The sequence below is a fragment of the Oenanthe melanoleuca genome, chromosome 4, assembly GCF_029582105.1.
Source record: "Oenanthe melanoleuca isolate GR-GAL-2019-014 chromosome 4, OMel1.0, whole genome shotgun sequence".
Taxonomy (NCBI): Eukaryota; Metazoa; Chordata; class Aves; order Passeriformes; family Muscicapidae; genus Oenanthe; species Oenanthe melanoleuca.
In genome coordinates, this window is record NC_079337.1 from 29,141,140 (window position 1) to 29,213,228 (window position 72,089).

The 72,089-nt window shown below is 39.7% G+C and overlaps 2 protein-coding genes across 2 annotated transcripts; one reads left to right on the forward strand and one right to left on the reverse strand.

Moving 5' to 3' along the window:
• Nucleotides 1-355: 355 nt before the first annotated feature.
• On the forward strand, nt 356-11,781 carry TDO2 (tryptophan 2,3-dioxygenase). Its single transcript, XM_056490273.1, has 12 exons — nt 356-535; nt 922-1,027; nt 2,136-2,226; nt 3,037-3,107; nt 4,779-4,906; nt 6,591-6,777; nt 7,527-7,634; nt 8,593-8,704; nt 8,829-8,886; nt 9,399-9,478; nt 10,041-10,131; nt 10,989-11,781. Exons 1-12 carry the CDS (start codon nt 501-503, stop codon nt 11,140-11,142), a joined length of 1,221 nt encoding a protein of 406 aa, XP_056346248.1. The 5' UTR covers nt 356-500; the 3' UTR covers nt 11,143-11,781.
• Nucleotides 11,782-11,833: 52 nt separating this feature from the next.
• On the reverse strand, nt 11,834-27,795 carry CTSO (cathepsin O). The gene is made up of 8 exons (XM_056490274.1): nt 27,448-27,795; nt 26,601-26,706; nt 25,443-25,576; nt 17,936-18,103; nt 16,427-16,548; nt 15,083-15,246; nt 14,529-14,621; nt 11,834-13,184 (listed from the first exon to the last, which is right to left on the reverse strand). Exons 1-8 carry the CDS (start codon nt 27,589-27,591, stop codon nt 13,150-13,152), a joined length of 966 nt encoding a protein of 321 aa, XP_056346249.1. The 5' UTR covers nt 27,592-27,795; the 3' UTR covers nt 11,834-13,149.
• Nucleotides 27,796-72,089: the final 44,294 nt, after the last annotated feature.

Sequence of the window (72,089 nt, forward strand, 5' to 3'; positions counted from 1 at the left end):
CACGCCTTTTCTCTTTCCACATGTCTGATTTTTTAAACTTAATAGTATCCTGATACCAAAGGCTGCAAGTTAAAAACCTACTTTAACAATTCCTGCATTTATTAAATATTGCCCTTTTATCACACATAGACCTCTTATTGACTTACATCTTACACACTACACCTTACACCTGCATCCAGAAAAGCAACTCGTGGAAGCCTTGCAGTAAAAATCATAAAAAACTTGTACCATAGGACAAAACAAGCATGCCATCCATTCATTTTTTAACTGTCAGAAAAAAACACAATCCTGGAGAGTCAACAACACATGAACTTCCTGACCTTTGTGCTGTGATAGTTGCTGTAATTATTGAATAGTGGGGATGGGCTGAGGGCTAAGGAGGGGAATTTTGGGGGTTGGCCTTGGCAGTGAGATAAGGCTACATATAAGGGAGCTGCAGCAGGGAGCACTACAGAGTATTTTTCCCAGTGTGCAGCTCAGCGAATTTGGATCCTGAAATCATGAGCCAGTGCCCCTTTGCGGGGAAGAATTACCTGTGAGTCCTTCCTCTCTCTGTTTTGCTTTATAAAATCAATTCAAATGATAAATTGTTAGTGCAAAATATGAAATCTCAGAGAGGAATTACTATTATTATCAACAAATAGACAGCTGTAGCTGTAGCTATAATTTTGCTATCACTAAATGAATAGACATCATTCAAGGACTTGTCTGAGTATTTGTTATTTGATGAACTAAATGTGATTTTACCAGCTGTTACTGTGACAAGAGGAATTTCAGTTTTTATTAAAAGCCTGCTTTACTGGTTCTGTTTTTCAAAATAAAGCATTGTTTGAATTGTAGATGCATCTGTTAGTAAAAAGGCAGGTGTATTCATAATTCTTTGATTAAATAGTTTACATATTTACTTCATTTTCTTCTTAGATTTAATTTTAACAAGCTATCTTTGGAAGATGAAAATGATGACAAATCTCAAGAAGGAATAAATAAAGCCAGCAAAGGTGGGCTTATCTATGGAGAATACCTACAAGTAAGTTTAAGGATTTCATGTTTGCTGTCCTGGTTGCTCTTACGACTTGAGGCAGGACCTGTGATTGACACTTCTCCCAGAAATCAGTCAGATCTCCAGGTTTAACAGGCACAGGTGCCCGTTTCAGCTGGTGGTTATTTCAACAAGGTGGACTGTGGGAAGACTGCTTAAACTGCCAGAAATGTCGATATTTTGGGGGATTTGGTAGGGAATTATCCATATTGTTAAGCCTAAACTGTAAAGTGACACACCACAAAAAGCTCTCCTTAGTCTGACAATAATCACTTGGCAATTTCTGCACACCAGCAGGCTTTGTGCAACTTCCTTGAAAGTCTGGAATACTTGGCTGGAAAAATCTATTTCAGAAATCTAGGGGCTAGGATGATGACTAGGGGGGAACATAAAAAAAAAATAAAACAAACAAAAACTGCAAAAGCTAGAAATAATTAAGAAATAAGTAAAAATAAAATGCCATAGGTAATAAAATAATCCAGAAGCCACTTTTTTTTTCAGACAGCATGAACTGAAGTGAGAGGAAATAACTCTGTGCTTCTGAACCGCTTTGTTATCATATTCTTTAGAATCTTGCGAAGATTATTTGAAAACAGCTATGATTCGATTGTAAATTTGACTAAGAAAAAACATTTAGTAATGTCAGAACTGAAATTATTATTACTGCCTCAAATCAGAGCTGAGCAACAACATCTTATGCTGATGTTGTTGTATGATTACTCAGAATTTTACTGTGGGAACCCTGTTTTCATGGGATATGGCAGTTATAGATCTAAAATCTGGAAAAGATGATGGATATTTTGTTTTCTCCATTTTTAAATAAATAAATATTTGAAATTACCCTTAAAATTATTTTCAAAACTTTATTACTTGAGGTACCTAAATGTTTCATTTCAGGCAAGATTTTTTTCCTAATTAAAAAGTGAAATTCATACCCAAGACAATTTAGTCAAAATTCTCACATAACCTAGTGTGAGGTCTGTATGTGTATTTTTTATAAATATTATTCTTAACAATTAGCTGTAGGCAGTAAGACTGCCTTTACTAATAGTGTAATTGAGAGCTTTACAGAACAGTTCTTACCTTTATTTTTAAGCTGAACAAAATACTGAATGCTCAAGAACTTGAGAGTGAGAAGAATGGGAAAAAAATCCATGATGAGCATCTTTTCATTGTGACACATCAGGGTAAGTGGAGGAGTGCAGTGATGGTTGGCCAACATTTTTGCCACAGGGAGTTATTTGGTGCTGACACATGCAGTATGATATTTGTTTTCATTTTAGACACTAGCAGAGAGCAGTATCTCTGTCTTTTATCTGTTTTAATATATATAAATTGTAAGGCAGTAATCAACTCTATGCTTGTGAAGTCATAAGTATAGCCTTTGGATTTGGTAAACCAAGATATAGATGATTCTATTCTTAGAGAAATTAAGGTGGTGAAAATCTTGGTGTTGTCCAAGCAACAGGCTGCTTTGCAAGTTATTGTAGGCAAATTTTGTGTGTTGCCTTGTGTCTTCTCTGAAACTTCAGTTTTAACCATCTAGAATCTGTCTAGAAATCAGCACACCAGTTAGGCACTCCCAAATGCCCATATCTGCCTGTTTTTCAGACCCTGGCCTGATGATATTTTCTGTTATTGACAGAAAACACATAGATTGTAAGCAAGTATGGAGTTAGATTTTACTGAAGTATCAGATCTGGACTTTCCCTTTCTTCATTTTGTAATGAACAATCTGTAGATCAAATAACTGATGTGTAAAGCATATTTTAAAAAATTCTGTCAGTATTCTCAACTCTAGATTATTTTGTCTAATACTGTAGGTAAAGGATAGAATACTGTAACAGGTAATAAGTATATGTGTCAGCATCTTGTGCACTGGCAGTGTCCATGCAGGCTATTCATGTCAAATCAACATGTAAGAATTTTTCTTTCTTGGTTCTAAGAAGAACAAAGTAACCTTGAAGTTGATGCTAACAGTGTCTTTCTTCTTGTAGCATATGAACTTTGGTTTAAGCAGATTTTGTGGGAAATGGACTCTGTGCGAGTGATCTTTCAAAATGGTCACGTAAGTTAAATACTAATTTTTGGGAAAATTCAGCCCTGATTTTATCTTTCTGCCTGCCTCTCAGGTTATATTTGGGTTTTCTAGAGAAACATGTATTGTTTTTAGAAACAGCATCAAAAGACCAAATAAAAGTGGCTCTTACATGCTGATAGTACAGATTTTTGATCAGCAAAATCATATTTCCTCCTGAATTATGCCTTTTGTGTAGATAATCTTCCAAGGAATTCCATATTCAAAAATGTTCTCATACTCTCCTGCTAATGCTGGGTAACTGCAGAAACTTAAGTTGGAAATATTCTACCGCAGAAAAAGCAGTTTCAGAAACAAAACTGAAAAGCAGAAGGCTCACAGTATTTTTATGTTGAAAAGTAATTTCTGCCTTGTTTCAATTTCTGAAGTCTACATACTATTTCCTTCCATCCAATATCTGCTGTGAGAACTCATTTTTGTGATTGTGTAATAGTAAATCCAACAGAGAAGCAAGAAATCCAAAGCAGTGTAATACTTTGTGAGAATTTTTGAAAATCACAAATATAAGCAACTCTTCCTATTTGTCGAAAGCTAAACACATGTTATAACAATAGGCAAGAATGGAAAACTTTTGAATTGATACTAAATCCACAGAAAAATATGACTGCATGCAGTTTGACAAATATCTCAATTACATCATTAGAATGTGTCTAAGAAGAAAATTTGAAAGTAGACCAGATTGAAAGAAGAAACCCTCTTTTCATAACGTCCAATGAATATGTTCTCTGTTGTCCCCTATTTTCCTAATTTAATTGGCTTTTTAGTTTAATATTTTATCAAATTACAACTGACCATAATCAGTTCTTAAGAAAAATATTCTGGATTTTTTTTGTGAAAATTGAAGCCTTACTTGCAATCAGAATTTGAAATGTCAATGTTAACCTTAAGTGCACAGCCAGGCAATTAGGGAAATGATCATCACCTGCCATTTTTTGTAGGTTGATATTTCCTGGTTGCATGCTCAGATTTTAGAGAAGTTTAATCCCATTGAAACTGAAATGAATTTTAGCAGACAACTCTGCAGGCGGAGTGTTTAACTTAGTGAGAAAAAGAACTTCTGTGTTTTGCATATAATATTTTCTGTTTCCCACCAGATGTAGTCTTTTCTTCTCTGTTTGCTAACACACCTTTCTGATGAACATGTTTTAGATGTGCTCTCCTGATGCAGCTGTCAGATTATTTTGCTTCTCAACTTTTAAGTAATTAACATACCTGCCTTATGGCTTGTAGACTAGAACAAGAATAGAAATTATTCTGGAATAAATTAAAATAGAAAGTACATAATTTTCATATTATATAGTATTAAGTTACAATAATATTGTAATTATTGGAAATTATAAATTATTTTGCTTTAGAAGTTAATTTCTTTGACTGCTATTTTAGTCAAAACCATAGAAAAGAAAAAAACCCTGTATGACATGCCTACTTTTAATGCAACATCAATTTCCATCTTTGAAAGTTAGAGTTTCAGTTTTAAGTTAAAACCAGAGTGCTCCATTCCATATGAGATTCTGACACTATGGATTTCACATGGGAAGGACTTGGGAACTATAGTAATGTACATCAGTGAAAAGACATGAAATAACTAGGTAGGATCTAGAGAAAACACCATTCTGGTTATGATCTTTATTTTTTCTATAGGTAAGAGATGAGAGGAACATGCTGAAGGTTATTACTCGAATGAACAGAATTTCACTGATTCTGAAATTACTCGTGGAACAGTTCTCAGTTTTGGAAACTATGACTGCATTGGACTTCTTTGACTTCAGGTAAAGACTTATTACTCCTCCACAGCAATCCACATGCTGCTAGTTCCCATCCTTAGAACTGATTCTGAATTTTGCATGTGTGCTGGTGTCTGTCAGCAAGGTGAGAGCTCACCTTGGAGAGGCAAACATGACATTAAAGTGCAAGGGTCAAATTATGAAATTGACCTTGACTGTGAGTCCAGCATGTTCTGCAAAGAAGTGCAAGTGAATTGTTGATGCTTTTGTGTAGGGTGCTGCTGACTGGTTTCCGGGTCAAAAGTTAAAACAGTAGAAACAACAGAAATAGCTCATGGTTCTGCTAGCAATTTAGTTGGAACTCGGTACTGCAGGTTGAAGGCTTGTTCTATAGCAAATCATAGAAGTGCTTGGGGGAGAAACATGCACTCTCTCTAGATTATCAAACAGGTATTTCAGCTGTCTTGGTTTGCATGGTGTTGCCTTGGGTCTGCAGTGCTGGAGGCTTCAAGTGGCTGAAGGAAACATTGCTGTCCCTTGTCCTTTCTCCCCAATAACTTCTGCTATCCAGTAGCAGCTCAATGTATTGCTGGGCTGGATGGTGGGTACCTCTTCTGCCTTCTGCTCAGGCTTTCTCTGGGATATTTTGCCGTGTCTCACCTCTCTCATGGCATTTTTTCTCTTCCCTCACTACAGCTAGGTCCTTTCACCACACTACTATGTGTTACAGCTTCATCCACTGTCTTCCTTCCCTGTATTTCTCCTGCTTGTGTCACTTGTGCAAATCTGCCTTGTTACCTCAGTGCCATCCAGCATCCCATCTATTTCTATATTTTGGTACCCTTTCCCTTCTATCTCTTAATGTTCCCTATTAAAAAGAGCAGGAAACTACGATTTTTCTTCACTTGTTTGAATCTAGCATCACAGTACAGCAAGGGAAATCCACGGGTTAATCATCTGTTTTGATCCATACTTGCTTCAGCTTTTCAACCACATATGGTCATTTGATAAGTAAACATGAGATTAAATCAATGATTTATCTCTGTCATATTCTTGTACTCACAATTCAAAATGCATTACAATTATCTAGCAATGTGGGATTTCGGGTTACTTTTATTAGTTTTTCAGCATGGTCAGATGATTTAACTCTTAAGATTCCCTTTAATGAATCCCACAAAAAAACCCCCACTGGACGTTATAATAGTGGAGCATTTTATACTCAATAGAATAAGGCAATATTCAATATTGCACATATATGTCTTGCAGGTATAGACTATTTAATAATATATATGAATCATGCTGTATATCAAGACTATTTAAAATGCATTCATTGGCATTCATTCATTATTGCTGTGAAATTTTTTGTAACAGCTTTTTGGGATGCAGCTGCTTAGTCTATTTGGAAAGGAAATGATATTCACTAACATTGCCTCCTGTAAATCACATGCACAAAGCTGCTGTTTCAAAGCAGAAATTCACATGCTTATGTTTGCACTACCTGTGTATGCACAAATGATATAGAACTAGAAAATGAGATTATGTTGTATGTATATATATGTAGTTGCATTAAAATTGCTTGTTTTTTTTCCTTTTCCCAAGTGCAGTCATAGAAAAAAAGTCCTCAGATAGCCAGATGTGAAATATTGGGGGTTTTTTCAGAACCAGAGAAGCCCACCCTTGTAAAATAACATCCTGCATTTTTTTATCTTCTTTTCTGCTGTTCCCAAAGATACCATCTAAGCCCAGCCTCGGGTTTTCAGAGCCTGCAGTTTCGCTTGCTAGAGAACAAGATTGGTGTTCCCCAAAGTCTGAGAGTCCCTTATAACAGAAGGCATTACCGTGATAACTTCAAGGGACAGGATCACGAACTACTGCTTCAATCAGAGCAAGAACCAACACTACTGCAACTTGTGGAGGTAACAATGTCTATCTTGGACCATGCTTTGTTTTCCCTTATCTTCCAAGAATGTCCTTCATTAGTGTCCGCAGCAAATTTTTCTACCTTAAGAGAAACAAGCACATTGGCAAATTCTCTGTAAATTGTGTTTTGGATTCTTGACAAATCTGTCATGAAAGAGAGCTAGTTGTTAGTAAACCAACTGATTTTTCACAGCATTTCCCTTTCGTCTGAAAATTCTGGCTGTTAATCTGGTAAACTGCATTGTGGAAGTGTGAGCTAAGAATGCAAATGAACTGTTTTATTTGTGTTGTTTTTCATGACTATAAGCCCTTTTGGGAGGAAAACTTTAAAAATAGTCCCACTGTTACTGATGGCTATTAGAGAGGTTAAAAACTATAGATGGCTCTATGTCTTCCTTCTGAGATTTATCATAACTATAATCCCATATATATGTGGAACAAGATTTGTTTTTCTGTAGTTAAAGATATTCTTAGAGTGAGACAGCTTTTGTCTTCCAACATTGACCATGCAATCTGGAACTTGAGGGTGTTGGTATGGCACCATTATCCAGGTGTAAATCATTCACATGGACATGCTGAATTTAGCAATAAACTCTTCCACAGGATACTAAACTAGAACCATAGCAGTAGAATTCGTGTTGTTATAACTTGTAATTCTAGGATAGTGCAGTTGCATTGTTATTCTTTGAACATATTACTACTACTACTACTACTAGTACTACTGTTATTATTATTATTATTAAAGGCATGGCTGGAAAGAACTCCGGGACTTGATGCAGAAGAATTTGATTTCTGGGGACAATTTGAAGAGAATGTTTTAAAAGGCCTAGAAGAGGAATTTGCCTTGATACAGGTATATAGCGTACTCTTGAACTACCTATAAGCAAAGACACCTGGCAAAATGATATTGTGACATGAATTTAACTTTTAGCTTACTCAAAGTTTCTCACTGCACTTAATCTTAATCAGTCATTGTCTGCAAGAAGCAGAAAAAAAAATGCAAATTCCTCAGGAAATAGGAATATTTTTTAAATTTGACATCTAAGACAATTTAAAGCATGACATATATGCATGATTTGGATTGTAAAAGGGATGGATTAGTATCAATGGAAGGGCTGAAGTTGATTTTACTGAAACTACAACTTCACCTTTGGTTAGCACTTGCATCTACGATCTAGAATAAATAGGAAGTTTGGGCCCCTGAGCTGTGGATATGGAATGTCACTATTAACAGCTCGTTTCTGTTTAACAATATATAGCAATTTGCTGCTATGTGATAATTTGAATTGCACCAGCAAATAAGCACCAGAAAATCCCTGACTATTTTAAGACCTGCAGCTTTAAACACCATTTTTCAATTTTTTCACTTTAACAAAAAAAATAAGAATTTGCCAGCTTCCTGAGAATATCTGTTTATGACTTTCTAACTTACCTAAACTTTCTAATTTACATATTTCTTGCCTGCAACTCTGCGAGGACATAATTTTTTTGCCTTGAAAACAAATAAATCAGAATTCAAACAAATTATAATTAAATTTTAAGGTCTCTAGACCAAAAAATGTGATAAATTACCAGTTTGTTTGAATATTCATTTATCAGAGTTGTGCTGGAATATATTTAATTGTACATTCCTGTATGGTAATTTTACTTTTTTCAAAGGACAATGACTCATGTATCTTATTTAAAAATACAGTTTTTGCATCTAAGATGCAAACTTCAGCGTATTTAAATAAAGGTTGTATAATGAATCATTCAAGTGCTTAATTTTCCCTGTTGAATTCTAAAATTTGTCTTTGTTTTAAATACCAAAGGCGAAAGCAGAATCAGAAGAAAAAGATGACTTATTGTCTGAATTCCAAAAACAGAGAGATGTATTACTTTCATTATTTGATGAAAAACGCCATGAACATCTGCTCAGTAAAGGTAGATTTTATTACCATACGTCAATATGCACTTCATGTGTTTTACACATTACTTAAAAATGTTTGTTACAGCATTAAAGTTGCAGGAGGATAAGCAACAAACTAGGGACACTTTTATTTTGCAGGAGAGAGACGACTGTCCTACAAAGCACTGAAGGGGGCCTTGATGATCTACTTCTACAGGTAATGTTGTAAGGTGTGTCTTTGATGGTGACTGGCAGGAGTAGAGCGGAAGGTTAAGAACAGTAGCACAGGTTCAGTTAGACTGGAATGGGCTGTGGGAAGCAATCTATCTCAGCCCTCCACAGGAACCCTGGTTAGTCAGATACAGCTCAAATGTCAAACCAGGCTGCTCAGCACCATGTCCAGCTGAGTTCTGAATATCTTCAAGGATGGAGGTTTCACATTCCCTCTGGGCAGCTGTTCCTTGCTTGACCAGATGCTGCTTCTCAGACTGTAACTAGTAAATGCCTTGTTCTACCTGTCCTAGAAAGATCTGGAGACCTTTTCCAAGTTCAAAAATAAAGAGGCAGATCAAGACTTACACAGCAGAAGCATTTGTTAAAATATCTACTGATATTTCAGTACCAATTTAGGAAAAGTATACTTTAAGTCACTAAGCACTGGTAAAATGGAACTTTGAAAAATACAGCTTATGCTGAGAGGTGTCACTGTGTTCTCTTTCATTTTCCAAGGGAGGAGCCTCGTTTCCAGGTTCCCTTTCAGCTTCTTACCTCTCTTATGGATCTCGATGTGCTAATGACTAAATGGAGATGTAAGTTGGACTTTTTTGACTGTGACACTCCCTCTTCTAGATGCAAATAAATTGTTCTCTGAGTTACACCCAGTCTTAGAATTGAGCTTTGGAGTTCATACTTTAGGAATGACTCTTTTTGCTTGTACTTTAGCCAAGAGGAAAGATAAAGAGTTGCTTCTGTGATCATTAGATAGGTATAGCTACCACTTCTATGACCTGCTTTAAGTTTACTATCTTCTTTAAGGGACAGGTATCTATTTTAAAACGTATCCCAGAAAGTCATAACAACTTGTCTTGTCAAACATTCCTTCTGCTTCCTTCCCTATCTAGACATACATAAGTGAATGTATAATTCTGTGTTAACAGAGCATAGTAATGTGTAATAATTAGTGTGTTTATTCTGAATGAATGGTAATTTTATATTAATTGACTGAAGAATGACAGAATTAACTCCTGCATTGCTGAAGACCTAATAGTTCTGTAACCCTGTAAAGATCTCTGAATGACCTTTAATAAGTGTGACTGTTCAGTTATGTCTAAATACTGAACATGTGCCATTTACTCCTGTTATATCATTTAGATAACCATGTCTGTTTGGTGCACAGAATGATTGGCAGCAAGGCTGGCACTGGAGGCTCATCAGGCTACCACTACTTGCGCTCAACAGTGAGGTAGAAATAACCTGTTTCCCCTGTCCCCTGCAATAATGCAGTTCATAAATACTCCAGTGCTGGGAAACATATTTCAGATGGTTCACTGGAGGCCAAAGGGCTGCTGACGCTCTTCTGGGACTCTAGCATCTCCTCCTGGTTGCCATACATTTATTTATCAGTGCCATATAGACTCCAAGCTTTCTAGGGCAAAAATAACTCCTTTTGTTCACTCATGCAAAGTGCTATCTATAATTCTCAGTGGAGGGGTACAGGCATTAGAGTGAGAGCAATAGTGTTAACCCTGCATTGTTAGTTTGTGTGCCAGCTAGCCCAAGCTAATGAGATTACACAGGATGGAAGTGAACCCCAGCTACTTTGTAACTGAGTTTCTTCAGTCCCTAGCATGACGTCTAATTGCACAACTTCCTTAAGAGGATCTTTGAGGTTTATTCTCAAAGAGCCATGAACCACCATGTAGTGCTGTGAGCAGCTACTATCATAACCAAGGGAACAGAGGGCAGAGTAGAAAGCAGATGGTTAGACTGATGTTGAAGACTGAATGTCTTCACTGTTGTTTTTAGAAAGCTAACCCACTGCTCCTTAATGTCAGGTTAACATTACTGTTCCTAGATAAATTGTGCTAGAGTTCACACCCTATAGACTCAGCATTTTCAGAAGAAAGATGTTACTATAGATCCCTAGTAAGCCTAATCTGCTATGCCCCAGAAGGTTACGACTGGATTCTTGCTCTGCAATATTCAGGAGGGTTACTGCAAGGAATCTTATTGTTTTTATGAAAAGAAATGATTACTGATTGCATTAGAAATGATGGCCTTCTATGCTGATGAATTTTTTTTTCCAATTGTCTTTTTCAGTGACAGATACAAGGTGTTCGTGGATTTGTTCAATCTTTCAACATTTCTAGTGCCAAGGCACTGGATACCAAAGATGAACCCAAGCATTCATAAATTCCTTTACACAGCAGAATACTGTGACAGCTCCTACTTCAGCAGTGATGACTCTGACTAGCTTGCCTTTCTAGGCTGGTTGCTTTAAAGAACTTCCTGACTTTCACCTTGAGTGGTGCCCCTAAGCCATTCCCACAACGTGTGTGGGTATGTAAATATGTATTTATGTATGACAGCTTTGTGAATAGTACAATTGGCTTGTGAAAGAAATTAATTGCTTGTAGAAAAAATAAACCTGTATCGAGTTAGCCTATTTTAAGACACCAATTCAACCCAATGACCAATTTGACTCTTAGCTGGCTTCTTAAAGCCTACACCTAGAGAAAGGGAGAAAACTACATGCAGTTGTTATGACCATGACTTATTTGTACATATTTTTGTATTTGCTTGTTTGCCTAATGGTTGTTATAATTTATGTCTAGTTGAGGACATGATCAGTCTCATCACCTTCAGAAGAATATTAGTTTCTGAGCTCTAGTGTAATTTAAAAAGGAATTTTGGGTTAAAAGTTTCAAAAGCTAGATTCAAACAAGTAAGTCCTGAATCTACAGAAACCAAACCCTCCTGAACTTATAATACATCAAGAACCATGTTGCTGTCTCTTTACATGTGAATGTAAATCCCTTATGTAGAAATACTCTTTAAAATAGCAGATATAAGTACTTTCTTTGCATTTCAAATAAAGCAGTATTAAAGCTCATCTTTTGTTAAGTCTTCTTCTAAAGCTATAAAATCCAAACAAGAGTATGACAGGCATTTAGAGTGATTTTTATTCAAACTGTTATACAATAAAAAGGCAACTTTGGCTATAGAATATTGAAAAAGGAGAGTCATCTTCACATTAAATGGACTTTAGTCTTTTTAAGTGCTTCTTTTGGAAAGACACAAACACTGTGGGCTGGAGTTTCTGGTAAGTTCTCTCTACCACAGCATTTCAGATACTTATACCTGGCCATAGCACCTCAAAACCACTGGAGGTACATCTGTATTTCATATTGCTATGACTATATCACCCTTATTCATGCCCATCAGGGACTTTGTTTTCCAGTTATGGAAGTGTGCTATCTGTTGTTTGTAAGCCACTCAGGGAAGGTCAGACTACACAGCACTCAGAGTACAGAAGACTTCACATTTTTTAAAACTGAACTCTTCAGCCAAGTAAATTCAGTAAATAGCAAAACCTGAAGTAGAGAAACATCACACTTGGTCTTCCTTTCATTTAAAATACTAACAATTAGAAGGACTAAAACAGTGACACTTAACAATAGACAATTATAAATACACATTGCATTTGTCATAAAAAGGTTATAAAAAACTAATCTAAAAACATGGTACAGTAATTGAATGCAAAAATTACATAATTTACATAATTTTCACAGCAGGCCTTCTTAAAAGATACAGGTAAAGCATTCCAGGTGAAAAATTCAAAGCATTTTAGAATTACACATTACATTGTGAGTTCTAGTTACATTTGCCCACAGATGCAGTTTCACAGCTCAGCAAAGCTGGAATATCTTTTTATTACCAGCAAGTCCCACCTCTGATTTCAATTAATGAGGGAAATTAAACACTTACACTATTATATATTTATTTTATATATATATGTATATATTTATATATATATATATATATATATATTCTGTAATTGCTGACTTTTTAAACTGTTACTCATGATTCTTCTCATATTCAAATGATTTCAAGTATACTCTTACACTATTGATTTTTTGATCCAAATTCCTTCTTTTTTTGTCATAATTTTTTTCCTTTTAAAATTTTTCTATGGAGTAGTATTCAACACCTAGATAAAGCTTACATTTGAGATTTCAGTCCATCTTTATAACTACTATTGGTACACTCTGCAGTTGAGTCTTCTTACTCCATGAGAAATATGGCACTCAACACAAATTCCAAATAAAAACATTTTTAAAAACTTCAGCCACGAGTTGAAGGAAATGCTTACAGCCATTTCTCATATTTGAAAATCGTGTTTTGAATTACGTCTTCATATACAGTGTCTCTCCTCATGATACTTGTGGCCTTGGACCAGTTGTAGAGGCCCAGAGAAATGTCAAACAAATACTGCTGAAACTGTTTCTGCTATACCTAGAAATGATGCAAAATTTGGTTTTAATAAATACTGAAGTGGAGACTTCCCAGAATTCATATTCATATAATGCCCTCTCCCCTCCACACCATGACAGTAGGAATTCAGGGAATCATCTACAACCCTTTTATTTCTTCCTTGCCTGTCACTGTGTATAGCTGATACCATCTCCTCCTTCCTCTGCTTTTATGTTCAAAATTTTGTATCCTGGTCTCAAAGCACCTCTAAATCAGAAGACAACAGCTCTGTGGGAAAAGGAGCAACTACTGTCCTTTGCTAGATTGTTCTTGTGTGGTACATTACAGAAAACGTGAAAGATGCTGCTTTTTGAAAGAACAGACTTTGAAAATAACACATCTATTCTCCCTACCATCTCTATAATTTACTTGCTTTATCACTACTTCTAAATTTCTCTTTACAAACTGTTTATACAATAACAGTAAGAACAAAGATTCAGTAATGTGAGAAAACTCTGATTGGATACATTGCTCTGATCTTTACTACGTGCAGGCAAACCAGATATTGTCTATTCTTTATGTGCAGAAGACTTTGGTAATCTAACACCTCTTGCAATGACCAAGAGTTACTGTGAAACACAGATGGAAGGGAAAGCTAGTGGGTTACTCTAACACAAAATTATAACAAGTGCACACTTATCTAGTGAAAATACCCCACCAATTTATCTCAGCAATCTGATGATAAACCAGAGCTTGCCTTACCTCCATATCTAGCAAAAACTGGGTATTTAATGCTACAGAAATCTCTCAAACACAAAACAAAACAAAAAAACAAAACAAAATAAAACCACACAAACAACAGGGAAGGAGATCAAACTAGCACTAAAAAGATATATTTCTGTCCTCCAAGAAAAGCCGTGAACAGGGTACACAATTCCCAGGTAGATTCGCTTTTCATATTTGTTTGCTAAACTGAGACCAGAGATAATGGCACCCACCAGACAAGGACAGCAGCTGTTTTACATAAAGGGAGTACAGTCATGGCACCCGCCTAGATCCATCACACGACTGAATATTTTACAATGCCAGTACCTCTGCATGGTAAGGGGCAACAGTACTTTATTTTTCTTATACCGTTTTGCCTTTACATAGCGCTTTTCAATCACTCAACTATATGACTTGGTTGAACTAGCAACCACTTTATTTATTTTTCCATCTGAACTCATTTAACCTCTTTTAAAGCATAGCAATGATTTCTACTGCCTCTCTGAGGATCTCATTATACCTCTATTATACTATTATATAATATTATGATTATATTGTTATAGCCATTGAGAAACATATCCCAGCCCATAGCCTTTACCACTTACTTTTTGTCAGACTTACCACAGACATTGCTGCCTATCTTAACACGAACGTAGCCATCTATTCCCCATGTTGGTCCCCATGAGTTCTGTACAATCCAGAAAGGGATGCTACCTGGAAGAGACACTTCATGAACAAGAGGCAACATAAGACTTGGGAAGCTTTAGCCTCCTAACACTCCACAGAGTTAATTAACATTTCAGTATCTCACAGTTTCTGATGGATTGATGATACAGGCCAGTGAAACCTGCTGTTGTTCAAATAGATAACACAGCTCATATTCTGGTGGGAAGACTGGATATGGGCTCTCGTGCCATAAAGACACACAAAGCCATGGTCTTGACTTTGCAAGGATGAAGCTCCACAGAACTGAAGAAGCAATGACAAAAAGAGTTTTTCTTCTGGCTGATGTGAAGATGATGTAATCCTCACAGAACTTCCAGAACTGATGTGACATCAAGCCCCACAGCTTCCAACAGAGAGCCAACTTTTGGATTTTAATCACTTGTCTCACAAAAGGCAAGTTGCAAGTAAAAGAAACCTACTGTGCTGAAGTTCAGCTGGTGAAAACGCACCTGTTCTGTCAAAACCAGTGATAAGAACAGCATGGTTTGCTCTTCCACTGGAGCAGTGATATTGTATGATTCCACCGAGATAATCCTGCCAGCTAACAGCATCGACTGTCACTGCTAAAGGGCCCCAGCTGACAAGCATCCTCATCATTTCCTCTTCTTGACCACTGCAAAAAAAGTGAGTAAAAATACCAAGTTACCTAAATTAGCCACTAAAGTGATTAGAGTGATTGTAATCTACTAGTTAAGAACAGTTTAAAAATCAAGTAATTAAAATCTTTCCTCCAAGTTCTACGTTCTAAGTATCACATAACACACATCAGTACTATGTATTTCATATACTATAACACAGTGATACTAATACAGGATACACAAACTATGGAACAGGTGTAGATCCAAACACACAATACTGTGGAAAAGCAGCAGGTTTCCAGGTCAAGCCAGTGGGCAATGGAGAGCACTACATACTTTTTGTACATCACTCTTCTCAGTTAAAACCAGCTTTGAACAAACAATTAGTCTGTATTAGAATTTCCCACTGTTTTTTAAACCTACAGAAGTATCTCTTAACATAATAATACACTCAAACATATCCGAACACAGAACATTTCCACTATCAGACATTTACCATTAGCACCCTCATACAGTTTTATTTATCTAACATACTGGAACAGGAAATTTTCATCACTGCATGATATGTTTATTAACTAAATTTGGCAAATACAGACTAGCAAAGATATGATTGATTTTAGTTACTTAGATCTAGAAGTAACACAATTCCTGGTATCAGAATAATACTTCTTGTCTTTATTCAGTAGTTAAATAGTACTGATAAAAATTAGAAATTAAGTTTCTTCACACAGAAACCTAAAAAGATAAAGTTTTTACAGAGTTCAGTTGACAACACTTTCTAAAGTCATGGTTTGGAGAGGATGTGGGTAGATATGTAAATGCATGAATACTGAAGTAATTTAATACTTCCTAATTTTTTTGTAAATTCCAGTTACTATTGGTAGGACTTTCTGACAAAAGCAATGTAATGTTCATATATTAAAAACTGTAACTGACTCTATGTTACAGTTTCTAGCCAATTTAAAAGACCTAATTTCAAGACACAAGCTTTCTCATTTGAACAGGCCTAGTGATGGCTGTGTTGAGTAGATTAATTGTGGCAGGCCTTAACTCTCAAAGATGTTATACATTAATCCTCCAGCACACAGCTACAGAACTGATGCAATCAACCTCACAGCCTTTGCCTGGCCAATGCACTGTTCACTCCACCTTACTCCATGACTGCTGAACAGAGAAGGAAAAGTACAGCAAAAGAAAAGAATGAATAATAGCTACCTGAAGTCATATGCAGCAAATCCTGTTATTGAAACTCCAAAATATGAGCGCTCAAAATAATGGCACAGTCCTGTCTGAGCTTTAAAAGTGTATTCTGAATCTCTCACGAGTTTTACTTTTGTCTGCAAGAAGGTAATTGAGTAAGAAGTTAATGCATTTGACTTTACTACTATGCAGCTCAAAACATATAATGACCATATAACCCACTCAAAATTCAGTGTGCACTGGGCAAGATTAGAAGAATGTCACATTGTGAAATAAATATTTACTGTCTCTAGTTTCCTTGTTCACTGAGCTTCAGAAGGGATTCAGAAATCTTTAAATAAGAAACTGAATTTAAAAGGCATCCCTGGTTTAAACTATCCTCATAAGCAATTTCAAGACACAGATACTAATTCACTTCATTTTCACTTCATTCTTGAACTATTTATTCGCTTCAAATGACTTCCACACACAAAATAATAGTTACCTTGGGACAGTTCAAGAAGCACAAGTATCCCAAAAAGTTATATAAAATACTGTAAAGTCCAATTCTGTTCTTAGAATGTAATTCTCATGCTAGTACATGATGTATGCATCAGCCTTTTATACTTCTCATGTCTTCTGCAGTACAGTATGTTTATGACAATGACTTCTTCAGCCTAATTAATTTGTGGTTCCTCTGCTGCCAAGCAAGAGGGAATTTTGCTTCAGAGGAATAAAGGTGAGTATCCTCTGTTGTTCTTGATATTCAAACTTAAGTTACTAGACTGTTATTAGCTATGGGCATATTACTCTTTGGGGGTAGAATTACACTTTCTTAAATTCTATTTTGTTTTGGTTTTTTTTAATTCAAAAAACTAAAGAATTCTTTTTATATTTTTGTAATTCAATCTGAGTACTTTTTATTTCAAAGATACTAAAATATTTCTGTTTACCTATGTTACTAACACACATTTTGAATTTTTAATGAAATGAAATGTGTTAGCAACAACTGTAGTAGAAACTTTGAATGCATTTTCAATGTTTTGGGCTGCAAAAGAAAACGTAAACACAGTTCATTTTAATTTGAGGTTTTCCACACACACTTGTACATGCAACAGAAACTACTGAAATTTGAAAAGAGAAAATGTCAAGATCCTTCCTTTTCCCCAGATCCTAGTACTTTAAATCCACAAAATGCCATATTCATAGGTGGCTCTGTCTACACTGGTACTGTATGCCTGCAAATGAATTCAGGAATATCGTTTTCAGCCCCTGTGGACTGTTACATTCACAAGAAAATGTATGAATTTATTACGTTCACAAGAACAGGTACAGACCATAAAGTTCCAATTAAATTTCAATTCTGCTTGAACTAATTCTCTCTTGGTTCCAAACTAAATAAATAAGCATACATATATGCACACACACATATATTTAAAAATAACACCCTATACATTTCACCTTCCCCATCAGTTTATTCCAATAAATAAGAATGCTAATAGAGAAGCTGATGAAGTGTTTTGGGATTTTTGTAGTGTTTCAAACCTGGTTCAGCCAGCTCAAAGCGCTAACAGTGGATCCCCCGCTGCAGCCGTAGTTATTGTATGAGCAGTCAAGAACTTGCTGCACACTCAGCTCTTCCAGGGTGTTTCTTTTAATTGCATAGGCAGACTCTATCCCACCTACAACACTGAAAGCCCAGCAGCCACCACACTGATAGAAAGAAATGGGAAATGGTAGAGAAAGCAAAAGTCAGCTTTGTTTTTGAAGCTTGATATGAAAAAAGAAGCAAAAGACACTTCCAATGCTCTTCATTCAATACATCGTCCTTGAACTCTGTTTTGAAGGCAATAATAAAGAAATGTAATCATCCATTTAAAATGCTGAACTGTTTTTCCCCCTATATTGCTCTCTGAATGCTAGAAAGGCCTTATAGGTGTCTTATTTTAAGGACTCCTTCCTGATAAATTTTTGTTCTTGATGATAGGTCTGAAGATGCTTTTTAGTGTGAGGTATCTACTTTCCAAAAAAGAAAAAGTGGACTCAGGATGAAATTAGTTTTTAACCATATTAGAAAGTTTTTCTAGAACTCTGTAGAAACAGATTACAGTATAAGAAATGGTAAAGTGGAATTAAACATAATAGAAAAAATCTTAGACAATAACAATCTATACTGCAATTCTAGGCTCCTAGAACTGTGACATGCAGAATTAATTCCTCAAAAGTTCCTATGTGTGTCTTGGTTTGAAGGACAGGTGTCCGCCAAGAAAGGCAGAAACTTTCCTTTGAAGCACAGACCCGAATTCCACTCCCACCAAATATTATAAACGTTTGAATTAAGGACTCTGAGGCAGAGATAAGGGGGTAGGAATAACAGCTTTTTTACTAATATATCCAACTGTACCAGCAAAAACAACAGCAGTTGTTAAAATTACTAACAAAACAGAACAGATTACTCGGTTCCAGTCCTTTCTTTAGCTGTGAGCATGCTCTCTCTCGGCGGGAGCGGAGGCGGGAAGGGGCGGCCACGGCCGCGCCGGTCTCAGGGGGGAGCGGCTGGAGCGGGCAGCTCCTCGCTCACCGTTTGGGTTCTGGTGCTCAGCTGTGTCCACAGAGGCTGGAGGCTGGAGCAGGGCAGATGCAGGGCAGGTGATCGCAGAGGGTCTGGCTCTCCTGCGTTCGGCCGCGTGGCTCCAAGACCGAGAGGATCCTCCTCCCCGCCCCCGGAAACACGAGTCCCCTCCGGAAGCATGAGAGCCCCTCTCCAAGCCGATCCCACCTACCCCTTTTGTCTAGAGCCCGCAAAGATCCGCGGTGTACCCGGCAGCTCCATTGGCATGACAATGGGAAAAATTCTTTAAATTGACACAGCAATAGGAAAAACACTCAACCCCCAACATTATCCACCCCGAATTTTTTCCATGCCAACATGCTACAGCAAATTAAAACTTTTATATTATATACATGCATGCAGTTACAGGCACAGTATTATAGATAGTTCACCCTAGAACAAGGTTTTCTTGGGGTATGCATTGGGTCTGTCCATCCTTTTGCATTACTCACCAAGTACAACCTGGCCCTGTGCGAAAACCACTCCACGAACTGGATTGTCTTTGCTGGAGGGAGAGTTTACCCAAATAGGTTTTCCTAACATGCCTCTCAGGTGTACCACAGGGACTTTATTTTTATCTGGTGTTTCCAGGGGCTCAGATTGGGCAGGGCCTGCTCGGTTAGTGGAACCTCGGGTATTCACTAACCATGTGGCCTTTGGTAGATTGATCTCCCAGTTTTTGAAAGTCCCCCCACCAAGTGCCTTTAAGGTGGTTTTAAGCAGACCATTGCACCGTTCGACTTTCTCAGCTGCTGGTGCATGGTAGGGAATATGATACACCCACTCAATGCCACGTTCTCTAGCCCAGGTGCTTATAAGGCTATTTTTGAAATGAGTCCCGTTGTCTGACTCAATTTTCTCAGGGGTACCATGCCTCCAGAGGACTTGTTTTTCCAGGCTTAAGATGGTGTTCCAAGCAGTGGCATAAGGCACAGGGTAGATTTCCAACCACCCGGTGGTGGCTTCCACCATGGTCAGCACGTAGCGCTTGCCTTGGCGGGCCTGAGGCAGTGTGATATAGTCAATCTGCCAGGCCTCTCCGTACCTATACTTGGACCACCGCCCCCCATACCAGAGGGGCTTTACCTCCTTGGCTTGCTTGATGGCAGCGCACGTGTCACAGTCGTGGATAACCTGGGAGATGCTGTCCATGGTTAGATTCACCTTTTGGTCTCGTGCCTACTTGTAGGTGGCATCTCTGCCCTGATGACCTGAGGCATCGTGGGCCCATCGAGCTAGGAACAATTTTTCCTTGTGTTCCCAATCTAAGTCTATCTTTGAGACCTTTATTTGTGCAGCCTGATTTACTTGCTCGTTATGCCGGTGTTCTTCATTAGCCTGACTCTTGGGAATATGAGCATCCACATGACAGACTTTCACGGGTAGCTTCTCTACCTGAGTGGCAATGTCTTTCCACTCATCAGCAGCCCAGATTGGTTTTCCTCTACGTTGCCAGTCAGCCTTCTTTTACCTCTCCAGCTACCCCTACAGAGCATTGGCTACCATCCAGGAGTCAGTGTAAAGGTAGAGCTTTGGCCATTTCTTTCTTTCAGCAATGTCCAAGGCCAGCTGAACAGCTTTGAGCTCAGCAAGTTGACTTGATCCACCTTCTCTTTCAGTAGCTTGTGCAACCTGTCTTGTGGGGCTCCATATGGCTGCCTTCCACTTCCGGTTTATCCCCACAATGCGGCAGGAACTGTCGGTGAAAAGGGCATAGCATGTTTCATTTGCTGGCAGTTGGTTGTATGGTGGGGCTTCTTTAGCCCGGGTCACTTGTTTCTGCTCCTCTTCGTTAGCGAGACCAAAATTTTCACTTTCTGGCCAGTTTGTAATTATTTCCAAAATCCCAGGGCGATTCGGGTTGCCAATACGGGCGCGCTGCATGATGAAGGCAATCCACTTGCTCCATGTGGCGTCGGTGGCGTGGTGGGTAGAGAGAACCTTTTCTTTGAACATCCACCCCAGCACTGGCAGTCGGGGTGCCAGGAGAAGCTGTGCTTCCGTGCCAATCACCTCTGAGGCAGCTTGGACTTCTTTATAGGCAGCCAGGATTTCCTTCTCTGTGGGAGTGTAATTGGCTTCAGACCCTTTGTAACTTCTGCTCCAGAATCCCAGGGGTCGGCCTCGGGTCTTACCAGGCACCTTTTGCCAAAGGCTCCAGGACAGATCATGGTTCCCGGCTGCAGAGTAGAGCACATTCTTTACCTCTGGTCCCGTCCTGACTGGGCCAAGGGCTACTGCATGAGCAATCTCCTGCTTGATCTGGGCGAAGGCTTGCTGCTGCTCAGGGCCCCAGTGGAAATCATTCTTCTTGCGGGTGACCAGGTAGAGAGGACTCACAATTTGGCTGTACTCAGGGATGTGCATTCTCTAAAAGCCTATGGCACCTCGGAAAGCTTGTGTTTTCTTTTTGCTTGTTGGTGGAGACATTGCAGTGATCTTATTGATGACCTTAGTGGGGATCTGGCGCCATTTTGCCACTTCACTCTTAGGAACTGGATTTCTCGGGCAGGTCCTTTGACTTTGCTCTTTTTAATGGCAAAACCGGCTCCCAGCAAAATCTGGATGATTTTCTCTCCCTTCTTAAATACCTTCACTGCCGTGTTCCCCCACACAATGATGTCATCGATGTACTGCAAATGTTCTGGAGCCTCACCTCTGTCACTTTCAGGAGCCCCACTGCAGATGGGTTTTCTGATAGTCCAGGCAAAGTGTTCAACTGCTTAATGCTCTCTGTTGCTACAGCAGCTATTCCAAAAGCCCACCTGAACCCCTTTGGGTCTTTGTAATAGCCATTCCTGAGGAAATTTATGCCTAGAATACGTGGTGCCCCTGGGCCAGTTACAATAGGATGTTTCTGCCATCCCTTCCCTGTCAGGCTAATCTCAGCTTCCAGCAAAGTGTATTCCTGTGATCCCCCCGTCACCCCAACAATAGAAACAGGTACCTTCCCCACATGTTCTGATGGTATCAGGGTGCATTGTGAACCAGTATTAACTAGTACTTTATGTTTTTGTGGCTTTGATGTGCCAGGCCATCGCACCCACACTGTCCAATAGATCCTGTCATCCCATGCCTCTCCCTGGCTAGAGGCAGGGCCCCTCTAGCCCTGGTTATTATTTCTTTCCTGGGCATACATAGTGGAGGTTCCTTCCAGGGGATCTGACAGATCATCCTCCCTTCTGTGATACCTTGCATCTTTACCATGGGAGGTTGAGGCTACCTTCATTTTAGCATAGTTCCCTCGGTTAGCATTTCCCTCTTTGAGCTGACGCACCCGTGCTGCCAGGACAGAAGTGGGTTTCCCATCCCATTTTTCCATGTCTTCTCCATGGTCTTTCAGGAAAAACCACAGGTCAGCTCGTGGGGTGTACCCTCTCTCCCTAGCTGGGGGGCGTTGGGTTCTAGATTTGGGGCCTATGACTCGCACTGGTGCTGCACTGATCTTTCTTATCTCCTCCCTCATCTCCTCCTTGATCTCCTCCCTCATCTCCTCCATTCTGTTTTGGACCTCTTGGAGGTCCCTGGCCACGGCAGAGACATTGGCCTGCATTGGGCCATTTATTATACTCTCAAAATTTCTGAGTCTGTTGGCAACAGAACCCACTGTCTCTTGGTGGTCATCAGCGTTGATCATTGCAATGAAGGTGGTATATTGAGATGGCCCCAGGGTTGCCAGATTCCACAGCATCTGCCCTGTGCACCTGACCTTGTCAGGATCGTTGTCATGCTGTCCATCCCTTCCAAAGAGTACCTCTAATACTGCCACTTTTCTCAGCTGCTGGATCCCTTCCTCAAGAGTTTTCCAGCGCATTTTACGGTGGTACTCCTGCATTCTCTCTTTGTGGACAAACTTCTCTCTCACACTCATTAAAAGCCGGTCCCAGAGGGAAAGGAGGCCTTGCTCCCTTACAAATATCTGGTCCACACCTGAATCCTGGGCCAAGGATCCCAAATTCCTGGCCTCAGTTCCATCCAGTTGCACACCTATTCCCGTAAGGTCCCAGACCCGGAGTAACCAAGTTGTAAAAAGCTCACGGCCTTGCCGTGCAATGTCTTTACGCAGGTTACGGAGACTATCTTATGAGAGGGACTCGGTGACAATCTCAACCTTTGGCTCCCTTGCTGGTTGTGAGGACCCTCCTGGCTGATCCCCATTATCTAGGTGCCTCGTTTTAATCTTAGATTTTCTAGTTTCCACAGGGGCAACTGCTACTGGCTGTGGCTGCCCCTGTGATCCGGCTGGAACCTGGACAGATACAACATTTACGAGTTCCACTGCAGCACCATCTGACTCTCCCTCTTTAGGGCAGGGGAAGGGTTTCTCACCAGCTGAAGAAAAGTGCTCCTTCAACATCTGGCTGTGCTCCTTCAACATCTGGCTGTGCTCCTTCAACATCTGGCTTTGCTCCTTCAACACCTGGCTAATATCCTTCACTAGAGCTCCCACCTACTCTGGGTGGTTTATTTCTGCAGCGGGCTGTGGGGCAGCATCAGGCTCTGGGGCAACATCCCTAGTCCCTGGAGCAGGAGCAGACTCTGGGGCAACATCCCTAGTCCCTGGAGCAGGAGCAGACTCTGGGGAAACATCCCTAGTCCCTGGGGCAGGGGAAGACTCTGGCGCCACATCCCTAGTCCCTGGGGCAGGGGAAGACTCTGGGGCCACATCCCTAGTCCCTGGGGCAGGGGAAGACTCTGGGGCCACATCCCTAGTCCCTGGGGTAGGTATCAGGGTTGTTAACCAAGCCAATATTCCCTTGTTTTTGAATGCTAAGTAGAGCAGGCCTATTAACAACGCCAGCCACTGTATAGTAACACTAGCAATTAAAACAGATCTGAAATCCTTGAAAACTGGTGGAGTTGCCTCAAAAAACTGGGTGATGGGTTGGGAGAAAATTTTCCTTGCATTCCTTACTTCACAGTAAGTACCATTATTGAAATAACCCCAGAAACACGCAGTTAGAGTATGATAGCTCTGGATCCATGTGGCCACTTCCCAGAGAAAATTAAAAAACCATGAACTCCTGACATAATCAATCCACCAAACTAACCGGATAATAGCTACAGTAACTTTGGTGAGAGGGCCCATATTCAAAAAAGGGCTTACAAATGGGAGAGAGGTATCTGTGGCCACATGAAGCCCAAACCAGATTAAACTGGACAACATGTTGCCCCTTAAGAGAGCTGTTACTCCTGTCTTAACTCTCCTCTTAATGCCCTCAAGCCCCACGTTGGGCGCCAAAATCTGTCTTGGTTTGAAGGACAGGTGTCCGCCAAGAAAGGCAGAAATTTTCCTTTGAAGCACAGACCCGAATTCCACTCCCACCAAATATTATAAACGTTTGAATTAAGGACTCTGAGGCAGAGATAAGGGGATAGGAATAACAGCTCTTTTACTAATATATCTAACTGTACCAGCAGAAACAACAGCAGTTGTTAAAATTACTAACAAAACAGAACAGATTATTCGGTTCCAGTCCTTTCTTTAGCTGTGAGCATGCTCTCTCTCGGCGGGAGCGGAGGCGGGAAGGAGCGGCCGCGGCCGCGCCGGTCTCGGGGGGGGAGCAGCTGGAGCGGGCAGCTCCTCGCTCACCGTTTGGGTTTTGGTGCTCAGCTGTGTCCGCAGAGACTGGAGGCTGGAGCAGGGCAGATGCAGGGCAGGTGATGGCAGAGGGTTTGGCTCTCCCTGCGTTCGGCCGCGTGGCTCCAAGACCAAGAGGATCCTCCTCCCCGCCCCCGGAAACACGAGTCCCCTCCGGAAGCATGAGAGCCCCTCCCCAAGCCGATCCCACCTACCCCTTTTGTCTAGAGCCCGCAAAGATTCGCAGTGTACCAGGCAGCTCCATTGGCATGACAATGGAAAAAATTCTTTAAATTGACACAGCAATAGGAAAAACACTCAACCCCCAACAATGTGAAACATGGAAAGGAGATACTGGGGATTGAACAGCTTGTTTCTTACCAGTGACCATAATCACTTTGGGATAAACTATAATTGTGTGGGGTCTGGTTGCTTTCCTATCATGAATGCATCCCCTGAGTAATTCACTTGTAAAGACATGGGTGTTGACCAGCCAAGGGGATTCAGTCATGGAAGAAAAACAACAGGAAAGGATCTACACCTCTCCAGTTGGGATGAGATCAAGTACTGAACTTACCTTGGTTCCTTCAGAAAAATACAAAATGCACATGGTGAAAAATACTTGGAGATTCAGTTAACTAGATCAAAAAACGTATTACAGTTTCTAAATGCACAATTACACCTCATTCTTTTAAGTCAACTACAGCTTTGCATAAAATGCTACATGACTTTATGTTCAATTGGTGACCCTTGTGCCAGTGCTCCGAGGAGCCCTCAGGCAGAGCTGGTCCCTGCAAAACCTTCCCTGTGCTCTGCACCCAACCTTCTGAGAACCAGGAACAGAAAATACCAGGACTTACTGTCTGCTGATTTCTCACTTTTGCAATGACTTTCTTGTCCCTCCAGTCAAACTTCTTTGGCAGAGGCTTTTCCTTCCCCTTTGCCACTTTTATGTATCTGGGAAGTTTGTGAGGTAGGCTTCTCAAGTAAATAGCTAAACACAGAACACAAAACATCTATAAATCTAGGAACAAAAAACAAAAAAGTTGAACAACTACTTTACTAGAATTCAGAGGTAACTTCAATCTACAGTTACAACCATGAGATTGCATCTCATTCCAAAATCCATAGAAAATTAATGTATTTTAAAATAATCATTATGCTCCAGAATGAATATAAGTATTTCTACAGTTTCAAAAATAACAGAAATACTCTATGTAGGGCATGTGGGTAGGAAGTGTGAAGATTTTCTGAAGTTGAACAGTAACCACAGATACTCCATAAAACAAATTCTACTTGAAAATTTCCAAAACATTTTATTTACTTAAAAAAAAAATTTGTTTTAGCTATGTGCAAGGGGAAAATAAGAGGAGAATAAAGATTCTGAAACACCTGAGTTTCAGTTGCTGGGTTTTCACTAAGATATGTTGTTTAATTATTTAATATTAAAACAGGATGTTAAATCCTCTGATGAATAAAATATGTAACAACAGACATAAACAGCAAGAAGGGAAGTATCAGAAAATTTTCTAGGAAAAAAAAATTAAGCATGTCATTGCTTGAGAAAGCTCCAGCTCCAGCTCCAGCTGTCATTACACAGCCATGGACCTCCAAGCATTGTTTGGACTGTAGTCAACTTTGTGCTGGGTAGGGAATATGAAGATATATACTGGATAACCTTGTGTATCTTCCTTTTTCAAAAAGGAAAAACCTTGTGTATCTTCCTTTCTTCGGTTGCATCTGAAAAAAGCTTTAAAGTGCAGTGAGAATAAAAAAGGAAAATCAAAACTGCCTGAATGTAAAACATATTCTGGCTGTGGGCAATTCAATCTTGCAAGACTACAGAACATGAAGATGATTGTTGTATCTTCCAGAAGTACTTACAGTTTGGTACCAGTCATTGTACATTAGCTGACTATCAGCACGGGAAGAATCTGTAAATGTGAAAGACACAAGGTTCTGGGAAAGAATAAAAAAAACCAAACAGAAAAGGCATTAGAAGAAACCAACAAATGTACCTTTGAACTCCTCAGGAAACAGGTGAGAAAACTGATTTATTCCATAGACAGCAGTTGTATTATCTCTTGATAATGAATTCAATAATCTAATTCTTTCAGCGCTTTCCTGGAGGAATGAAAAATAATTGTGGGCATTATTAAGTTAGCAGTAGGGACAAAACCACAGAAGCAGAAAAAGATAAGGTTAGCAACAGTAAACATGAAATTAGGTAGCAAGAGCTGTTAATCTCAAATTCGTTCTGTATCCCTAGCAACAAAAGGAAAGCGTTTACACTAATTTAAACTCCAAAAGACACCAAAAAGGTACTTGTAAAGTGCAAAAAATTTACTTGAAACAGACAAAACAGGAAGCTGAGAACAAGTTGTGTCAAACTCATCTGAAGTCCTTCTTTGACAGCATAACAAACCTTGTGGTTGAGAGATATACAAAAATGTCTTCCGATACGAATTAACCCCATCACTTCATATCTTTATGAAGCGAATGAACAGTACAATGACCTGGAGGCCTCCCCGCCTCCTCATGGCGACCCGATGTCGCGGAGCAGCCGCTCTGGCGGCCGGCGGTGAACCGCGGGGCCGGCTTGCCGGGCGCAGGGGAGCGGCGCCGGGGAGCGGCACCGGGGAGCGGCCCCAATGAGCGGCACAGGGGAACGGCACCGGGGGAGCGGCACCGGGGGAGCGGCACCGGGGGAGCGGCACCGGGAAGCGGCCATGGGCGGGCGCGTCCCGGCAGGGCGGGAGGAGCGCTCCGGCCCGCGCCTGCGGCCTCCATCACCCAGCCCGCAGGGCCCGCACCAGCCCGCCGCGCAGCGCGGATGGCGAAGGAAGCGCGGGCTGGGCCACCTACCCGCAGAGCTGCCGCTTCCTCTCGTTCCCGGCCGCCGCCGCCCTCCTCCCGCAGCCGGCTGCCTGCAGGCGCCGGGAGGGCGGCACTGCCCGGCCGCAGCAGGCAGAGGAGCAGCGCCAGCCCCGCCATCTGCCACCGTGTCATGGCGGGGTGGGCCCGGCAGGCAGGCACCCTCACCCGCGGAGCCGAGGTCCGGTTCCGAGCGGGTAAGGGGCTGGACCCTCCCGCCTTCCCCGCCCGTGGCCGGAGGCTGCGCCCACTGCCGCTTCCCGCGGAGCCGGTGAGGCGGGGAGGGGCATCCAGGAGCGGCCGCGCGGCACCGCCGCCCCGCTCCGCCGCGCGGGGCTGGAGAGCTCCTGCGGCTCCTTCTCCTGGGGGCTGTTTTGGGATGTCGGAGTCCGAGCTGTGTTTGAGAGTGCTCGCCGGTGCCTGGACAAAGCCGTGTTTCCAAGGGTGTTTTTCCGTATGGGACACCCGCGCCAGGCGCGCAGGGCTGCAGAGGAGGGGCGAAGGGGTGCTGGGCGTTCAGGTATCTGCCAGGTTATAAATTTGTGCAAGCCCTTCTCCGAGAGGAAGTTACTTGGTACCTGCGAGCTGGGCTGCCGGTGGGAGAGGGAAGCAGCAGGAACGCAGGTTACAGGCCTTAGCAAGGGAAGGCACGGGTGGGGAGAGCAGAGCTGCCCGGTGCCGCACAGCCGGTGTCCCGCAGCCTGTGCATCCCAGCAGAGTTTGTGCTGAAGTAACGCACGGAGAGAAACCATGACTTTCCTAAAAAACTGGTCATGCTGTGTCGCTACTCGCGATGAACCACGTAGAATAACGACACGGACTCCTCTAGCTAGGTGGCTAAAGAAGCGATTTATTGAATGACACGGACCACTCTTATAGTGTGTTCCGCAAACTACAAACAGAACAGCAGTCTATTGGATAATTGAAGAAAACAAAACTTTCTCACAAACCGTGAGAACTGTTTATCAGTGAAGCCCAGGTGTTAATCTTGTTATTAATTCCTTTTTATTTTTCCCCAGTGTTATCATCCTGGGAGAGGCTCAGGCTGGAACTTAGAAACTGTCTCAGCCTGGGAAAGCTTCCCCTGCATGAGAAAAGTTTCAAGCCCTCGCAATTTGCAGCCTGAGGCTTCAATGGCGTCCACAATGCTGGTACTTGAGTAAGCAGGTCAGTGTTCAGTGCTTAAAAGGTCCAGTAGGCCACTACGAGTTAACAGAGCCCTCTTAGTTCATTTGCATCACCAGGCATTTTTAGGCAATGCCTGTAAATAGGATATTTGTATGTTTTAAACCTGCTGTCTCCATGCTGCTTTCCCTCCACACACACAGGTGAAGGCACAGGTGCTTTGTCCTGTGGTGCTGGTAGCACTGTACTTGGGGAACAAACCTGGGGGGATCACGATCCATTTTTGCCTTTGCCCCCTCCATTGGAATGGCTGTTGGGGAATTGGCTGAACTGCCCCTGGTTTTGTTACAGGGAAGGATATTTATGGTTTACAGCCAGTGTATGGAAGAGCTTGTTAGCACGGTGGATATTATTGGTTATTCTGATGTGGTTTATCACTGTAAACTCAGGATTGGCATTGGAAATGTTATTATAATTTGTTACAAACTTGTATTGACAGATTGAGGTCTGGGATCAGCATAGGGACTGAATAGGATGACATAAGAACTGAATGGTGAAACCTTTTGTGGATGGTTTGAACCTCAGCAGCCAAATTCTGAGGCAAATTCCATCAAATTGTGACTGAGCACTGAGGCCCTCGTGAGAAGTGCAGGGTGCAGTGTCCAGCAGGAGTGTCAAGGGACAGCTAGCTATCCACAGCTTTGGATGTACTGATTGTGGGAGGAACAGAAACCTTAATGCAACAGTCATATGGTTTTATTCTTTATGGTACACTATAATGGAACAGGAAAGAACTTACTTTGCCAGTTAGTGTAAGCAACAGAAAGATGCTGAAATGATGCTTTGTTTAAAAATATACTTTTCATTAAAAATTTAAGATTTTTCATCAGTCTAACATGATCAACTTTCTCTAAATTGGCCTGCTGCCCTTGAAATGTGTTGTTCCAGGATTATGATTATCTCAAGCTGCATAATTTTTCTTATTTTTAATATATAGTAGTTAAATTTTAAACCAGCCAACCTAGCTTTAATAGAACAAAGAGATAAACTTTCGGCTTTTTTTGGTTATTATTTCTATAGGCTGTGTGGTTTTCAAACAGAAGTAATCTTGATTGGCAAAGCTGTTTTGTTTTGTACGTAGGCTTTCAGGGTTACTTTTCCCATGAGACACATGAGGGCAGCAAAGGACTTCTGAAATGTAATTGCAAACCATGCAGCTTTCATTTTAATTAAATAACCCCCAAACAAGCAAAAAAATCACCTCCTATTTTGGGAAAATAGATGTATCTCAGATTGATTTGCATTAAAAATTCTGTATAGTACAGGAAGAGGAAAAGGTTTTTTTCCGCTGGATTTGCCCTCTGTGTACTACATAGATGTTTCAATTTATCTTGTTCAGGAGGAAAGATTGTAAGACAAGTGAATGTCTCCTCTGGTGACTGGCTCAGGGGGAAGAAAGTGTAACAAACAGCCAAACGTAGGCTACTGACAGCCAAAATGTTTCAGAAGGTTTTATATTTCAATTGAACTACCTACCGTACCATAAAAACATTTTTGTTCCTGTGCTGAGATGAAAAAAATCCCACCAATGTAGACAGAGACCTCAGTCTACAGGCATGCAGTCCCTGCTCTGCTTTGAATTACTCCAGTGTAAATTTAGCCATGCTTCATTAAGATAAAAGAAAATGCACCTGTAAAATAATATCAGAATAAGGCCTATAAAAAGAATAGGGTATAGAGGTGCTTGGTGGGTATATTGTTTTGGGGTTTTTGTTTGGTTGAGCTTTTTTAAAGGCTTTATTGATGCAATTCTTCATTGACACAGGTAAGCCATATATTAGTTACACTAGTCATCATGGACAGATGATGAAAATATTTTTATGCTTTTTTCCCCCCCTCAGAAACTCTGATTTAGAATTTTGTAATTAGGAGTCCCCCGCAGTAAATAATTTTTAAAAATGTGTTTTAATGAAAATTTGCATATCTCTATCCCATTCTGGGTAGTCATTAGAAGTATTTGATGAGATGAAACAATGCATCCTAAGGGAAGAAGCAATGATTATTATATATTTAGGTACCTCTAAGCTCATTGTACGATGTTTTCTTTAAATGATGATATTCCTCTATAAAGAGAATTAACTTCCCATCAGCTGCAAAACTCCCATTTCTGAAATTTCTCATGACACAGCCGTGTTATTAGTGGGTGGGTTTCTACAGTATTGTAGGTTCAGATTGCGAGATCATGTTAATATTTAGTAGTCAGGGCTTTTTTACCCCCTCCAGTGATTTTTTGCTTAAGCATTTGAAATAGTTAATTAAATCTAGTTAGACAGCCTAGCTTCAGTGTCCCCCGGCCTCTGTGTTTATAATAGCATAGCAAAGAGGGCAAAATAAAAGAAATTACTTCTGAGTTGGAGACAGGTGTGCTAAGGGTGTATGTTGCTGCTCCTAAGGGCATTAATGAGATGTATTATTGGACCTTCAGGTAGGAGTGATGCATTTATAGCACTTAGGATATATTTACTTAGCAGCAGTTTGGACTCCTATTTTAGGCATATATAACAAATGGAATATAAATCAATTTGTGTTATGTGATCTTCAGCCTCAGAGAGAAATTGTCTAAATCCAGTAGATGGAGCTAAGTGCCCTTTCTTAAAAATGCTTGTGAGGAAAAATTTTGTCCAAGGATTTGCTTGTTTTAAGACCTGAAGATGTGTTGTTTACTGGTACGGTTGCAGTGGTAGCATTTATTAAATGTAAACAAAGCAAGTGAGAATTGCAATCTTGGGATGAAATCTATTCCTGTGAGGGCAAATACATGGTGTTGATGTAGACAATGTTAGACAAGGTAGACTTTTTAAAATTCGTGAAAGGCAAAGAAATTTGCACGTGGGAGTACTTGGGTTTGCAGGAATAACCAAACTGTGCCAGGGGCTGCCTTAGGTAGATCGTGACAAACATCTGTGTTGACCATGAAGTCTCTCCTGGTAGAATGCTCTTCCTTTGCAAATAATGAAATAACTGTAGGATCTGCTTCTCAAACCTGACTTGTCTGTCTCAGCTGAATATCCTAAACACCAGCAAGTCTCTGGATCCTTTGAAAAGATTTTTCTTCAAACTTGTCAGTAAGGGATGAATTATGAATGAAGAAGGCTGGCAGTGGAGCTAATAATTCAAAATCAAACAGTGAATTAAAAAATAAACATGCAGAAAGGAGCAGCATTTCTTCTGAGTGAGAATGAAGTAAGAAGTCTTGTTCAGTTTTAGGGACCTGAGAATTGGCTTTTCTCTAAGAAATCTGATTTGCTGATACTCTGATTTTCTGTCTTCATTCTGTCTTCTGCCAGTCCTACTTGCCAGTGTCTACAAAGTCACATTAAATATTCTCAGCTGAGAAATTTTCTCATATCCAGGTGATTCAAGTCTTATTTTCTTGTTGGCTTTTTGCTTCTTTATTTGTTTTTTTTAATACTTAATTATCTCCAGGAAGTGGGTTAAGTGGTCAGCTTTTCAGGAAGAATTTCAGGCAATATTTGATGTAGCTTGTTTTAAGGGCACAAGTATTGGTAAACATTTTTTCACTCTAATTGTTCTAATCTCTTCCATCAAACTGTTTCACCATGGGATGTAGACAAAGGGCTTATATGTAGAAGTAATGCTGTTTTACAGAGTCTTCTTTGCAGATTTTTGTAAATGCTCCAGTTAATTTGTTGGTATATTCTTCGTGAATTCATCATCAGTGACTTTGTTGGTTGAAGAATCCAGCAAGAGATTAAGAGGGCCTTCAAAATTCACCTGAAAGGAGAAACAAAGAAAAAAGCACCATTTAGGAATCATGGTTTTTCTATCCTACATAGATTTTTGTGCCCTTTTTTGGAGGATCTGCTTGCTGACTTTCTTCATGGGTGGTTATAATTCAAAACTGCTGTTGATTCATCCCAACCTTATATTCTTTCTGCTTCATTATTCTTTCTGTTTCATATGCAATACCTCCCTCTTTTGTTTTACTGTGGAACTAAAAGAATGGATTTTGCAGTCACATTGATGTGAATTAGTTGTGACTTACTGCTGTGATTATAATACTATTGAAGTTATACTTTGTCCCTGTAGTGCTTTTTGTCCACAGAACTCCAGTGCCCTTTGTGGGAAGGTCAGCAATGTAAAACCAATGTCAAATTTGTGCGTCAGGCATGAGGTCTGTGTCCATAACTAACCTGTGCACAGAAATAAAGGGTCTGCTTTACATCAGTGGTTGAGGTTTTATTGTGTAAAGTTATGCTGGAAGATTAACTTGTTTTGTTGCTTTAGACTTTGGACTAAAAGGCTTTCATGCAGGAGGAGTGACAGTCCTACCTTCCCTGCTGCTGCTTGTGTGAAATGCACCTCCCAATTGCCATTGTTTACATATATGCTGCTAAAGAGGATAAATTTTTCTGAAGTCTTGCAGCTCTGACATGCTAGGAGGGTATTAAGCCCCAGCTGCCTGTTGAAAATGGGAGGAATAGTATGCAGGAAAATAGATTTAGAGAAAGAGGTACAGGACTCTGTCCTTATTTACCTCTTTTGTTGCCTTAGGAAGCGCACAACCTGCCATTACTGTCATCTTCAGTCTGCATCTATGGTCAGTATGAGTGCCTTGTCATTATCTTGGTATTTTAATCACAGAATGAATGAGATTGAAAGGAGCCACTGGCAGTCATCTAGTCCCACCTCACTTCTCAAGCAGGGTCCCCTAGACCATGTTTACTGAGGGTTGTGTCCAGATGATTTTGAATATCTCCATGGAAGGAGACTCCATGACCTCTCCAGGCAATCTGTACCAGTGACTAGTCACTGCAGAGTAAAGTTTTTCCTCATGTTGAAGTGAGACTTTCTGTGCATCAGTTTCTACCCATTGCCTCTTGCCCTATTGCTTGGCACCACTGAGCAGAGCCTGGCTCTGTTCTTCTGTCACCCTCCCTGCAGATACTGACAGACATTGAGGAGGTTAAACAGGCCCAGCTCCTTCTGCCTTTTCTCATCAGAGGGATGATCCAGACCCCTCACCATTTTCATAGCCCTCCACTGGATGAGCTCCAGGAGCTCCATATATCTCTTGTTCTGAGGAGCCCAGAACTGGACACAACACTCCAGATGTGGCCTCGCCAGGGCTGAGCAGAGGAACAGGATTAGTTCCCTCATCCTGCTGGAATGCTCTCCCTAATGCACCATCAGCCTTTCTGGCCACAAGGACTCTACTGGCTCATGGACAACTTGTCCCCCAGGACCCCCAGGTCCTTCTCTGCTGAGTTGCTTTCCAGCAAGCTCAGCCTGTCCTGGAGCATGGACAAATGCAGGACCCCACATTTGCCTTTGTTAAATTGTGGAAAGTTCCTCTTGTTCAGTTGCAAGAACTGATTCTTCTTTGTAAAAAGAAAAAAGTGCAGTAGGAGTGTGTCATATATACTTACACTAATAAAAGTTTGGAGACAAAGAAAAGGTAAAAATGCCTTTCTTATGTAGAAAGGAAGAATGCGTCAGGATTCATAAAGGTGTCCTTTTACTTGGCTTAATGTAGTCATTTTATAAATTGGAATTTCAATGTATTTTGAAGTTAGGAGAGCAGAGGATAATTTATTATGCATATATAAAGCAAGAGTCAAGAAAATTTTGAGCTTGTAGTTGTTTATACTTTATATGAATTTTGGACTTAAATTGTTATTTTAATAAGTGTTGACTTTTCATGTGAGCTGATGCTTTTTTATGACTGTAAACAAAAGTTTAGTTTCCCTATTATCTGGTCCTAGTGGTAGTTTTAGATGGTGTAAATCAGAAGAAACTTTGTGTGAGTGTGTAATTGTAGTGATATGAAATTCATGCTATGGTGAGTACAATTGAGCCTTGTATATTTGTCTTAGTTACAGGCTTTGAACTTATGTCTACAGCTTGTCAGGGGGAAGGGAGTAATCCTATTACAGCTTCTAAGTTTTCTTCATACAAACAACTACAGTAGGCCTCCTGCGGAAGACCATACATGGCACTGCACTTAGAGTTTCCCAGATGATTAAATTATGTTGTTTTGAAAAGATTAGATGATGTCAGGAACTGTTGAACAAAAAATAAAATAAAAACTAAAAAAAAGTTTCATGAATTACTCAAATATTTTTTTCTATTTGGGTTGATTTAAAACATAATGACAGCTTACTTTACCCTTTCTCTTGTTCATAACTACAATGTAATATTGGCCTTTGCATTTATGTATTAGCTTTTGCATGCTGGTGTTGACCGTAAATATTCAGATATAGTACAATGTATTATTCAATTTAGCTGATCATTAGTATAACATAATCTATTAATTTAAGTATGTACCATATAGTTTATAGAAATAGTGGTGTGATGAATGTATTATATCATAGGCCTTAGCAAAAGCACATAATGTTTAAAATGCTTTTATGTGATGGAAATAATGGTGGGAAACAGTTATGTTTATTCTGACATCTGCTGACTGAACTCTCCAAGAGATAACAGTGACAAAAACAGAGCATCGGAGAAGAATTGTAGAATCTGTTAACCCCTTATTGGAGGATGTGGAACAACAGGATGGAGACACAAGAAGAAATTAAACATATCTCACAGGATGTTGTGCAGAAACATTTGAGTGTAAAGAAAGCTCCCGAAACATCAAAAACACACAAGACTGTCTGAATAACGTATGAAGCACTTGAATATGTATGTGCCTCAATAATGTAACAGTATAACAATCACACTCTCTGACTTTACCTGCATGCTTTTTTCGCCAAAAGCCAAGGGCACCCCAGCACTGGTTAATTTTTTTTGCATCCCTTATTAAACTTAAAAAAAAAAAAATCCAAATTGCGAATCTAATTTTTCACACTCTGTTAGCAAAAGTTAATTGTGGTTTTAAAAGCGAAGTGCCAGGCTTTGGGTCTTAAGGTCTGTCTTGTTTTGCTTCATGAGGATACTGAGCTGTTCTTCTAATTTTCCCAGGAAATAGAAATTTTATATTTCATATAAGGCAGGTTTTTGATGATCAGGTTAGTTCTGCACCCCACAGTTTCTCATGTGTATGTGAGCACAAAGGATAACTGGGGAGGCAGTTTCTCTTGAAAATCCTGATCATGGCAAGTGTTACATGTTATATTTTTTAAAGTAAAACTTTCTTGTGTCTCAGCTTTTCCTTGAAATATTGAGAGCTCATTCAAGTTGAAGCCCTTCATACCAGAGATCATTGGAAACATTCTTTTACAAGGGCGCAAGAAACATGTTTCTGCTATTACAAAAAGGCCTAGACATTATAATTTTTCTGATAGATTTTTTAGATGTGTTTTATGAACTAGGCTAGCCACATACTGAGCATCTACAGTGTGTTTGTTGTGACAGATCAGTATCCAAAGGCTATGGGTACATAACATGGTAGAATTTGAGGAAAAGTAATCCATATTTAATATTACATGAAAAGGATTTAATATCTAATTTAACACCTACGTTTTAAGTTTCACTTAAAATTAAAAATATTGCAGTAATATTTTTAAACAACAGTTTTCAAATAGATTGAGGTAATTGGCTGAAGAATTAAATATTTATATAGGAGATGTTCATGCTGAAACTGTATGAAAGCTTTGTAGACTTTGAGCCTGTTAACCCCACTGAGATGTCTGGATTAAGTTACCAGCAGCATGTTACTGGGTTTTAATACTGATGGCGAAACATTGTGCCAGACTATAGTTTTTTTTCTTTGTGTGGTCATTTCTGGGGAATGTGAACATAAGTAATTATCTTTGCTGGTTGTTCAGGGTTTGTTGCCAGTTGCTCTGTGTAGAATACTGTTCTTTATTGACAGATTACCATGAATGTTTCTATGTTTCTATGCAGATAGCTTTTTTTTTTTTTTTTTTTTTTTTTTTTGAGACGAAGATGGTTATCTTTGGGGTGGTTAAAGAAGTTATAGTAATCTCTACCAGGCTACCTAGGGTCAACATCAGGCACGTTGCTTCTTTTGGTTGACCATGAATGTACAATAAGGTTAATATTTTCCGTGCTCAAAATGTTTTTTTTCTCATTAAATTAGTCATGCTTAAATATTTTGAAATGACTGAGAACTTAGTGAAATTAAATAATGTATAATTTGAGCTGAGAAGAACTGCAGATGTTTGGACTATGTTTTTAACCCAATGTACTTCATTTCAATGTTAAGAAGAGAGGATATTTTTAGTTAACACCACCATTCATTTCCAGCCAAAATGAATGCAAAGAGAGTATGAAGACCTAAGAAATTAGATTTCACATTTGTAGACTGCAGAAGGAAATGAGCACTAATGAATGCTTAGGAGATTTTTATTATATACCTTTGTGGTCCAGTTTTGGGAAGAATGTGCATTATACCTGAGACATCAGTTAAAGGACAGGCTGGCTGGTCCTACAGTTAAATAACTGAGATGTTATTTGCCTTAACAATTTATTGTAATTCAGAGGAAAGGAAATGCATGCAATTAAATGCTGTGGCAAGAGGTGCTTACCTAAGCCCAGCTTCCAGAGCTTTCAGGGACTCATTTTCCCCAGCAGGTCTGCCATATTACAGTCTGCCCTTGCTAATTACATGGGCAGGCTGCCTTAAACAGTGCTGAGTTTGAATTGCCACAGGACTTTTTCTTTTTAAAGGGTATCTTTCTTTGGAGCCTGCAACCACCCTGCACTAGCTGCACCCTGTGAACTCATCTTTGCCATGCAGTAGACAGCCTATGGAGCAGAGATAATGCACTTAGCAGGGAAGCAAGTGCTGTAAATGCACTCTTCCTTAAGATTGGTCCTATAACTGTGAGAGAACTCTACCTAGAGATTCTTTGTTTTTAATCTGAATAGACTTGGGTTGATTTTGCTCCTTTGTTTGAACTTTATTAAAGGGAATTTCATATTTCTCCTTCTTCTGTTCTGTTGAGTGTGATCTGCAAAGTTGAAGGTATCATCTGGGTCATGCAGCACACAGGGAGCAGCACAGGTAGCCAGCTGGGCAGGGAGGCAGAACAGGAAAGCACCACCTGGCAAATGGCCAAAGAGTAATGATTTCCAGGTAAGCCTGAACTGGCTGTATTTTCAGTGCTTTCCAGGAAAGGAAGTAAACCCTCTAATGTGGGGTTTTATAGCATTTTTATAGCATTAAAAAATACTTTCTTCTTGGAGTCAAATATATTGGAGAGAAAGAAACTTCTGCCTTCACAGTGAGCATATGTCCCCTTCAGGATTCCCAGTTATATCCTGCAGCAGCCAGGGCTGACTGCAAGCTTAACAGCCACCCATGTCCCTAATGAGAACCTGATGCAGCCATCCCATGCTCAAGAGATATCAGGTGACATGCAGACAAAATGGAGATGTTAATTGTTTTATTTGGATGTTGGGAAAAATGCCTGGTACTTTCTCATTTTCCTTTTGATAAAGGTGTTGACCATTTTAAGGACCATAGTGTTAAGTCTTGAGATAATGACATCTCATTTGAAAGGTGAGTATGCCATGCACTGTCTTTTCCTTGCTGATTAGAAGAATATCCCATCAGAGTGTATAGTTTTGATCACCCCTTTAGTCTAATCCTCTTGGAAAGTGAATATTGTTTTCCAACCTCTTGCAAATCAAAAGAAAAAAGACAAAGACCAGCAGCTGCTCTGTCTCCTATAATTCTCCTAAACTGTAGATATAATGCTTGACTACAATTGCAAGAAGTGGTGCACCATGAAAACTTGATAGGTCAGGGTAAGTTGCACACCACTTTGGCATGCCTGGTTAGCCTTCCTTGAATTCATTGAAAAGCTCTTAAGTGGATTTTAGCCTCTGACTGCTTTTTTTCTGGACTTATCCTGCTCTTGTTGAGTTACCACCTCTAGGGACTAGGAACAGATTGTTATAACATGACAAAAATCGAAATAACTTTCTCCATGGCTTGCCAAGTGAAATATCCCTTCAAATGCACTTGGTTCAACAAAATATCAAACTCCAGATTGTTAAGTACTGCTTTTGGTAATTGTAGAGAAGATAAACTGGTTTGAATACAAGTTTAGCTCTCATATACTGATTAGTCATCAGGGATGACTCCAGTTCTGACTTTACAACTTAGTCCTTGCCCACTTCCCTTTGATTTTTGTAACCACTCTGAAGACTGAAAATGTCAGGGCAGCAGCTGTGTCACTGACCAAAATGCAGCACTAAATTGGGTGCTCAGTGAGTTTTACTGAGCAGTCTTATGTTCTGTGAGTAGGAAAAAAATCTTGAAAATAAGTGGTCCCACTGCTTTGGGAAAGAATAATTGTAAAGGATGATTAATTTATGAATTTTTTTCACTTTCATTTAAAATAAATTGCTCTGGAGGTTATTAAGAATTTCTTCCCATGTATTAAGTTAAATTGATGAATTGTGATGGTCCAGCAATGGCTTCGATTTATTTTTGGCAAGTACAGTCTATCAAATTAAAAGTTAATACATTTTGTAACAGTCTTTCAATAAACAAAGACACTTCACTGGTACTGATTATATAAATGCTGTTTGTAAGTGATTTATCTTCACCTTAGTCTTTGAGGTCTTTGTCCAAGACTTAAGTTCAACTTTTACTTGATATTATTTCAGGAAGACAGTCAATGCATGTGAGTCAATGAGTTATGGACAAAAGACATTCATTTGCTGAATAGTTTTAGCCTGAATAAAAGGTACTTAAAGAACCATATCTAGTATTTAAATTGCCACCTTTGAAAATATTGTAAGAAGTTTTATTTTTCTGCTTTGCAGGTACTTAGCAATAGCCAGGAATTTAAAGCACAAGTTTCCTTGTGTTAAAGACTTATTCTTTTTTTCCAAATTGTCCTTTAATAATGTAAAGCCTGTGGAAAACCTCTTATCACCAGTTTCTAGTCCTAAGGCCTCTTGTATCTTTTCTAAACAAAATCCAACTACTGGCTTACTGGAGTTAGTTTACTATAATTAGCTATAAACCCAGAAGGATCAAAAGTAGGATTCTACAAAAAGACTTGAACAGTATATTCCATCAACTCTCAGATAATTTTCATTAACCTGTAGCTAAAGAAAAATTGAGGTGCCCCAGCTAATTGCACAGTATTTGGGGTATTGTGGAGACATTCAGATGTATTCCTGATGTGAGTAAGGAGAGGACTTCTCCAGAAAAGCTGGAGACAGAAGAGAGGACATGGTGGAGACATTCCTCCTTCAGCCTGATCCACGCCAGGTTATACTGGCTTCATGATATTCCATTCCCAATCTAAAATGTAAACTAATTACAGAGAAATTTATGATTATGATGGCAATAGTAATGTAGTAATAGAAGAAATTTATATATGTTTGTAATTAACACAGCGCAGTCTTAAAGGATGATAATTTTTAAATTACAGAGTAGAAATCTACTTTATATACATAACTTTATTGTCTAAAATTATAAGTTTGAATTACAGGAAGTTTGAGGTGCATATTATTTATAAAAAAGGCATTTAAGAGTGGACATGCAGGAACTGAAATATTTTTAAACAATATTTTACAATTATTTTCACAGTTATTTACAAAATAAAGTATTTTAGTTAAATATTATTCAGAGTGTATTTCAACAGGTGACAGGTTTTTTCCCCAAGAGATTCTGGATGGTGGTGGTAAAGATCTACATTTTCCAAGTTGCATTTATCAACACAAGGAAGGTTATACTCAATCTTTACTGAGTACCCATTATTTTAATAGCAGAAGAACTACTTGATTGTAGAAGATTCTACTTCCCCTAAAAAAGTCCCCTGGGATTTTACCCCTTAAAACAAAGAAATTCCTAAAGACGGGGGCTTCTTTCCCTTATTAAAACTCCTGTTATCTCTTAAGATTTCTATTAGTTCTTAAAGTGTTACAATAATTGGTCCTTTTTTTAATTAGGATTTGAAGATAATTGGTTACTTTGTAATGTGTAGATTTTATTGGTTAGAAGTTCAATCCTCTAGAAACCTATAAATACCCTTTGTTGTCTGATGTAATTAGACCGTTGTTAGCAATTCCCCTTTGGAGAAATAAAGTTATCTTTGGAACCGTTGCAACGTGGCCTCAAGCCTTTATCCTTTGCTAGCAAGTAGCTGAATAGTTCTGCTACCCAAGTTCTGAGCTATCTGGACTTTGTGTAGCTACCCCGGGGGTTGGAAGGCATCCAGCCCCCCAAAAACAGCTACACTTGATGTAGAAGTATTTACAAGGGTGCATGGCTTTTTGTTGCATCATATTTTTATCTGTCAAACCCTGTCAGTGTGTGGGAAAAAGAATGAGAGTATCTCAGTGCAGCTTAGGTGAGCAATATACTAAATGTGAGCACATTTTTAAAAAATCTGTAGCTGGAATATAGAATTACAATAAAGTTCACCAAAATTAATGGGCATAGACATGATCAGAATTTCTAAGATCTGGTTGTCTGGAAACTATATTTACGCATATTTCACGGTAAGAGTGCTTGTTCAAGAGGGCTTTTTGTACAGAACAGGAAGTCAGACATAAAATGCATCAATCAAAGATATTGAATAAACTGTATCACGGTGACATGTATCTGCTCTTAGAGTTTCAGGGGTTAATTTAAACCTCAGTCTTGTGCCATATTACCATTTTAAACTTTTTCTGATTGGATGTATGCCCTACTTGGGCAGTAGCAGGTATGAAAATAGTGTTCTGGTGTTGTAGTATGTATGTATACTATGTCCTACTGTATGTAGGATAGAGGTGCTGGTTGAAATAGAACTCTCTGCAACTGTTGTGACAGAGAATCAATTGCACTCAAACATAACTTAATATCAGGGAATAGTGATATTATATATAGTACATAAATCTTATTTTCCACTAGGTTTTCTTCAATCATAATCTGCTGCACTGTGTAAGAATGTAGCCATTTAAAGGGAAATGTTGCCATTTCACAGTGTAGCTGTGAAAATATCAACAAAAAGGTTTTGTTATTCTTGTGCTGTTACACTCTAGCTTTCCTGAAAACACAGCTGCCTAACTAGAAAGCCAAAGCAGTCAGAGCTTCTGTGCTTTATTTTCAGTCTAAACTAGCCCTCTTTCAGTTTATAGCCATTCTCCCTTGTCTTGCTATCCCTACATATCCTTGTAAAAAGTCCCTCTCCAGCTTTCTCGTAGGCTCCTTTTACATAATGGAAATGTCTTTGTTTTAAAAGCTTTGCTTGGTCAATCAGAAAAAACAAAAAGCAACAAAAAAATCCTGAAACACATAAACCCCCAAGTTTTGTTTTTTATTTTATTCTGATCCTATGCCGTTAGCTTTTCTCCCCTTGATGCTTCAAAAGTTGGTTTTATCCACTTTCTGTGATCATCAAGTGAGCTTTGTGACAGTGTTTCTTCTATTGTGTCATGCTTCATATCTGAACCTCAGATTTTACTAAAATTGACTTGTTCTTTTCAATCCTATATATGTCTATATTATACCTATTTCAAGAAGAAAAACCTTGAGAGTGGCAGCTCAAATATTCATCTACCATTTCCTTCCTGTGAAAGAGGTATAGATTTCAAAGAGAATGGTGTACCTACAAAGATGTACAGACTAAGAATGTCCAGAAGATACCATTTCCAGTTGCACTTCCTTGTGCAGGTAAGCATGATTACCTCAAATATTCATCCAACTTTGTGGCTTCTTAGTATGCTGTGTCCCAAGACCTATCAGCTTCTGCTTTCTTCTGCTTTTTACTCCCTGAGCCCCCTGATGATGAACCGAATTCTGTGTGGGTTAGGTCTCCTGGCTCCACAGGCTGTAGCATTACATCTCACATACTGCTCTGTTATCCCTTTCTGTATTCCTCTGTTTCACTCAGTCTTGTTCTAATGAGGGTGTGAATAAGGTTGCTGAGTCTTACACCAGCCTCCATAAGGGCAACAGTCTCAGGCTGGCAGTACTGCAGTGTCTGGGAAGAAAAAATAAATAAATAAAAAATAGCTTTAAAATGGATTCCTTTCATTAAGTCAGCATCATAGTGACAAGTGCCTTAACCACTGCCATAACCTCATTAACTTTTCTTGCTGTTGGTATAGAAATATATATTTACATTTTTCTGAAAGAGATAAGGAAGTTAACAAAAGGTTAAAATAGCAAAAAAAAAAAACTATGGAGGTTATTAGAATTTTACTTCTTTGAAATCTTTAGAATCCTGTTAGCTCAGGCAGCTATTGAAATAGGAACAGTTGACATGAGGTAGGTGTTACATAATTTATGAAACAGTGTGTCTGATCATGAAAGTTATAGGTGAGGAAGTGACTTGAAGCTGTGAAAGGGCAAGTTCAGATTGGCTATTAGGAAAAGTTTTTCATTGAGGGAGTGGTCATACACTAGAACAAGACATTCCAGGTAGTGATCATGGCCCCAAGTCTGTTGGTGTTAATGTTGCTCTTATAAGGTTAACTTCTAGGTTATCCTGTGTGGATTCAGGAGTAAGACTTGATGATCCTTGTGGGTCCCATTCAACTCAGGATATTCTATAGTTCTACTTGTGCACATTGTTGAATTTCCTTCTGGATCTCTTGTCTTCTATAATTCTTTTATATTGTCACCAATCTGTAATACATTTCAAACTCTTCAATTCAGGGGTTTTCTGCTGTCCTATTTGTGACTCTGTGACAGAGTTAATGCAGAACTTTTATTAACTCATATATTTGTGTGTAAGATGGCAAGACAGAAAGTATTATTTTTTTCCTTTTAAAATGCATTAGTAGAAGAGGAGGTAAGAAGCAGGAGTTAGCACCATGGGACCATTCTGCTATCTTTTGATAGTTGCTATGTCCATACTTGTCACAATTATTCCTCAGTGCTGCCTTGGGATTATTTTACTTCAAGGAAGCTCAACTGTGGTCTCAAAAAGTTGTGTTTTAGCAGTAAAAATCAGTTGGAGGTGCAATGGCTGCAATGAATAGAGGTCAAGATCTTGGCAATATCTCTGTGGGAAGTTTGACAGTTTTCACTCTTTGCTAAAGTGGGAAACATATCTTGCTAAAATGGTAGCATTTTTACTCCCATTGTTTACTGATGTATAGGAGCATAGGCTATAAAGGAGAAAAGAATTAGGCATTCAGTTTTTATACTGGGCTGGTAAGATCATTCTGATCCTGGTAAGCTACACCAGGAAATTACAATATCAAATGCTTTGCAGCTTACATTTATTTTTCCAAAGCAAAATTTTCAGTTTATGATATTATATATCATTCTAACTTCTGCTAACAGATACATTGATCTTTATATTGAGGTAAACAGTGCAAAGAAAATGAGACTGAGATTTGGTGTCTGCTTATAATGAAGTACTACATCCAACCTCCTCCTCCACAGGATTAAGTACATAATTTAGTGGTCAGACACCCAGTGGCATGACAGAGATTGTTTTTCTGAGACAAATTAAGAAATGCTAATTTCTGTACATCACATATCAAAGGACTAGGACAATGAAGAGGAAGTAAATGATAGTGTGTTCACAAACAAAAGTCCCAAATGCTTGTTTTGTGGCTGTAAAGTGATTTACACTCAGACACTCAGGTTGGTGTAACCTTAGAGCATTTGAGAGATGACTCATAGAAACCTTTTCCTAGCTCCATACCAATGTGAACAGAGTCCCGGATTTATGAGGTGATACACAGTAACTTTGCTTTCTGCTGGCACTGTCATGGCCTTGGTTGAACATCCAAGTTCTTGGCTAATGAAAAGTTTTGGTTAGCCTTTTGTCCTTACATGCTATGCTAGAGTAGCGCAATAAACAGAGCTTGCCTGTTTGCTGTGAAGAGTTATGATAGTGTGAAGTGCTCAAGTATAAGATACCATAGCCCAGATGCTCTTAAAAACATAAGCAATGAGGATGAGTTTACTATTGTGTTGGTTTCACGTGCTAGGGCGAAGGGGTGGATTTCGCCTGAGGGAAGCTCCATGAGGCTGGGCAGTGGGAGGGGCTCTCCCGTCTCTGGGAGCTTCCCCTGTGAGCTGCTGGCACCAATCGGAGAGCTGATTTGGTGATGGACAGCTCAGGAAACCAATGAAAAGTTATTTCGCTTTCACAAATCACAGTGGATCAAGTTAACTGGGCAGTCTTTCGGTTTCCGGCTCCCAGGGGGTTCGGTGGCTCTGGCCGGGGCACTGGCCCCAGCCCGGCTACGGGCTCGGAGGGGGAAGCCCAGCCCAGCCCGGCACGGCCCGGCCGCATGGTCCCGGCCCCCTGGCGCGCCCCCCCCCGACCGCATGGCCCCAGCCCTGGCCTGGTGGCCCCCCACTCCGCACGGCCCCAGCACCGGCCAGGAGGCAGAAGAGACCTCCAGCTGCCCATGTGGTTTTTGTCATGATCTGGATACAATTTTAACTTCTTAATGCCTGGATAAGATTCTCGATGTCCTGAGCTCCACTGAACGAGAAGGAATAAAGCGTGGAGTCCACAGAAGTCAGCGGAATGAAGATAAAGTTCCTGGTGGGAAGAGATTGAAAAGATGCAACTGATAAGTAGCTGAAAACCTTTTTTTGTGGGGCTATGAGGGGATTGTGACTTCACTACTTCACTGAAATTCCTTTAAACTGTGAAATATACTTGGGGAGGTTTGGGTGCTTCAGAAGAAGACTTTTTGCCTCGGGGAAATTGAGCTCTCTGTTTTGGGACTGGAATATGAACAGAGACATTTGATAGAGAAGGAGATGAAGACAATTTTGTTTTTCAGCAGCCTGCCTTTAAAAGTGGTACCCCATGTGTGATCATAACCCATAACACGGCTCTGGAAGGACTGTGTAAATGGGAGGAAAATTCATGGTTCTGTAAGTCCCAGGTGGGTGCAGACTGTGAAGATGAAGACACCCCCTAAGCCATAACTAAAAAAAGGGACTTTTCTCTCTTAAGTGGACTGAAATTATTCTTTGGGTGGATAACTGACTGAAGCGTTCTCTGTATGTTGTTAAGGAATGTGGAATGAAGGAAAGGGGAGGAGGAGGAATCTTATTCTGAATTCTTGTTGTGTTATTAATAAATTTCTTCTTGTACCTTTGTAAGTTTTAAGCCTGCGTTGTCTTTACTCCTAAATCCTATCTCTAAAAGAAATTAAATATATTAAAATTGGCAAAACCCAAGTCACACAGTGACAACTATCTACGGGAATCAAGTTACAACAGACCAGTCTGGAGACTTGGAACTGCAGAAAATAATTGAGGTGTCCCTGTAGACAAGCTGAACATGTGAAAGTGATGTAGTCTCTCAATAAAGAAGGCCAACTGCATACAAGACTAAAAGCAAGGGCATGGAGAGCAGGTGGAGGGAAGTGATTATTTCCTTCTGTTTGGTGTTTATGAGACTACATCTGAAATACTGTGTTCAGCTCTGGGCTCCTGTCAGGGTCCACACCACATGCAGAGTCCTGATAGGTTCTTTTAGGGATCTCAAAGCGCAAAAGACACAACAGGGGACAAAACCAGTTTACTTTTGCAAAAGATGCACTTTTATTTAGTGCCAACAAAATGCCATAGAGGGACAGAGAGAAAAGAGAAAGAGAGACAGAGAGAGAGAAAAGGGGTTGGGATTCTAGCTACCAGACGGGCAGACGATCCTCGTGGAACCAACCAATAGATGTCCGTTGCCGTCCGGGGAGATCTCGGGGGTCTTTAGTTTGAGGGTGTTTATTATAGTCTTTTCCAAGGCGTTGGGCGACTGGCCAAACAGGTGAGAACTTTCATGGACGCTTTGGGTTCCGTGGGGGGAACAAACCCAAAACAAGCCCAAGCGAGTCCTTGTCAATGAAACAAACACAGGGCACTCCATCTCTGACCAGTTCATTGTTCTCGCACCTGTGGGAGCCTTGTCGACTAAACACAGTTCAGTGCACCTTGACTATCTGTAAACCAGTCTCCTGAGAAACCAGTCCTGGTCCGATGGGCACCACCTGCGAACAATCGCTTGGCGTTCCTCCCATCCCTGGCCAGTGCCTTTAAACTGCAGTTTGAGGGGTCTTCTTAGGCCTCAGGCAAGGGTCGTTGGGCAGAGCAAACGAGAGGCTTTTAGATGGACTCTTACACCACCCCGTGACCAACGAGCGTCGCCGAGAAAACTCCATCAGCGTGATGTTGTGACGTTGTAGCATCTTCAGGACCTGTCATTGGTAGCATATCCCGGAAAGTAGGGACAGAAAAATTAGGGATCAGAGAGAGAGAGGGAAAGAGGAAAGGAAAAGGAAAGAAATAAACACATAGATAATAGAGCAAAATAATCACAACAAATTGATTGAAAAACAATTTTCACAACAAATTGAGAAACAATTTTTCAAACAAATCACAATCATATTAGTTGAAAACTTTCGAACAATCAAAATTAAAACAAATCAATAAAATAACTTTCAAACAATTATTAAAGCAAATTAATCAATAAAATAACTTCCAAATAATATTAAAGTAAATCAATATTGATTATAATATGTTTAACAGAATTGATTAAAGCAATTGTTTTTCTAAACCTTTAAAAAACTTAACATTATTAAAACGAATAATACCAATCATACAAACACAAAAATTTGAATTATTTTTTTTTAAATTCACTGCTACGTTTTCTACAAACACTAAATCACAAGCAGTTCTTAAGCATGCACACCCATTGCTCATACACCCCAATAGCATTTCAGGAATCTCCTTCGGATAACTTTTAAAGTTACAGACATTCTGATCTATGTGTAAGCAAATATTTTGAGCTCTGATTGCATTACTTTTACAGATAAACCCTTGTTGTTTCCAGACAATGTAAGTTTCCAAATTAATAGTTTGTTACTTTTCACCAATTTGACAGGCCCTTTCTCTATGCTCAAAAGGATAGAGAATAGCTCCGTCATGATTCAGCCTTAAAGCAATGAGTGGGAATATTGAATGTACTGAAGCATTACATATGGTCAGTGCAAAGGCTGTGGCTGTGCTTATGCTGGGGTAGTAGTTTCACCAGGATTGGAATTCCTTTTCAAAATCATTAACATTATTCCGAATTATTCTCCAGATTTCAGTAGGAAAAGTGGTTTCCTCCACTTCTCGTAAAATTGAGGCAGCAACTGACTGCATTCACAATTGAACCTGGATACAGCAGAGAGCTAAAGAAATGTTAGCCAATTTATTCATTAATACTTCTAAATCAATACTATTCAAAATTCCCAATCTTGTTCCCACAACACCGGTTATGTCTCTTGTTTGTTTCTTGAGAGGATCCTCCTGGTTTTGCATTGGCAATTTGACTTGTTTAATAGACCATGCTGAATTAAACAATATTTGTTGTTGGCCAGTTTTCCAAATTTCCTAATGTTCAGTTTCAAAAATTTTCAGGCTCAGTATAACCGGTGGTTGGGTAGCAAGTGTTACAACATTAACATCAAGTTCCCCTCAGTATTTTATATTGTTTTTACCACACATAATTTCATAGGAAAATTGTACAACAGTTCAATTTTGATTTTGAATCTTCACAAAATATAACACAGCTGTAAGGTCCTGTGCTGTAACTGTATACAGGTTTGATGAGGGATTCAGCAATTAATCTTCATGTTCCATGGTATTATTCTGTGAAAAGTAAACACAACAGTATCTGCCACAAAGAGGCAGGAGGTTAAAATGATGGAACTATTCATCATATAATGCAGACTGGAATTCTGTTAACTTCCCAATAATTTGCTGCCAAAAAGGGAGCCACTCTGTACCTTCTTTAAACACAGGATAAGAGTCAGTGTAGTTGCAGACAAAGGAGGCACTCCGCACTTCAAGCTGGAAAACACTCCAAACAACCATCAGCACCCCAACCCGAGAGCCCCCAGCAATAATTTGTTCAGCAGAAACAACATTAGTGAACAAAAAATTAGTGAACAAAGATTGTTTGGGGAAGAGGGCAGAGGCTATTTTAATTACTAAGACAGGTTTGTCATAGCTGCTACCCAAGCTCTCAGTTTCTGTTATTGCCAGATTTTTTACAGTTCCTTCTGTTACTGAGAATTTCTGGGCCACCCTGTCACGGGGGGCAGTCCCAGTAGTGGCTATCTTCAAAAACTTCACTTCCTGAGAAGGTGTTTGCATTTTCTCTGAGGCAATTTGCAAGTTAAGGCTTTCCAAATGAGAGATTATATTTTGTTGGGTATCCCCCACTACTTCTATTTCATTTCTTCCCACAAGGGTATCACCAATATATTGATAAACAGCCCCATTGTCAGGTTTGGGTTTTTGTATTGGCCATACAGGGGAGTTTTGCAAGACCTGTATAACCAGTTTGAGCCCTTTGGCACCAGAGGAAAGAGGGCATTGTTTTACATTTACAGGTAATTGCATAGGTGATTTATAGCCAGCAGTGAGTTTTATTTCATGTATAATTTGCAAGCAAACAGCTTTTAGAATGTTTTCTAGGAGTTGGTTGGGAGTACCAACTAAAGCTACAAGGTCTCCCCTTTCCAAAGGGTTAAGCCCTGCTGCCCAATAAACTGCACACTGAGTTGGGGACCATAAGTTACATTTGACTTCTGTTCTTAAGAAAGTCCCATGTCCCCAGTACCCACTAGCTGCTTCTTCTGATAATTTAGTAGCAGTGTACAGGATTTTTGTAGTGGTTATTTGTGGGTCAAAATTCTCATCATTGATAAAACTGTGTTCTGTTTTAACCAAAGGTCTCAAGCTAGGGCAGCAATGTTCCCCACTATTTTCAATCAGAGTTAGTTCTTTTTGAGGATATATATGATTAATTTCTTTCTCTTCTGTTTCTTTTGGCAAATCAGTGTGTTTTAAAGTGTTGGTGTGTTCTTGTCTTAGGGCAGCTCTTAAAGAATGACTCTCATCTCTTCAAGAATGAATCTCATCTCTCAAAGCATGATTGTCATTCCTTTCTTCATCTAATTGTTTTTGCAAAATTTCCACTAAATTTTGTAGAGAGTCAATAATTGCTCTTTCTTCACTTCGCGTAAAGCGAGTTTCTATAGCTGCCGTAAGACAGGCCCCCAAAACTGACCAGTTTGAATTTTGTTTCATGTTGCAAAGAATGTATCCTATCAATCACATTTTCTAAATTAAACCAGTTACTGTATGCCCAGTCTTCTCCCCCTTGGGAGGGTCTGGCTTTGTACTTAGCTAGCTGTCACATCCTGAGGTATCTCCTTAGACCTGAGATCACCTCTGGTGGACATGCAGGTGGTTTGGAACCCAGCTCTTTCCAATGCCCGCCGATGAGAGACTGCAGGAGGCTGTTCTTAGAGGTTTTCATGGTTGTTTATTGTTGCTTATCTCAGGAATGCTTTGTCCAGCGAACAGCAGTCTGCTCGCCAGACGTCCATGGCAGAATCTGCCTGGCAGAGGCAGGACTTATCTTTTATAGTCTAAACTACGTACTAGGTATTTACAAATGACCCCCAATACAATACAATCTTGTTACATGGTCCAGCTCTGTTCTCATCCAATCTAAGAGTGCCAGTGTGTCACCCAGCATGGATGACACGGAGAAGAAGGAGGAAGAATATCCACACCCCCAATTCTCCATGTTGGCCACGTGTCCCTTATCACAAACATTCTAGAAATCTGCTAATTCTACATTCTAACAGTCTAATTTACACTCCATTTACTTTTGTGGCTTGCATTTCTTCTCTCAATGTTGGTAAATTGTTCCAAGGAGCTAAATCCAGCCCCTGAGACACCTGGGTCTCATTCAAGGGTCTTTGGGGACCCCGCCAGGGGGGTCTTAAACCTTCCAAGGAAGCCAGAGGAATACTCTGGACTCCCACATCTCCCCCCTCTGTTTGCACCAAAAACATCTCTTTTACAGCTTTCTCCATGGCATGACAAATGCACTAAATGATGCATGGCAAAATGACGAGAAGAACTACAAGCCCCACTAATATATAAAATTCTACTTTCAAAATTTCTTTTTACAAAGGTAAAAGATCAAAAATGTCAAACAGACCATCCATCCTTGATCTAGTAACTTTCTCAAGCTTTGCCACACCTTTTTGCAACTGTCTTATGTTCTTCTGAGTTGATTTTGAATGATCAGACAAGTTCATGCAGGCAGGGATAGCAGCCCAAATTTTGTCCCTACAAACAAAAAACGTTCCCAGCAGTAACTGTGCTAAAACTTGGAAGGATGGTTTGTTTGAGACTATAATACAATTATTATATACATCCTGTTTCAGAGTAACATTCATTGTTTGGTTCTTTGTCACTCCTGAAACATTAAATACAATACAGAAGTCCATTCTTGTTGAAGCAAAACATTTCTAATTCTTCTGGTTCGAAAAAGGCCACAGGGAGAAATTGAACCCACACATGTCATCCGTCCACAGGAGCTGTCACAACTCGCATCACCCATGAAGGGATGCCCTCTGGAATGGGCCATTCTCTCACTGGCAATCCCACCAGACATATTGAAAATGGCCTTCCTGGCCTGGAATGTCCCAAACAAATTGTGTCCAACCCCGCTGTCTCTGCTAAATTTTCTCCAAACCTTCTCCCTTGGCTGCATCACTGATAAATCTGCTTTGTTATCTAACATAGTTGATAAAAAGATAAGATACAACAACATATAAACAAACATGTTTCACTGTCAGTCCTTAAATCTTTTATGTCTTGTCTGAAAATGAGTTCACATCCTTTGTCTTCAATTTTGTCTGCAAACTATTTTCCTCACTTCCACGATTGGCTTCTGCTTGCGTTTAGGCCCAATATGGTTTCATTTATTTTGTAGGAATCCATCTCAATCCTTTATCTGTGAAAACACAAGCACAATCTTTTCCCCACATGATTAGTTTGAAAGGCCCTTTAGTTTTTACCTGTTTCTAAATTTCTGATCAAAACCAAAGGATTTTCTTTTAGCTTTGCTCTTGTATCATTTGTAAAATATCTTATAATTGGTGGAGTTCACTCTAAAAAAGAACTATTTAAGAAGTTTAATACATAATAAAACTTTTGTTCAATCACATGTGAGGCATAGCTTCTGTCTCCCCCCCCTTTTTTTTTTTTCTCTAAAATTGTTCATAAAATGATGTCAACTAGAATATAAATGTTTTTTCAGTTTTCCAAAAAATGAGTATTTTGTCACGTCCGTCTGCTACAGTTGAAGACCTTGCAGTCCCCTAGGGTTGACTGCTCCCATAAAAACTGGCGACTATATCATTTGACAATCCCGACAGGACTAAGTAATTTCTTTTGCTTGGCTTTTTTAAAATGTGAAAAAATTCAATCAATACTTGTGTATTTTGATGAAAAATGCATGGCTTAATTTTACCTGCTTAAAAATATCTGGCAAGGTTTGCAAAACAGACATGGTCAATCCATCTGTCCATGCATTCCCTCTACCAAAATTCTGGGAATGATGAGCTTTAATATGTGTAATAGAATATTTATGTGTCCTGTTTTTCTGCAATGTTTTCATATATGATAAATATGAACATAGAATGTCATTGCTTGTTTTCTTTAAAAGTGACCCTTCCAATCTTTTAACTATGTTTTTCACATGCACCGAATCTTTAATTAAATCAAGGGGTTGCTAGAACAATTCAAAATCTCTGACCATTGCTGCCAATTTCACAATTTGTGGTGAATCTTGCACTGTTTCCACATCCAATTCCTATTTTCCTATAATTTAATTCTGATATATAATTACTGATTTGTGAGTTTTCCCTGAACCATCAGTGAACACTATGATCTCGTCCAATGGTCCTCACTCATTTTTGATTTTTCTCTGAACTTTAATTTTGCTTTCAACAACCTGTGACTCGGATAGTGAATTGTATAAATACCTGTATAATCTAACAATACAATTGCCAAATCCAGTGATTTTGGTGTGCCAAATCAAAACACTGCTTTTTCATGGGTAAATGAATTATAAAAAATCTCTTCCTGTCATTGTCATTAACCTTGTTTTTCCCTTTATTATGATCTATTATTTTTAAATCTGTAAAAATTGTCTTCGGGGATTGGTAAGATAGAAAAATCCACTCTATAATCAAAAGTTGGTCCCTTTAAGACTCATCTCATTAAAAAATTAAACCCTATGACTGTGTTCCTTCTCCCAACACCACTAAACAAAAAGGCAATGAATCTAAATAACAATGTGCTTGTTTCTGCTATAAAATTTCTGCAACCTTTTCCAAAGCTCTTCGTGCTTTTGGTGTGAGAGTTTTAGGAAATTTAATATCGCTGTTCCTTTCAGAAAATTAAATAAAATGAAAGGTCTTCTCTTGTGATTTCTAAAATCGGTTTCATCCAGTTTATCTTTCCAAAAAATTGTTGTAGGTCTTGCAAATTGTTGATTTTTGAGCTGATTTCTATTTTCTGAGGCTTTACAGTCTCATTCAGCTTTCTGAGATCATGAAGCAATCTCCATGAACCAGAGGTCTTCTTCAGAGTAACAAACATGAAAAATTCCAGTGTGCAATTTCACAAATCTTGAAGTGCTAATTTCCAATCCAGCCTTTTGCACTTTTGTGATCAGACAGTCATGAGCTTTTTGCAGCTTCTGTTGCATGGATGCCACAATGAGCAAATCACCATCTTGACTAAATTCTTCAAAGCACTCAATTTCTTCTTTTTCAAGGCCCACTGACCCATCTAAAGAGGTTTATTAGTTTTTCAAGTCAGGTGTCTGGAGAGAAGTTCATCATCTTTGTTTCTGATTCAATCTGTGAGCTTGCCCCTTCACTTCCAGGGCTGGCATCTGCCCGCATCTTGGCTGGACATTGCCTCACGTATTTCATTGGCATTTATCTTTGTCCTCTCTCTGTGGAGGCACAAGCAGAACCCTTCCCCCAAATACTTATTTTGAAAGCTTTTCAATTTTTCTTTGTTTCTAGATTTTTGATCAAAACTGGAGAATTTTCCTTCAACTATTTTCTAACAAAAAACAAACACAAAGTTTAAATCTTCTGAAGTTAAAACACAATACAGCAATTAACAATACCTTAAACATCAAACATACATTTACAAGATTAGATAATCATCAATCTTTAAAAAACTGTGTCATCACCTCTTAAAAAACTGTGTCTTCACCTCAGGGTCTGCAAACAGCTGACAAACCTTGATTCAATGAGGAATCAGATGGTCATCTCCGGAAAATGAACACCAAATTCACTTCAAGGTTAGCTTCAGCTGTCATACTGATAAGGTCATATTGCCAATCCAAACGACTGGAATATTATTTTGATGCAGAAAACTCCTGGGTTTACACATTTTTCTCTTTCAGTTAGAATCAAGGCTTGGCCAGAGCCTAAACTCTAATTGGAAGAGAACTCCCTGACATCTTCTTATTAAAGGAAAAAAAAACCCCACAACTACAAACAAAACTACAATACAAAATATTTCAAGGTGAAGAAGAAATCAAATTCCTTTAGCACCTCATTTTCTCTAAAATTCTTCTTTAGGGTAAAATGCTTTGAACATGGCAAGCTGCTGCAATGCTTCTGTGATAGCAACTCAGAAAAACCATAACACTAGAAATTCATTCTGAGAATGGAGCTCAAATAATTTTCTGGAATTCTGCAAAATATTCAAAACTTACACAGGGTCAGGTCACAAAAGACCTGCCAAAATAAAAGAGAGAATTAATAAAAGAAAGACAAAAAACCATTAAGTTCACAACTTAACTAATTACACATTTGATTCAAGGATATATCTGGAGACTTTCCAAAACTTACTTAAAATGCTGAAAGACTTCAAATTAAACAATGGAACAGAAAATAAAATTATTCTGTGATACAGAATTCATACAATCTTATTACAGTGTTTTTTAAATTAAATATAGAAATTATATTTAAATCTTAAAAATTGAACTGATAGATAAATACTGCTTTTCCAATATATGTGAAAAGAATTTTGATTCAAATTAAGTTTTACAATTCAAATGATGATCCTAGAAGTGGTCTTGATTTGTGTTCACACAACATTTCATTGATAATTTTAAAAATGTAGACTAGAAATCCATTGCAATTTGATTTGAAGGGAAAACTAAAATATTCATAAATCTGCAAAACATAAATCTGCAAGCTTCTTACAAGAATTCGAAATCTATTGATTTATATTGACAGTATTGCAAATACTTAGAAACTGGTTTCTTTGAAACAATTAACTATAGGAAAATTAAAACTCAATGTTGACATTTAAATAAACGTCCACTCATATCTGAGAAATAACAAATCACTAAATATAGATGATGTGTATTCAAATAAAATACAAAATACCTTATTATACCTTCAATTATTAAAATACCTAATACTATTAAAATACCTTCATCACTTAAAATTTCAGCATCTTTTTAACAATACAAAAACAAACACCTTAGTTTAACATACAAGAACTGAAAATAAAACTGAGTCTCTTATCAATTTCCCTCGTTCTGCTTGTTCTCCACAATATAGATAAAAACAGCTCTTGGTGTCTCTCCTTCCCCCATTCCTCCTCCCCTCAGCAGCAATTGACCCGTGCATGGCAGGGGAGAGCAGCGGGGGTACTGTCGGAGCCCTTTTTTGGGAGCGGGGCAGCGGCGCTCCCCCTCCTCTCTGTGAGCCCCGGGCTGGTGACCTCACGCTGCTGTGTCTGGGTTTTCTTTGAATCAGCTCTGTTCGGGCAGCTGCCTGCAATTGCTTAAAAGTTGTTAAATTTTTCTCTTTTGACTTTACAAAGCATGAATTTTTCCCCTTTTTGAATCTGTCTTTCCCTGAAACAGTTTTCCCTGTATCGCTGACATTTCTGGGTTTTGTGTTGCCGCGCGCTTCCTGCCCGGGGCCGGGGCCGCTGCTGCTGCCGCACCCCGTCCGCCGCGCCTCCGTCCGGCACGGGCCGGCTCTGCCCTGTGGTGACTCATTTCTGGCCCTGCCACGCTGGAATCACTGCTCTGTGAACTAAATCTTGGCCTTCGTGCCCGCATGCCATGATGCCTGTGTCCCTGTTCTGTTCTGTAACTTTCGTGTTCGGGGATGTTGGCATCTCCAGGCGCTGCGCCTGCGTGTGTTCCCTACGCTTAGGTCGAACCACGCATGCGTCGCTGGCTGCTCCCGGGTCGGGCTGTCCTGCTCTCCCTCCCGGGTGTGACTCGTCCCCCCCGGGCGTGGCTGGCCCCGCCGCCGCTCCTGTGCCGGCAGCCGAGACCCAGCCCGTCCCCGGCATGGGCAGTGCCACCCTCGCGAATCCCGCCGCGCCGATCCCGCCCGGAGCCACCTCCCCCCGGCCGCGAGAAATTCCCCCGCCCGCCGCGTCAGGGATCGATCCCGCCGCCCCTGGGGGTTGCTCCGCCTGGGTTCCCCATGAGGCGCCACTGACCAACGGGGTTTTTCCGCGGACAATGAACCGCGCTGCGATTTCTATACTCATATCTCCACCCCCCCGCCGCTGCTGCGCGTGTTCCTGTCCCCCCCGCCCCGCTTTCCGAGATCTGTGGCGTCCCTCTCCGCGAAAGTGGTGTCAAAGCCGGTAAAGTGTCCCTGATCTGAAATCCCGATGGCGTTGCAGTTACTCTGTGTATTCCCGCAGCACCACGAATTGTCTGTTTTAGCATTGTAGAAGTATAAGGTATCGTGTGTCCCATTTCATCTCCCTCCCTTGATCCCCCCACCGCTCCCGGGGTAGAATGCAATTGCCTCCCTGCTGGTGGTGAGGTCATTTTTGAGGGATTGAAAAAACAAAAGTCTAAATCGTCAAAATTCTTTGGAAAAACCTCCATTCTGAGTTTTCCTGATTTAGGGGTAGGTTCAGGTAATTCTAGGAATTTGGGTGAATCTGAGGAATCTAGGATGTCCAAAGACGAACTGGTCTGCTGCTGGCAGACAGTTTGTGTAGACACCAGCTGCTGGCTGGATGTCCCCTTTTCAAGTCCTGAGAGACCCTCTATGGCCTTCAGAGGACTAGAAACCTTTATTTTTTCAGCAGACAATGCCTCTAACATAACTTGTGCTACCGTTAAAAAATCCTTTGCTGAACCTGCTGCTGCTGGCACGGCAGCCATAAACTTCCCTCCCCCAGCTCATAGCTAGGTGAGAATCCTTCCCCAGTCTCTGAGGGACTTTAATTGCTTTCTGCCAAGGAGAGACTGGATAAAGCTACACTTTCGGGAGTCCTTCACTCCCTTATCTTTCAGAGTTACAGACTTATATCAATCACAATTAACTTTTTGCCAGAATCCTGCTGTAAATAGTACATTTGTTTCTGCCTGTGGGTAATGAAGCTTCACCCACACAAGCAAATCTCAGAATTCCTTCTCTGTGACAGAGACAGGATGAACAAAAGCTAAAACTTTCAAAGTGGATGGTAAAGTGAGCTGTTCCTGGCTGAGAGTTCTGCCTATATTGTTCCTATGATGTATCTGAATCTGAACCGTCTTACCCAAAAGCAATTTGTCCAAAATCGATTCGGAGGTTCCTGAAACTGACCAGCAGTGCACAGGAGCGAGGCTTCCCGGGACACCTCCTCTCCGACTCGCGTCTGGACCTTGGCTTTTCTTGGTAGAGGGCCAAAAATCTCCTCCGCAGTCCTTTTCAACGGCGTGCCTCTTCTGAAGCTCGGTCTTCTGGAGGTCTGTACCTGCCTTTGCAGGCTACAAGGACCAGCCAGGTGGTCAAATGTCTCTGCCTGGGGGGGGTCTCCTCCAGCTGTGTGCATCTTCTCGAGCTGGGTTTTCAGGGTCCAGGGGTCCGCACCCACCTTTGCAGGCTGCAGCCCATCCAGAGGACGCCAAATGTCACATCCTGAGGTATCTCCTTAGACCTGAGATCACCTCTGGTGGACATGCAGGTGGTTTGGAACCCAGCTCTTTCCAATGCCCGCCGATGAGAGACTGCAGGAGGCTGTTCTTAGAGGTTTTCATGGTTGTTTATTGTTGCTTATCTCAGGAATGCTTTGTCCAGCGAACAGCAGTCTGCTCGCCAGACGTCCATGGCAGAATCTGCCTGGCAGAGGCAGGACTTATCTTTTATAGTCTAAACTACGTACTAGGTATTTACAAATGACCCCCAATACAATACAATCTTGTTACATGGTCCAGCTCTGTTCTCATCCAATCTAAGAGTGCCAGCGTGTCACCCAGCATGGATGACACGGAGAAGAAGGAGGAAGAATATCCACACCCCCAATTCTCCATGTTGGCCACGTGTCCCTTATCACAAACATTCTAGAAATCTGCTAATTCTACATTCTAACAGTCTAATTTACACTCCATTTACTTTTGTGGCTTGCATTTCTTCTCTCAATGTTGGTAAATTGTTCCAAGGAGCTAAATCCAGCCCCTGAGACACCTGGGTCTCATTCAAGGGTCTTTGGGGACCCCGCCAGGGGGGTCTTAAACCTTCCAAGGAAGCCAGAGGAATACTCTGGACTCCCACAGCTAGCAAAGCATAAAAAGCATTTTTATCTTCTTCAGACATTTTTACGAAGGGACTAAAACCACTCTCAGGGAGGCACACTTAAAGTTAAACAAAAAGCACAGCTAAAACTGTGTTTCCCTTCTCGTCTCTGGAGCGGGTGAAGAGACCACACTACTTCGGAGGTACTACCTTAGTTACAAAACAGCTTGTCTCTTCGCAATCCCAAGTAGTCATTAACAAACAACAAACACCCAGCCTTTCGCTGAGGACAATCCCCTTTCTTCCCTGCCTGGGTTAGGGGATCAAAAACTGCCTGGGATGTTCTCTCCTCAACTACAACAAGCAGCTCAACAGCACATACACAACAAAAACACAAGTCCCATCTTTTGCACAGTTGAGATCCTTTACAAAAAATTCTCCGATAACTGAAATGGAGTTGATTATCTACCTGGGTCTGTGTGCAGATTGCGGGAAGAACCCAATACGACCTCCCTTGCTTTCCAACACTGTTCAGTCCTTACGGTACTGACAGGCTAGGTGCGGCTGAAATGGCACAGGTCTTCCCCTGGTACAAAGTGCACAGAAAACCCCCAACTCCTCCAGTATCAGGGAATCCTGCCGACTACGCCAATTAAATGTCAGGGTCCACACCACATGCAGAGTCCTGATAGGTTCTTTTAGGGATCTCAAAGCGCAAAAGACACAACAGGGGACAAAACCAGTTTACTTTTGCAAAAGATGCACTTTTATTTAGTGCCAACAAAATGCCATAGAGGGACAGAGAGAAAGAGAGAAAGAGAGACAGAGAGAGAGAAAAGGGGTTGGGATTCTAGCTACCAGACGGGCAGACGATCCTCGTGGAACCAGCCAATAGATGTCCGTTGCCGTCCGGGGAGATCTCGGGGGTCTTTAGTTTGAGGGTGTTTATTATAGTCTTTTCCAAGGCGTTGGGCGACTGGCCAAACAGGTGAGAACTTTCATGGACGCTTTGGGTTCCGTGGGGGGAACAAACCCAAAACAAGCCCAAGCGAGTCCTTGTCAATGAAACAAACACAGGGCACTCCATCTCTGACCAGTTCATTGTTCTCGCACCTGTGGGAGCCTTGTCGACTAAACACAGTTCAGTGCACCTTGACTATCTGTAAACCAGTCTCCTGAGAAACCAGTCCTGGTCCGATGGGCACCACCTGCGAACAATCGCTTGGCGTTCCTCCCATCCCTGGCCAGTGCCTTTAAACTGCAGTTTGAGGGGTCTTCTTAGGCCTCAGGCAAGGGTCGTTGGGCAGAGCAAACGAGAGGCTTTTAGATGGACTCTTACAGCTCCCCAGTACAAGAAATACATAGACATACTGGTGTGAGTCCAGAGAAAGGCCACTGGGATGCTAGAACAAATTATGTACAAGGAGAGGCTGAGAGTGCTAGGTCTGTTTAGCCTGAAGAAGGAAAGATGCTGTTTCTGTCCTAAAGTGTCTGGTGGATAGTTGGTGGGAAGATGAAGACAAACTCTTCTGGTAGGTGCACAATAGCAGGAGACATCAGAGAAAAGTTGCAATGAGGTAAATCAAATTAAATAGCAGAAAAACTGTTTTACATTGAGGATGGTTAGACATTAAATCTGAGATTGATTGTATACTTTCTGCCTTCAAAGATATTTAGAACTCGAGCAGAGAACCTCAGCTTGGCAAATTTGATCTCATGAGAGCTTTTCAATCTATATTATTCTCATTCTTATTTTGTAGTCTGACAGAAATGGTAGAAAATTTTACTCATAGATACTATTCCACAAAAGGTTTGCCTTGAAGGGATATTTTAAAGCAACCTGAGATACTGATTGTGGAAGCTCATTCCTGTCTTAGTTGAAGTTGTCTTTATTTACCAGAGTGCACTAGAGTGAAAAAATGTTCCGTCACTGTTTAAGCCAACAGCTCTGTTTCTCTCCAGACAGCTGAGAGAGAGAAAACGGCTTTCCAACAATGGATATATTGGAAAGGTGTTCTGTATATTTCAATGTATGCCTTCAAACTTCTTCAGCTTTCACCAGAAGCTAGGTGGATTCACTTGCCCTTGTGTTGAAGTTGACATTTTATGCTAGAGTATGACAGAGCGATTGGAATTTATTGGTCTGTTTTGCCCTAAAATTTATGATAGTCTCTTCCATTAAACAAGATGTTCTAATTGTTAGTGGTTTTGGTAGGTTTTTTTGGTTTTTTTTTTTGGGGGGGGTGGGTGGTTTAGGTAATAAGGTATTAGGAGCACTTAAAAAAATTGTAGAGTTCTTTAACCCTTTTTTCATTACCTGGACTAAAATATGGGGAATATTGTATTGGAATATGTGGGTTATTTGTCCTTTTCAGACTGGCAAGGACAGAAGAAAATTAGGCATCAAGAGGTGCACAATACACATAGGCTGATAGTGAAAACTGTCATGTAAATTGATACTGTGCTTGAAGCTTTTCCTCCTTATTGCTGCTGCTTCTCAAAGGAAAGGATAGCTTTTGTGCTGGTGCCACTTTTGGTGAAGAACCCAGACTAAGTGAAAAATACCCAGGTCCTATCTTAAAGTAATGAATTTCTTGCATACAAAGTCAATGTCATATTTTTTAATGCTCATCTGAATAATAATTCATGTAATTTTGACCGTAACAGGATTATTTAAATTGTTGTTTAAGGCTATAGAGATTAAATCATCTGAATTGTTTATTTTTTACACCAGTAAAAATCAGGGCATGGATTTTTTTACCTAGTTATTTGCTTACATAATTTTCTGAGGAGAGTCAAAGGTAGTGGTATTTATGATAGAGATGCAAGTCATGTCCACATCACTTGCACATGGGACATCCAATAAAGATGAGGAAAACTAAATGTGAAAATTGGCAAAATTCAGTAACTTACTTTAGCAAAATAATTAAACCTGTGTTAGTGAAGAGGTTATCATTGTATGATGTGATGTAAAGGAAAATTTGGCTTGTAACCAAGATGATACTTTATTCTGTTTGTCCTTGTTTGTTTTGACAGAAAAAAGAAGGTAATTTTGATTAAAGGGGAACTTTTCAATTTGAGCTGTTTGGAGAGCTTCATAGTTGTTATATATGAAGTGTGTGTTGTTCTAGTGACTCCGCCCTCCTGCTCTATTTGTTTGTTTCTTTGCATGGTTTCACTAAGAGCCTGTTTTGTGCTTGGGTGTTGCCTCTGTGCCCAGTTTGTCTGTCGCAAAGAGATAACCCCTGCTTTAACAAGGGATGGCAAAAGAATTGTTTATATACATTTACTTTTATTTTAGTATTTTCTGAAATATTTGGCAAACATATGTAGGAAGCTTTAGATCACAGCTTCACAGTCTTAGGCTGAGTTTTGTAGCTCTTCATTTATCTAAATTAATTTTTTCTCAGTCGTTAATTCAGTTAAATTCTAAATGTTTCATAATGTATAAAGGACTTTGCACCTCAGAGGTATTCATACTATCTGCACTAGATAATTTTCATCAGCTATCTTAATCAGCTATTGGTATGATAACTTCATAGTGTGGCCTTTAACTAGCTAAGAGTAGGCATTTTCAATGTTTCATGGTTTTTAGAGATATTTATCTGGTTTTTGCAGATTCTAAATTGTATCTTCATCCATGCCCTTTAAATTGCAATGAGTATGTTAGATTAAAAGGAAATGTCACAATCTGTCTTCTTTATTCAGAATTCCTAAATGTGAGAAGAAACACAGGGAGAGTAATAGTTTTAGGAAAACATTTATTAGTCAATTGTTGGTTTTTTTTCTTTTTAACCTTCCTCTGTTATTTTGAGAAAATCTATACAAATCAATGTAATATTAGGTATAATCACGAATGAAATTACCTGAAGACAATTCAAAATGTGAAATGTATGTTTATATAATACACTAATTCAACATTGACAACTAATATTGATTTTGATGTAAAAAGTAAAAAACAGCGAGGCTGAAAATGGTCTAAGTTCCTTAATGGTGGCACAGTCTCGGAGTTCTTTAAGTGAGCCCAGGTAGAATGAGTTTACTAGCCAGCAGCTAAGCACCCAATCAGAAACTCATCCCACAGTGGGACAGGGGAGAGAATTAGAAGAGCAAAGGCTGGCAGCCCCTGGGCTGAGATGAAGCAGTAATGCTGCTGCAGGTGCAAGCAGAACAGTAAATCAGAAATATATTCACTATTTGTTTTTGGCGGGCTAATGTCCATCCAATTCCTGAAAAGCAAGGCTTCAGCACTTATAATGGTTGGTTGGGAAAATGAAAGCTGTAACCAAAATTCTCCTCCTTCTCCTTTCCCTGAGCTTTTATTGCAGAGCATAATGGCATATTGTAGGAAATGTTCCTTTGGTCAGTTTGGGTCCACTGTCCCAAGTGTGTCCCTTTCCAACCTCATGGCACACCTCTGGCCTATTCCCTGAGGTAGGTAGAGCAGTGAAAAGAAAACTGTGATGCTGTGAAAGTCAGAACACTGGTGTGTTAATAACACTGTTTAATCACAAGTCCAAAATGTACCATGATACAGGCTGTACAGGATTAACTCCATCCCAGCCAGACGCAGTACGACAGGCAAGGCAGCATTTATTCAGAGGAATAGTTTGCTTTCTCTCTCCCTGCAATAAAGTTATTAGTAAAAAAAAATAGCAAGGTATATAGCTTATAAATATGATCTGCCTAAAAGTCTGCTGTGTTTTTTCTCAAGATATGTTAGACGAAAAAAGGGAACTGTACAAAGTTATATGTACTTATTGAAAAATAATAAATTGATGTATTGTTCTGAGCTTTGAGACTGTGCCTCCTTTAAGGAACTTAGACCATTTTCAGCCTTGCTGTTTTTCATTTTTTACATCAAAATCAATATTAGTTGTCAATGTTTAATAAGTGTCTTTTGTAAACATACATTTCACATTCTGAATTGTCTTCAGGTAATTTCATTCATGATTATATCTAATATTACATTGATTTGTATAGATTTTCTAAAAAAAACAGAGAGAAGTTGAAAAAAAAACCAACAATTGACTAATAAATGTTTTAATGAAACTAACCCACTGAGGAATTTCTGGCTTTCTGTTAGCACTAGCAGCAAAGGAGGAGAAAGGAGAAAATAATAGATCAAATGCTGTGCTTCTGTGCATAAAGTTTTGTTTTTATTTGAACATACACTTTATAGTAGAATGAATTTAACTTGATTTGTAGTAGCAGGAAAGGTTAAGGATGTATGACTTAGAGTGCTGTCTGAGCTAACTGCACTTAAATTCTGGCAGGAGGTTGCCATACATAACTTCTATTGATGCACAGTCACTTCTCATGCTGGTGGATATTTCATGCTCTCAAAAATGAGGCTAAGTCAGATGTTTTTACAAAGACCTGGGAAAAAAGTCTTTGTCTTGGTGATGTAAAGACCATAATGCTGAGAATAAACTCTCAGACTGTTCTTAGTCCCTGTAAGTTCCCAGAAACACATTTTCCCATATCACTAAACCATTGTGTGGTTTCAGCAGTGAGTTTTGCCTGATTTTGTAGAATCAGGTATAGAAATCAAGTAGAGTCTACATCTGATGCAATATTGATGAATTAATTTTTAATTTCTCTCCTGGTTTTTCTTATTTGCTGAATTTATCTCTGCTAAAGTTTTCTGTCTCTGTGAAAAGGATGTAATTTAAGAAAATCCTTCCTCAATCCAGACTGTTGCATGCAAACCAACTTACAAGAAACCAAAAACAATTAAAATGTCTTATTGTGCTAGTAACAGTCCTTGTTGGGTTCCAACAAAACTATGCAGTGTTTGTCCAACATCAATGTGCTAACTTTGTAGTAGTAGTACAACTGATTCCCTGAGATTATGATGATGAAAACTAATACTAAAGCTATGCAAATTGTGGAACATAAAGGACATGTTTCAGGTGGCCATGCATAACTGAGATTTTGGTATTTGAGCAAGAAGTTGATTTGCATACATACTTGAATATATTTTGCACCTTATTTGATCACTAGCTAATCAGTGCATAGAGATGGCATTCAGATTTCTGATATGAATACACAAATAGTACCTTGTGAATTCAATCAAGGGCTGTGAAACTGCAGCTGGGGAGCTCTACTCAGCTGGAGTGAAAAGTTATTAATATATCTCCTATGATTATGAAAGAGGAGGAAACAGGGAGGTTTTTTTCATTAGTACTTTGAAAGTACTTGCTGATTTATTCATGTGTGGAAGACAGTTGAGAAACTAAAAATCAGCTGTGGACAGACTCCAACTCTAGTCCCAATTTTTATTTTTAAACTTTATCTGCAAGAGCCCTATGAGTCTTATCACTTACTGAGAAGCAAGTGAATGGAATGAGTACTTTCAGAGTACTTTCAAAGATTTCCCATTTCTGTCTTTTGCCTTCCTAGGGGAAAGGAAGAATTTCTGTGGATGCTATGTGAAGGCGCCCACATGGGCTTGCATATTCCAGAGAAGATCACTGAGATTATAACACTATAATTGATTCTTGCTTCTGAATTGCTGTAAGTTTTGTTAGCAGTTAAAGAGTCTTTATGGATGAGTCTGCAATCTGAAGATTCCACTTGTTGTTTTCCTGTCTTTCTCCTGATTTTTACTTCTGTGTTAATAGTTGTACTGGTAAATTGCAACTGCAAGATGTTCCTATCCACAGCAAAGGAGTTGGTATTAAATGGTCTTTAAAGTCTTTCCAACTTAAGACATTTTGTGATCAATTAGAACATCAAACAACCTTTATATGATCTGAAGATGTCTATATTCTCTTGTAAAACGTTGTATTTTGGTTTTGTATTTCAACAGCTTTTGAGAGATAATTATCCTGCTTTACTTATCAGTTATGCAAGTAACATTTTTTTAAAAAGTTGGTAAATGGTGAGCTTAAATACACTGTAACTTATAGAGCTATTTTTTTCTTCCAATCTTGTTGCTCAGTGGTCCATAGCCATTTCAGCCTTAGAAGTTATTTTTGTCCATGAATGTTGTCAGCTATAAAGCTCAAGCTGTTGACCTATCAGCAGACTTCCCCCTGAAAAGAATTAAACTACAGAACCCTGTTCTTTTAAGGAACTTGACTTCCAACTGGCTTGACCTTCGATTGACTCCCCAGCCTGCTTTGCACTGAACTGAAATTTCTGTGATGGTAACATCACTAAGAATGCAATTTCCTTTCCCTCTGACATATTAGCTACATGGGCAAAAACCATTGTACAAGTATTTTCATATGGGCAAAAAGCTGCTGTTCAAGAGAAAACACTGGTGTTGCTTCTTGCAATAGGGTGTTCATTAGATATGATGCAGTGATAAAATAACATGGTATCTGCATTAAATGCATCTACTGGCCTTTTATGACTAGAAAGGTTTTTATGCAGTATTGTAATCCTGGCCAGCATTTTAATACTTGTGTATTTTACTGAAAGATACAATTGATAAGCAAGCTGTATTTTTGTTATCTTTTATGTTGCAAACCAATCTGCTGCTGATTTTTAACTGTTAACTATTGTATAGCTGTTTTATTACTATTACTATTTATTACTATTACTATTACTATTACTATTACTATTCAGCAGCAGCTTACAACAAGATTATTTTTATTGTAAAAATAATAAGATAAATGGGTTTTTTGTTTTGTTATTTAATTTACGTTCCTATTAAATGAAGTAATCAAGTAGACTAAGGCAGCTTCTTAAAATAATGAGATTTGCTTTTATCAGAGTAGACATTTGTTTTAAATGAATCGTTAATCTTGTAGTTAAAGCACTGATTAAGAATGTTCTCTGATTTGCATTCCTTTGTCTAAATTTGATTTAGGATAGAGACTATTATAAAAAAAGATTGATAAACCTATTTATTATAAAATAATATCTCTGGTATCTTGTATATCCTTTGCAATTCATCGTCTGCTCTGTTTAACTTATTGGACCTAACCTTTCAAGCTCTGAGATAAATTGATTTAATATATTCCTTTTCAATAACTCAAGAACTATGGGACTAGTCAAATTAATTTGAAATATTTACTCTGCATCTTCAGAGGTGTCTGTGAGTGCTCAGACCTCTTACTTCTGGGGCTCTACAAAGCTCTACACATCCTAGGGAAGGGCAGACACACACTGCAGTGCCTGGGCAGGGCATTGAATGTGCTCACAGCTGTGCCCTTTGGGTTGAGTTTTGCATGTGAACTTGCTGCTGCCTTACAGCACAGCCCAGCAGCGCAAGGACCTGCTTTTCTACACCTGAAGAGCAGAAGACTTAACATTCAGAGGTGTGAAACTTAAAAGCTGTAGAATCACTGTAAAAAATGAAATCTAGAAATAGAAATACTTACAGAAAATTGTTAGATTATATTTTTAAAAATACTCAGATATTAGCACAAATATTTATGCTCTGCTTTTTCAAATCCTTTCTGTCATTCAAGTTTAAGCATGTAGGGAGTTATTAAAGAAGTGCAGTGAGTCACAGCTGTAGCAAAACAAGCTTGATGTGAGTGTCCTGTAGTGGGCTGTGACTGGTCACTCTTTCTACTCTGTCCACTTCTCATCTTTCTTTAATTGTGGGTAGGGTACTGTTTGCATTTTCAGGATCAAGTCTTTTGTTTCTATGCAAGAGTATATGACTTTCCATGTTTGCACTTTCTCACTTGTTTGCTTACATTGTGTTTTGCTCTTTGCTTGAAGAAAATATAAAGTATAATAATACTCTATTCTCTTAATTCACAGGACAGGAACCTACCAGAAGTTTGCAATTGATCTTCCTTCCCCTCTCTCCACTTGCACAGACACATTTCAGAACTGAAACTTCTGCTTTCATAAGTTTTAGAAAAAATTGACTTATCCAAAATTAAAGACTCTAAACATAAAAAATGGTTCCTTTATGAAATCTCACAAAGATGATGCAGGGAAAGTAAGAAGATTTTCATATGACTGTAAACATAACTAATTTCTCCATTGCTGAGCAGCCCACAAGTAAGAAATATTTATTTTATTTCTCAAGTCGTTATAGCTAAAAAGGAAAAAAATAAATCTTTGTGATAGTATTTCAGATGCTAGTTGTATTTCAGAAGCATATCTCTTAAACAGAATTCTTTAGTAAGAGCCCAAGAGAAACATTTTGGTTTAAACATTTAAATGTAAACTAGCAGTTCATATATGATGATGAAGTAAATGATGAAGTTTTTTTGTTATTACTCTCTTTGTTTTGTGACTTGAAACTCTGCCTTAAGGTCAGGTTAGAAGAGGGTTGTACATAGCCAGTCATAGGTTCCTGGAATTCAGTGTTTACAGGCCAAGTTACTAACATCACTTTGTAAAAGATTCTGATAATAAAAATGTACCACTCTAATGTTCCACACCAAAGGGGGGTATGGAAGTGATGTTTGTGATCTGTTTTGATCTCCTTTGTGCAAAGCTGTGAACAGCAGTGCATTATAAATCAAGAGCTTGTAGGTGGTGGTGCTCCATCTTCTCCCTTTCGTGAACACAGAAACCACTTAAAAATGACTGCAGATATTCCACGCAGGAATTTAGAGCTATAGGTTGGGTTTTCTTTCTTTGAGTATGCCTGACTGTCACGGTGTGACTTGGGTTTGCCAACCTTGATATATTTAATTTCTTTTAGAGATGGGACCCAGGAGTAGAGACAAGGCAGGCTTAAAACTTAGAAAGGTACGAGAAGAAATTTATTAATAACACAAGAAAAAATTCAGAATAAGATCCCTAGATTGTTCCCTCCTCCCCTTCATTCAACATTTCTTACCAACAAACATACAGAGAGCACTTCAGTCGGTGATACATTTAAATAATCAGTTCAGTTCACTTAAGAGAGAAAAGTCCCTTTTTGGTTATGGCTTAGGGGGCGTCTTCACCTTCACAATCCACATCCGCCCGGGAAAATATTTCAGATTATAACTTTCCTCCCATTCTGTCACAGTCCTTCCAGAGCTGTGCAATGGGTTATGATCACACATGGGGTACCACTTTTAAAGGCAGGCTGCTGAAAAACAAAATTGTCTTCATCTCCTTCTCTATCAAATGTCTCTGTTCATATTCCAGTCCCAAAACAGAGAGCTCAATTTCCCCGAGGCAAAAAGTCTTCTTCTGAAGCACCCAAACCTCCCCAAGTATATTTCACAGTTTAAAGGAATTTCAGTGAAGTAGTGAAGTCACAATCCCCTCATAGCCCCACAAAAAAAGGTTTTCAGCTACTTATCAGTTTGCATCTTTTCAGTCTCTTCCCACCAGGAACTTTATCTTCATTGCGCTGACTTCTGGAGTCTCCAGGCTTTATTTCTTCTTATTCAGGAGAGCTTAGAAAAATCGAGGATCTTATCCAGGCATAAAGAATTTACAATTGTATCCAGATCATGAAGAAACAGCATGGGCAGCTGGAGGCCTCCTCTCTCAGAGCGAGGAGAGGAGGGAGGGGAAGGGAGAGCCTTTGGTGGCTCCCCGATCCCCCCTGCTCGGCCATGCCACGTGGAGAGGGGAGCTCCGGGCCGCGCGGAGCCATGCAGTCGAGAAGGGGGGGCCAGGACCATGCGGCCAGGCCGGGCCCTTCACCAAGCCAGGGCTGGGGTCCCAAGCTGGGCCCCCAGCAGAGCCGGGGTGCCGAGCCGGGCCCCCGCAGTGCCAGGGTGCTGAGCCGGGCCCCCCCCCTGCAGAGCTGGGGCACCAGGCTGGACTCCAGGCCAAGCCCAGAGCCGGGGCCGGAGCCCCCGGCTGGGGACTACCACCCCCGGAGACCGGAAGCCGAAAGAGAGCCGGCAAACCTGATCCACTGTGATTTGTGAAAGCGAAATAACTTTTCATTGGTTTCCCGAGCTGTCCATCACCAAATCAGCTCTCTGATTGGTGGCAGCAGTTCACAGGGGAAGCTCCTAGAGATGGGAGAGCCCCTCCCACTTCCCAGCTTCATGGAGCCTGCTCTGAATCCACCCCTCCCCCCAAGCACGTGAAACCAACACACTGACACAGGTCTCAATTGTCTCTTTTGTTGATTTGCATTGATCTTTCACAATCACAAGCTCCACAGATCTGTTTTAGTTCTGCGGGTGTGTGCTAGTGTCAGTTTGAAAGAAAGGTATCTGCTAAGGAAGGCAGGAGCCTCTCTTGAAATGGAAAATGTAAACCCCCTCTCCCAATATTAGTAAAATTTTGAAATTAAGAGACTCTCAGGCACGGATATGGGAATAGGAATAACAGTTCTTTACTTGGAAAATTAAGCTTAAAATGCAGTAATATAAAAAACCAAAACACTGACAGAGTCAGAATGCAACCTGACACCCCATCAGTCAGGGTGTTGGTAGCAATCTGATTAAATGGTGGCTCCAGTCCTCCTGGAGTGACAAATATTATTCTGTTGAAGCAACTATCCTGGAGGAGGGTGCAGTTTTGCTCTAAAGGTCCAGTGAAGATGCAGAAAGGTCTGGTCTTCCTCTGGGAATCCAGAAAAGGCTGCTCTGATGTTCCAAATACTAGATTTTATCTAGGTAGGAAATGCTTGGCTCCTCACCCTGAGTGGAGCTTCTCCCAATTTGGATGACGTAATTTTATCAGTCATGCAGTGGGACTCAATGGCCCATTAACAGAAGATGCCTCCCTGGAGGAAGGATGGGTTGTGGAAAAGATAAAGAACACTGCTCCACCTGGTTTCAACAGTTGGTAATAGAATACATACTTCTGGTTACATCCTGCATTGCACCCAAGACAGGTAGGCTGGGCTGTGTTATGCACCCAAATAATGAGATCCCAAAAGCAGAAGAAATGCGTTTTCAAGTCAAGTAGTCAATGTGTATTTCTAAGTAAATTTTTTATACTTCTTTTTAAGTTTTTGTGTTAAAGGTGATACTATTAAATTGGACGATAATTTTTATTTAACTTTCAGACCTATGGGAAACCTGCTGGAGAACTAGGGCTCACTTTCCCTAGGGATGCCTTTCCTAGGGATTCTTCCCTCATGGTAGCTGTGTCTGGGCTCCTTTTTGAAATTATATGCTGAACTAGGACATTTGTGTACCTTGGCTGTAGCTGAGATTTTGAGTTGCGTGCAGACTGCTGGTTATAATTGAACTTGGTTGTTAAGTAATGTTTTTTGCTAATTGTTGTGTTATCTTGCTTTTGCTGGTGTTACAGTCAAACTTAGAATTGAATACCTTTTGTTTGGTCAGTGAGATTTTTTTTAACTCTTGGTTTCATGCCAGGTAATGATCATTGCTGGTACTTGAGTATCTTGTGCGGCAAGGCTTGATCTGGCACCATTAATTGGAGATAAAAGCTGTGTGATTTATCAGTGAATCTAAGAACACCCTGGAAAGTGCAAATATGAAAAGGAATAGGTTGGTCATTCTCTGCATCTGATTGCAGAGGGCTGCTGTAGAATGTGTGATGATTAGCTATGTCAGGGCACACAGTGACAATTCCTCAGAATTAATACTCGTGGCAATGTACTGTTTATCCACTGCTTATGTGACAGCTCCTGTCCTCATGGCAGAGTATTTGCTCTCCAGCCAGAAACTTGTCCTTTTAACTTAGTCTTAGATTTCAGTTTACAGCCTGCTCATCTTCAACAAAACATAGTTGTGTTTCAGATCTCAGGCAAGATAAAGTTGGAAGCAGTGGTGGAAGCTTTTAAAATGTTGCAGTGAGCATCTCAGATCTGGAAAAGTGTTTGAAGGAAACGGGAATAAAATCAGGAAAAAAGCAGGCAACTGATTCTGGTAGGCATAATTCTCCATTGGGAAGGAAGAAAAGAAACTGGGGCAGCACAAGGGGGAGACAAGTTGAGATCTGAGGCTTCAGCACTTTTGGTGCCACTAAGCATGACTATCTCAGCACCTGTGAATAACATTCTGCTTTTTGGAGGAAGGAGTAGGGGATTGTTGGTTTAGAACTGAATTCTGGCAACAGTTTTCTGCAGAATAATACATAAGGAAGGGATCAATCGTGGGATGAAAGACTTGCCAGCTGGATCATTGGTTTTTGATCCATAAAGAGAAGTTCCTAAGCTAAACATGAAGAATGCAGGGTGACAAATGCCTTCCTGAGGATATAAGAACAAGAAATACCTGCAAAGCTTCTAATGTCTAGATTTTAACTATGTGGGAAAGAGAAGGTCTCCTGCAGGACCTGTGGAGATAGCATTACTCTGATGAATAAATGCTGCTGTGGTGATCTCAATTAGAGTCTCAGATGCTTCTACCGTCTTATCAAAAACTGTATTTTCTGATTGCCTGACTTGTTTTTCTAAGTAAATGTAAAAAATCTGCTTTGACTGAAAAAACCTCAGAAATTTATTCTAAAATGTGGGAGATATTCCCATTTCTTGGGACATAAGATTAAAGAGAAAAAAAATATTTAACTTATGATGTCATTTTGTACCTTACTAAATTTCTTCCAGTGTATATATCCTCCTTCTTACAAGAAATTTAATAGAACAGAAATGTTCCATTATTATGCTGGGCCTTACACAGACTAATGTGACCATACTGATTATTCTAAAAATCATCCACAGTTCCTGATTTCTATTAGTATATTTACTGGTGGATGTGATTGCAGGGAACATTTGCATTTGTTTGAAGTTTTGGAGTTCAAACATCCTGCAATCTGCAAATTGGCGAGGCTTAACATATCACTTAAATGTCATGTCTGCTTTAATTACAGAGTCTCCCCAACATACTCTGAAGTTGCGAGATTATAGGACTATTTAGTATCCCTGTGTTATCTCTGTTCCTTTAAACTCTCTTACCCAGCTGTTCATGCAGAAATGCTTGTGCCTTTCAGGGTGATTTTTGGGTAGTTGTGAAAAGCATCTTTGTTTCAATGGTAAATTGTTGTTTTATTCTGACCTGAGGATTAATATATTTTCATTCTTCTCCTGGAGTGCTGAGAAGACGATAATAGTTTTTATAGCAAAACATGCAATTAAGAGATAAGCAATTAATTTTCATTATTTATTCCTTCAAATGGAAAATGTCCTCATGATATTTTGTCATTAGGATCTTTGCATAGATCAAGACACCCGTGCATAATATTTGTCTAATTGTGCATTTATTCATCATGTGAACCACACAAGGCCTGTCTTTTTTTTTCTTTTTTTTTTTTTTCTGGAAAATGAGGGTTCTATCCTTAGGTCACTGTTTTCTCATTTTTAATGGTCATGCAATATTCTAATATATAAGTAGTTTATTAGTCATCATTCTTAACTCTCTAGAAAAATA

Bases quoted from the DNA above. Each gene is read 5' to 3' on its own strand.
- CTSO (XM_056490274.1), bottom strand. From the start codon at position 27,591: ATGACACGGTGGCAGATGGCGGGGCTGGCGCTGCTCCTCTGCCTGCTG. The intron at 18,104-25,442 runs GTAAGTCCTGGT...TCTTTCTATCAG, and splicing joins AAGTGAGAAATCAGCAGACA to TGTGGTGGCTGCTGGGCTTT. The intron at 14,622-15,082 runs GTGCGTTTTCAC...TGTCTCTTCCAG, and splicing joins CACTGGTTTTGACAGAACAG to GTAGCATCCCTTTCTGGATT.
- TDO2 (XM_056490273.1), top strand. From the start codon at position 501: ATGAGCCAGTGCCCCTTTGCGGGGAAGAATTACCT. The intron at 8,705-8,828 runs GTAGATTTTATT...TTTATTTTGCAG, and splicing joins TGAACATCTGCTCAGTAAAG to GAGAGAGACGACTGTCCTAC. The intron at 10,132-10,988 runs GTAGAAATAACC...TGTCTTTTTCAG, and splicing joins TACTTGCGCTCAACAGTGAG to TGACAGATACAAGGTGTTCG.